This window comes from Lagopus leucura, unplaced genomic scaffold (genome assembly GCF_019238085.1).
Source record: "Lagopus leucura isolate 7727_CA_CO unplaced genomic scaffold, USGS_WTPT01 Super-Scaffold_73, whole genome shotgun sequence".
Classification (NCBI taxonomy): Eukaryota; Metazoa; Chordata; class Aves; order Galliformes; family Phasianidae; genus Lagopus; species Lagopus leucura.
In genome coordinates this window covers 48,717,970-48,788,878 of record NW_024962252.1, presented here as the reverse complement: position 1 = coordinate 48,788,878, position 70,909 = coordinate 48,717,970, and the positions used below count along the sequence as shown (strand labels likewise).

Below are 70,909 nucleotides of genomic sequence, written 5' to 3'. Positions count from 1 at the left end.
AGAATGAGTTTCAGTTAAATTAGTAAAAGGAAAATGAATGTCATCTCATAGGCATTTGTTTCTGAGAGCTGTATCTGTTGCATGAAAGGGTAAGTGGTGGGCTCTCAATCCAAGAAAAAAGTGGCCAAGAAGGCCAACGGCATCCTGGCCTGCATTAGAAATAGCGTGGCCAGCAGGAGCAGGGAGGTGATCATCCCTCTGTACTCAGCACTGGTGAGGCCGCACCTCGAGTACTGTGTTCAGTTTTGGGCTCCTCACTACAGGAAAGATGTTGAGGTCCTGGAGCGTGTCCAGAGAAGGGCAACGAAACTGGTGAGGGGTCTGGAGCACAAGTCTTATGAGGAGCGGCTGAGGGAGCTGGGATTGTTCAGTCTGGAGAAGAGGAGGCTCAGGGGAGACCTCATAGCACTGTACAACCTCCTGAAGGAAGGTTGTAGGGAAGAGGGATTTGGCCTCTTCTCCCAGACAATGAGCAGGACACGGGGTAATGGCCACAAGTTGTATCAGAGGAGGTTTAGATTGGACATCAGGAGGAACTATTTCTCTCAGTGGTCAGGCACTGGAATGGCTGCCCAGAGAGGTGGTGGAGTCGCCGTCCCTGGCAGTGTTCAAGAGGCATCTGGATGACGTGCTGCGTGATATGGTTTAGTGCTTGTGGTGGCAATGGTGATGAGGAGACAGTTGGACTAGATGATCTTATAGGTTGTTTCCAACCTTGTCATTCTATGATTCTATGATTCTATGAAAGTAGTACAGATATTCCCACACCAGCCTGAGAAAAATAACAGTCTTTGCAAACAGATCCAGGATTACTTGCCACATGATATAGCATTGTTCAAGGGACCTAACATACCCAGCATCTATGTGTCTTGCAAGCGAACTCACATCTGTCCTATCTAGAAGACAAAAAAAGGGAATTTGGATCTATGTAAACCTCACTATGGAGAAGTGCCTTCCTTCTGTACTGCGTCCTGCATAAGAGATGCACTAGAATGGGAAAAGCGTTATTAATTACTCACTATTTCCTTCCAGCAAAAAGTTGACAAGGGACAAAGAAGACATCTGTTGTACCTCCAGGTCAGCAGAGCGCAGTAAGGCATAGAAGGGCTCTAGATGCTCTGCTGGCAGGGGAACATTCACTGCAGGAATAAAAGGAAATGCTCAGGAGTCTCATCGTTCACATTGCTCTCATTTTTCACTTTTCAGTCTTGGGCCCGAGTTGTTATCGTAAATGGGTTGAATGGTATTCTCCATCATTTAAATTACATTGCTACAGGCAAAACAGGCCAAGTTTCCTGAGAAGGTTTTGAATAATCAAGTACTCTAAAAATATGGGAAGGAAACCAACATGCCTAGCTACCAAACAAGTCATTCCACCTCATAGCAGGTCCTCATGTTGAGTATTCTGCACTTTTTTAGCCAGAAAAAAATACATAGGATAAAGCTTGAGGTACAATTCTAAAAAGCAAATAAATAAACCACAGCTTGCTTGTTGCTGGTATTTCTGCCCTTATGTAGGACCCAAACTCTTGTTGGAAATCTTATTTGGCATATCAAGGCTGACTTCTAGCTGTTCACAAATTGCCTCAAGAGCTAAGCAGTGGCTCCCACAGAGTGGTGGGTACAAACCATAATGTTTCCTTTGTGTCTCCACTACAGCCTAGCTTTTAGGGCTTTGTCCTCTGCCAAAAACTCATACACTGCAAAACCTTAAAAGATCACTATGACCACTTCCTGCCACCAGATTCTCTGTGTGTTGCTCTCAGGAGATTCAGAATACACTGACTCTAGATACTTCAGAGTCTGCTGATTTGTTTTCAACAGAAATGACAGTTTTTATAATCATGAGAAATAATCTCCTGATAGCAAAACCCAGAATGATTCTGCCCATATGGCAATGACAGCATTTCCATTTTTCCTGGTAAAAAATGCAGCAGGAAAAAAAATAGAGCTTTGATTAATGAATTTTGAATCAAAGCAGGCTTCACAGTTGGAAAATACGATTTTATTTATAATTACGTGGAAATTTTCTAAGGCATTGAGATAACTTACTGTGCTGGCTCATATGCAAATAATAGAGAGCAGCAGACTGCTGTAGACCTGGGTTTTCAGAAAAAGCTAAGATCCTCAAGGCTTCCAGAGGGTCCTTTCCCAGTGGTGACATCTCAAAACCTAAAGATATACAGTTACAGCACAGTCTTAATTACACTTGAAAAAGTATAGTTTACAAAAAGAAATTAAAGTTTACAGCCAATCGAACAAGTACAAGGATTTTCGTACTGAATGAGCTCCATAGAGCCCATGTATACTTTTCATATTTCCAGGAGCAGCAGCAATAAACAAACCCAGAATAACCTGTCCTTGGCAGTGCCTCTTATGAAGTTCTTGAAGCTAGTGATTGGATGCAAGATAAATTATAACCTTTAGACACTTTTATGTTATCCAGTATAAATGCAGGTGTTGTTCTTCTCCATAAAACTCCTATTGCTTCCTGAATCACAGAAGGTTTTTGTTAAAATGTATCAACTGAAAACAGCATTCTTAGCTATAAGCTACAGAACAAGAACATATTTTTAATTTACCACTTCTTATTTTTGCTGTGTTTTCTATTCTCTGTATTATAATAATGGATTTCAGGAAATATCAGTGTGGATTGCAAATGGGCTTGCCTCAGGCTCAAATTCCTAGCATGTGTCTACCTGTTCTCGAGTATGATAGTTCCTCTATGAATAAATCAAATGTTCAGCAATAGCCATTGAGAGTACAGCAATAGCAGTCATCCATGATTTCTGTAAGTTACTGCCTTATGTGCTTACAGTGCAGGGAATGGAACAGCAAAGAGGAAAAAAAAAACGGCCATTGATCCAGAGCTCAATAGCATCAACAGTTGAAAAGGTAATATACTAAATATTGACTGGTAGAGCACACAAGTACATGATCCATCTTTAGATAAGATTTAGGAAGTGCATTAAAGACCAAAATATCTCTGTGAAGAACAAGATTTAGCTACTTTTCTTCACATGGGATATCAGGGATGTGAAGGATGTGAAGGTTGAGAGCTTTCAATGACTCAGTGTGAAACTCAGCCAACATCTTAAGCTATTAGAAGCTTCTGACATATCAAGAATTAGCAAATGCTTACCTTCAAGGTTAGGTAAGTGTGTTCCAAAGAACAACTGCTTCATATAATGATCAGTTTTATTTAATAGTTAGCAATAAACACAAAGGGAAGCCATCAGCATGTGCAAGAAACCTTGACAAAAAAAACAAGGATCTCTTTGTGTACTTTAGTTCCCTTCCTTACACAGTGACTACTTGAATCCCTCAGATATCTGTGCATATTTATTTGGGAGAATGGTAAAGAAAAAGCCACACAAAATCTTCACCTGCTTATCAAACATTTGCTGAAGTAGCTAACAAATGAATATGACCTATCATAAAGTCTTTCCTTGCACTCAGCTGTCCAAATGTTGGCTTTCTGCTTATTATAATTTGTTCAAATTTGAGGATGGGCTTGCTCATCTCATCTTGGAATAAAATACACAGGTGAGTACTAAAGTAAGATGTACGTGTCCTGGTTCTTTTTCTGAGTCTCCCAAACTCTGCTCCTGTCTTGGCAGCAGACTTTGGCCACTCAGAGAACTAATCTTGGTCCTTCTTCCTGTGCACTGTGTATCTCCTATCATAGACATTGGGATTTTCCTAAGAGCATGTGTGGCCACCTCTGCACTGCTGCCACAGAAGCTCAAGGCTCTCTGCTGCTCTATCCCAGCTCCTCAGAAGCCAGGACAAACTGGACCTTTGCAGACCCATCTCAGAAAGGAAAGGATTTCTCAAGAAAACATACATTTATTCTCTTCAGAAGCACTAGTGGGTGCTGTAAGGGGCCATAATATTATCATCATTTTTTCCAGACCACTCTTTACTTGCACCTGATCTCTTAGTTGAGCAGGATTACTGTCAAAACACTCATAAATGGCCAGGAGCATGTTAGCTTTTTGTTCAGCTTTGGAAGATTCTCACTGCAAACAAAGCTGAAAAGTAAAGTCCCATTTTGGATATACATGTTAGGACATTGGGATTTTGCCAGTGCTTCATATGCAGCAGTTAATTAAACATATTAACAGCACGAGATCCCTGTGTTAATGAGTAAGGATATCAGCTGAGGTTAATCCTTGTGTAGTTCAAGGATGTAGATCAGCATCACAACAATCATTCCAGAAGTTGTTCTATGACAGATCATTTCAAACAACTTTATCTGTGTTACATCAAGAATAAACGTCTCTCTTGGTTCATGAAAGCAGAAGGATATGCAATTTTGTCTACTACCTTCAGCCCAAGGTTGTTAAACTTAACACAATACATGCAATTAGCTGCAAGTCAAAGCAAAAAACCAACAGGCAACTGCCCCCTCTTCAAGATTGAGACAAGAATGCTTTCAGGTTGGACAACTGACAAAACACACTCATCCAAGAAAACATTCTGTGACAGTAGGAATTAAATTTAAAAAAAAGAAAAGTTTTCCTACTAATATGTTGTATCTTAAGACAGGATTGAGAGAACACCCAAGACAGATGAACATAGACTTACGGGTCTGCTTTGATTCAAGCTGAATCCTATGATTGTGTTCAAGCTCTGTGCCTTAAACATGTACACAAAAGTGCATATTGGCAGATCAGCTCATTGGAGTTTGGGGAAGCCCTCTGAGCCCAATGGCACTTGTCCCAGGGTGTCCTCAGCCTTTCCCACATACAGCACAGGCACTTCAGTGCAGCTCCAGGTGCTCTGCACCAGACCATAGATGTACATGAACAACTCAGCCAGGACCATGCTGCTGTTTCCTGCTAACAGGCTCCTGTAGTGCCCAATGTTAACACAGTCCTCTTTCCAGCTTTGTTGCTTCAGGGACTGACTCAAAAAGTTAACTTCAATTACTAGAAGGACTTGCTTTCACTAGACATATGTACACGGGTCATGTTTAACAGTGGTGGCACAGCAGAAAGGGACAGACCACTTCTACCTGAATCCTACTTTTGTGCCACTCGTGCTCTTGATGTCCCATACACAAATGGGACAAATACAACACAGAAATGCTCTGTGGTTCTGTCCTTTCCTACACCAATATAAAATGTCAGAGTAGTTCAGATGGGAATCTGTTTTCAGCCCCCCCAAAAGATTCTCCTTCCCCTTTCACAATCCTTTCGAAAACGTAATGCTCTTACCTCTTTCAATTTGCTGCAGAAATTCCTGTGCTGTAACCCGCTCATGAGGCTGCAGCATGGGTTTGTACAGCTGTCTGGTCTTTGAGGCATTCTGTTTCAAGCAGGAGCACTCGCTTATCAGAGCTAAGCATTCCTTCACGCTGTGCACCAGCTCTGAAGACATCTTCTGAACGAAGGCCACGAAGTTGCGCAGCAGCTGCATGCACCGTCCACACAGCTGACCCATTCTTGCTCCAACAGCAGCAAAAAAAACCAACAAAAAAACCAAGGAAAACGAAAGAGATGGGGAAAAAAAAGTTTCTCCCCAACTTGTTGACGTTTTGCACTTACTTGCCACTTTGGTGTTTGTCCAGTGTTACAGATGTCAGCATGACACGCTGTGCGGCTGCTGTGAAGGAGTCAAACATCTGCACCCAAAAAGCTACATTACACAACAAAGCTGATTTCTGTGGATCTCCCAGTCTATCAAATATTACTGAAAAGGCTGGACCTGAGCCATGCACAGACACCCTCCCTTTTCTTGAAGAAAAATAAGATGATGACCTAAACCCATTCCATGGAGAACAGAGTTTAACTCCTGGAGTATCCACAAAAGCCTTCATGAAGCTAGAAAAGCAATGAGGTGATGAAAAAAACAACTTCAGTTTTTGTAAGGCAGTTTTCCATGAAAGGTAAGCACCACCTTGTGTGCACGTGTACAGGCTGTAACTGCCAATGGGAGAGGAAGACTGGGAAAAAAAAAAAAAAAAAGCTTGTACACTAACAGGTTTTTCTAGTTTTTGGTAGACCAGAACAAAAACCCTGTTGGGCAAGCAGCTCATAACTCAGCCAAGTGAGACTCTGCAAATCAGCAAGAATGGAAAACTGGAATAAAAAAAAATCAGTGGCCAAGTGAGCAGGGAAAGTTAATTATGGGGTGTTGCTGTCTTGACTGTAAAAGACATCCGCAAGTTTTCAGGCAGAAAGGGAAAAAAAGCTGTTCTTCTTCCACCCCATCATTTTGCATACTTCACCAGGATGGAACATGTGCCCACCCTTGACTGAACAGTCTTATAAATGACTCTGCTCTAATTAATTTAGCATAAAGTGATAATTGTAACATTCTTCAGGTTTTGAGTAAAACCTCATTTGATAGAAGATCACCTTCATTACAAAACCAGCATGTATTAGTTTGACGAGAGTTGATGACTTTTATTAACTTCTATAAACTTACTCTAACCATTGCATTTGGTACACTAAGTACTAAGTTTTAGTCTCACTGTCCTTCAATGGATCTTAAATTTCTAAATAAATCATGGTTGAAAATCCAACCCCTTGTTTTTTCCCTATCTTCAAACATCGGTGAGCAGGCCCACCCAAATCTCAGTGGTCTGTCTGGTGCTGCTGTTTCTTTCCTTATTTACTTACTTAGTTAAATGTGATGCAGTTTTCTTAAACTAAAATACTACGCTGCACAGATACACCCAGAAGTTGTGAGACCTCTCCTGCATGTGCAGTTGAGTCTCGGATTCTTCCAGCTATTTCCTCAACAGCTTTGCAAGCCCACTGAGTCCTACTCTCTGATCTGCTTCTCAATGCTATCAAAAACTAGGTTAACATGCCAGTTTTTGCAGCATGTCTTCTGGACATATTCAGTAGGAACCTTCTAAACATGGGGAACCTCGTGATTTTAAGGTTTGGTTTCTGCCACCACTTGCTCTTCAGGTTTTGCTTATGATCATCCACCCTCCAGCTTCCACCCTAAAAACAGTGAGGTGGCAGACCCATCACATGGCCCTTCAGTCTCCTGTTCTCTACTGTCTACAGAACAGTGTGGCTTAATTGTAAGGAAATATTTTAAGGTAATTTGAACTGTACCACACTCAGATAAGAAAAAAGCAGGATTGTTTCAACAAGACACTTGCTAGCAATCACTGTACTTCTGCAACATGTATTTAATAAGCATTTCAAATTACATTACACACATTAAACAGCTTTCCAGTTTATCTGTAAGGAAGACATTCACATAAAGATCTAAAAGCAAGTTTCAGAGGTGCTGAGATATTGTAAGACCATGTAAAATCAATGGGAATTAAATGAACTCAGCAGACCTGAAGATTAAGCTGTAATTTTCCTAAAGGCATAGAACTCAGGTATCTCAATACTTAACCTGATGATTCAGTTAGGAAATTGTTTGTCTTTGATTTGAAACCACTACTTGAAGACAAGATTAGAAGGCTAGTTTGTGGGCCTTCAAGCCTCCTTCAAAATTAATGTAGCTGTAGTAATGCTTAGGTTGCAATCATAAACCTAAAGTTTCATGACCTAGATGTGATTCTTTATCTGATTGAACAAATATCAGCTCAAGGCTGCAGAAGTAAAAACAGCAGCATCATAACGGTGTTAAACCATCTTACTTAAACCTTTATTCCTATAAAGAAGGTATTCCAAATAGTAGAAGCTCCACACCCTACCTCCTGATTCTTCTTCCAAAGGAAAAGAAATCAATTCCCTTTGTAAAATGTAAAAAAAAGTCTCTCCATCTCACCTCTATACAGTTGTGTGCGAGAGAGGTTTTTCCTAGCCTTACTGTTCAAAGACTATTTGGAATTCTGTATAAAATACATGTTGAAGTTTTAATCTGGTTGCCAAATGATACATAAATGCTGTAACTAATGGCATTTTCAACAGAGAGCTTCCAGTGGTACAAGAATTTACCTGATGTGTAGCTACTTTGTAGAGGACAGAATATTGCTTTTGGACACAGTCCGTTATGCAGCCGACAGGGTTTTGAATTAAAAAAGATAAAACCTAAAAACACATTTATTCAACAATAATTATTCACCATTTCACTCACACAGAACTCCATTGCATGAACCACTTCTGGTAATTCCTTTCCCTAGTTTCTAATGGTATGTTTTCAATAGCTCAAAAATGATAGTCACTTGGAGGAACACATGCAAAAACTCTTCCTAGCTTGTCTTCATTTTAACAGACCTACACAACCCTCAGACTTGGACTGATATGAATACTGGAAAAAATAGGGACCGACAATTTTATTTGAGCTACCGCAGCAAATGCTTTCCTCTTAAAGGAAGAACAGGATGGTCTAAGCTCCAGATTTTAGAAATAACATTACAAGTTCACTGTGATTTTAAACTATCATCTGTGAAAAGAGGATTTTGAAGGAGCATAGGAGAGAGGCAGGGGTGGAGAAAAGTGTGCTAGTCAAGTATGAAAATAGATACTAGAAAGAAATAGATCATAGATAGATAATAGTTAAAAGGCTGCTTAATAAACAGTGAACTGAATGAATGTACACTATTAATCAAGAATACAAAATTGTGAGTACTGAACAAACTTAATTTGCCTCACGTAATTCTTATTTCATTCTCTTTTCTTACCCTTCTGTTCAGGGCTGAAGAAAATGCTGTACAATTCAGAAAGCTGTAAGACCAGGCTTTGTATTACTGCTGTGCGGTTAGTGGCAGATTTGGTTTAAAAGATTATAGATCTCCCAAGCCTGTATTTGAGGCTAAGATCTCCTCACTCGCACTAATTCAGTGTAACTTTTCTTTAATCAGATCTCTGAAATGTTGTGGCTTCAAGATAACAGGAAACAACACGTAAACCAAAAGCATTAAGCTCTTGAACTGTAGACAAAATAGGAAAATAGTAAAATAAAATAACGAATCAAGAAAAATGGCTGAGAAAGCAGAACAGCTCTAAAGCCAGATTCTGATGTTACTACATACCCACTAAGACCTTTTGTGAAAACTAAGTATATATATATATATATATTAAAAAATCAAGATTTCAGGAGAAACAGACTGTAGTCTTCTAAACAGAGAGGAAGACAGATGCCAGGACTTGATAGATCTAGTTTTGTGAAAAATTGCCAGAGGTTGCTTCATGACACAGTTAGGTAAAGCTTTGTTTGCAATATAATTTCAGTAGAGTATAAATGAAGTTGCTTTCCCTGCACCAAATCCCTTGGTTGAGGTATTTACTCATCCTCACTCAGAGGCAGAGTGCCATCTACTGAAGCATCCTCTTTACATATCTGTCTGGAGCCTGTCCCAGTCCTGGATTGACAAAATTTACCCAAGGGTGCTGTAAAACCGAAGAGGAAGCTGATTTAGGTGTAATTGTCTATTGTACAGTAACAGCTGCATGCAAAGGTATAGGTCAGCACCCTGACTTGTGACAGTTTGTGCTCCAGTTTTCTGAAGACTCACTCTTGGCTTCTTAATAAATCTTTGGAATTGAGGTTACATTATCATTTTGTAACACTTAAGAGCTTCAGTGGGTGCTCAGGTTTCACTGCTAACTGTTAACCATGGACTTTCCTCGTGATTTCTCCTCTCCATGTTAGTGCTCTGAAGATGAGCGAGTACTCAGCTGAGTCACTGATAGTGACACGTGATAGCAGCCAGCAGGAGTTTGGCTTGGGACAGTGATGACACAGTATTATTGTGCAGCTCTAACTGAATCTCCTAACTGAATTCAGGTTGCCCTGACCTTCATACTTCACTGTAAATTTTCTGGACTCTTCCTGTATTCAAAGTGATGCCTTGTGTCATACCCAGAGAAGCCATATGCTACAATAAAAAATACATAGCTAGATGAAAAGAAAAGCAGAAAAAAAATTGTAACAGAAAGTAGTTGCATGAAAGTGTCAAAAGTAGGTCAAAGGTGCCTGCAGGCCTTGATTGTTGAATCAAATTTCATACAAAAAATAAGTATCCAAAATTTGTTGAGGAAAATTACCACTCAAAGACAGAGAAACAAGTACTTGGAGAAGTACACCAGCTTGCAGGACAGAGGTGAATGGAGATGTGTCATGTTTTGTTTATTAAACAGTACTCTAGGAAAACCACTGATATGATGTGTTTCAAGGCACAGGTGCACATCCTGGTCTTCTCATTAACTTGACAATGGACTGCACTGAAAAGTCACACAACCTATAGCTCAAAAGCCAAATTTTTTATAAAACAAGGCACTAAACAAATCTTGAAAAAATAGTATTTTTTGTTGTAAGACAAATATAGTTAAAACAATTAGAACAAATTTGCAAAATACTTCATATTATATTATATTTATTCATTTATTAATTTATTCTTCTGGACTCTCAGTATATTTTCTTAAATAGAATGGAGAATTGAAAAGCATAAGTGACCATTCCTTGCAAATAAGCTATATCCCACAGACCTCAGAAAACAGAGGGGAGACAATGTCCCAAGTTGGCACAGATCCACAAGGATCATCTGGTCCAACACCTAATATGCTCATATTAAAATACACAAAAAGGAAATAACACGAGCATCCCACAGGTCTTCGGGATCATTTAAAATGTGTGCATGACCAAATCCTACAATAATTCTGGAAACCTTGCCAGCCCTAGAAAGCTGACTCCTGCCCTTGAGTGCTTTGTCAAGCACTTCCACACTAACAGCCTTATAGCTGAATACAGAAAAAGCTGCAGTACACATGTTGCCCTTCAGCAACATGTTAGTTACTCCTGTGTAACAGAAAAAATGAAGAGGAGGAAAGAGAACCACATGTCTGGGCCAGGCTGCCCAACATTTAACCACAGCCATCAGGGCAACAAAGCTGATGAAGAGACTGAAGCACAAGTCTTATGGGGAACAGCTGAGGGAACAGGGGCTGTTTGGTCTGGAGGAGTCTCAGGAGAGATCTTATTGCTCTCTGCAGCTGTCTGAAAGGTGGTTGTGGTGAGTGTTGACCTCTTTTTCCAGGTATCAGTGGTAGGATGAGAGGTAATTGCCTTAAGTTGCACCAGGAAAGGTTCAGGCTGGATATTAGGAAAAAATTTTTCTCATAAAGAGTGGTGATGTGGTGGGACAGGCTGCCCAGGGAAGCTTTGGAGTCACCATCCCTGGAGGCAATCAAGAAACGCATAGATGTGGCACTGAAGGATATGGTTAGTGGGCATGGTGGGGATGGGTTGATGGTTGGACTTGGTGATCTTATGAGTCTTTTTCAACCTTAATAATTCTGTGCTTCTACAACTATCTACTGTGTTTATGTTTTGGCACAAAGTCATTTGTTAGTGGCTGCCCCCATAGAAGTTTGTATTTGTAGAACTTAGCTGCCAAAAGTAATCATATTCTGGAACATTAAAACAACACTACAGGTTAGATGGAGGTAAGAAGTGTGTTACTTAGCACAGGAAACAGCAAATCAATGTTACAGGGTACGTTAGCTTCCCATGTTCCATTCCTCTTTCCATCCAGTTTTGGCTACTGCCCAGTCATCGTGCCTGAATTGAAAAATTCTGCAAAAAAACTGACCACGTGCATGTTCTCTTTACTTATTTCATACATGTATTTATTTATATATTCTGCCTCATGCGTACTTTGCCTTTTAAAAAATGTATCAGACCAGCGAGATTTGAATAGTGTGAACTGTTATTTGAGGACGCACTCAGCTGAAGTTGGACTATGTTATCCTAGAGGTCCCTTCCAGTCCCCACGATTCTGTGATCTCTGTGCACCAGCTAACGCTGCTCACTCGAAGCCCTTTACCGGACTTTTCCGCGGCAGAGTAAGCGCTCAGCTAATCTCCCAAACGTTGCGCTGATGCACTGCAACCAAGCGATATGCAAACATCTGCTGCAAAAGCTGCTGCAGTAAAGCGCTGCTGCTAGGCGAGCTCCTTCCTGCTGCACGGAGCATCGCCAATGCCTCCCGATTGTGATCCGCAGGCCAAGCCCCGCTTTGCACTCAGCCCCCTTCACACTACTCCCGTGGAAGGACGCGCTCCCTCCCCGACAGGTAACCACGCTGGGGCCCTCACGGAAGGACAAAAGGCGACGGTGGGAGGAAACAAAGGCTGTCATCGCCTGACACGACGCTCCCTGGGCCGAGGGAAGGGGCTGGAGGGGACACCAGGGCAGAGCCCCCCCATACCGCCCCCGGGCCTCAGCCTCCCCGGCCGCCCGCCTGCCCACCTCGCGACCGCCATCTTGCTTGCGGCCGGCTACCCACAACCAAGATGGCGCCCGGGCGGTTGGCGGTGCCGGCACCGCCCCGCGCCGAGCGGAAGTGACGCGCCCCGCGGCGGCGGTCGTCCCTCCGCTCTCTATGGTGGTTGATTCTTTTTTCCCCGTGGGCCCCGCGTCTCTTCCTTCGGCGAGACGGGAAATGGCCGACGAGCAGCCATAAGGGAGCGGGGCCGCCGGGAGTTCCGCCCGCCAGGTGAGGAAGGGGCGGAGGGCAAGGGGCCGTGGCGAGGCTTGGCGGGACGCTGTCTGCGTGCTGGCGGCCGTACTCTGCCGCGGGGGAGGGGAGGGAGACTGAGACTGAGGGGCGGCCTCTTTTCCCCCGCGCGCGCGCGCGGCCGCCGCTCCGTTCTCCCCTCCCCCCTCCTCCTCCGCCGTGCGGTGCCGTCCCGCCCTTCCCCCGCCGCGTGACCTCCGCGCGCCGCAGCCATTATCCGCCGCGCCGCCCCCGCGCCCCAGGCCCTAAGGCGGCGGCGCCAACTGCCCCGGGGAGGAGGGGAGGGGCCGGGCCGCACCGCAGCCCCCGCTTCCTGCGGGAGTCGGGTCCAGCCGGCGGCGCTCTGCCCCGAGCCTGCACGGCGCCTCGGGAGCTAAGGTAGAGGAGAGGAGGGAGGGCGGCGGCCCGGGGCCGCTCCGGGCTCGTTGGGCCGCCCTAAGCTGGCCTTTCGCGGCGGGCCCACACACCTTCGGCCGGCTCCGCGGCCTTCTCCGCTTTTCCTGGGGGAGATGAGCCCGAGGGGTCGCCGAGCGGCGTTGGTCACTGGGTGGGCGACCGCTCTGCTGCCTTCGCGGGGTTTAAAGGGTACTGGAGTGAGGTGATGCTGCCCTGCGTGCTGTTGGCGTTGGGCCTGCGACAGGAACTTCCCCTCGGGCCTGAAAGCTGTTCGGGCCCTTGTGTCTTAATGCTGTGCTGCTGCTGCTCCCTTGCTGGGCCTTCACTGGCCTGCTTAGAAATCTCCCTCCGACCCCTCGCTGCTGGTGTTTGTGCCCCTCCCTAATCGAGGCTGTTATATTCCCAGACCTATCGCACCGTGGTGTACCACTGCTCCAGGCCTTTATTTATTGTTTGCTTCAGAACCCTTAGTTTTCATAAGGAAATCAGCTTTTTGTTTTGCATGTGGTGGTGATCCTGTAAGGCCTTGCTACCACTTGTCACTTCTTTATCACAAAGATCAAAGTTTTGCTCTAACAGTTAAATTTTCCTACAGGAGGGCCCAGGGGCATGCAAAACAAAGGAGTGCTCCACAATACAAACAGTCACTTATGGAGCTATTTAAGATTGAGTAATGGTTGGTTTGTTGTAGGAATATAAAAAACATCTCTCAGAAAAATTGTTCTCAATTTGGAAAGGGTTGATTTAGACCATGGGGTCTCAGGAAAGTACTGTCCAGCTGTTTTCCTTCTTGTGCTTCGTTTTTGTTGCATTAAACAAAGAGGGGATGAGTAAGAAGGGACAGAGATTCTGGCTTAGATTATACTTCGAACGTGTAGCTTCTAGTGGTGACAGGGGAAGAGTTGCTTCCTCCTACTTATCCCTTCTGGTGTTGAGTGACAGCAGCGCTGAGTGGCTGGAAAGAGTTCTAATGTGTTACATCTATCAAGTACTTGAGGGTGGCTGGGTCTCCTGAGCTGACGGTGGCTGGAGTAAAGCTTCTGAGAGGCTGGCTCCAGCAGTCCACAGGTGACGGCTGTGTCTGCCTTCCTTGGGAACGTGGCAGGGCATGCATACAGTGGGGAACATTCTGGTGCGGTGGGGCTGCAGAAAACTTAAGGCAGTTTGGGTCAGCAGCAGGGAGCTGTTGTTTGGTGATGGGTTACGCTTCTTGAGGTAGATTCGACTCAGGCTGGTTGTGAAGCAGCAGTTGTGCTTTATGAGCTTGTGGAATGCCAGAGAGCGTTTGGGATTTGTTTAAGTGTAGTGGAAGTAGGTAAGGGAAACCACTGAAGGATGTGAGACACTATTCAGTCTGTTAGGAGAGTTTTTCCCAAAGGTATTCAGAAGAGGTGCCTTGTTTTCTTGGCCATTGTGCTGGCATTGGCTCTCACCCAGCTGAGTGGTAAGCTGGATCTGGAAGGTAATGTGGCTCTGAAGTCAGCTTTGTCTTTCTCCTGATGTTTTTTATTCTGAATCAGTTCAGCTCACTTCGTACCTCTGCATATCAGTCCTTGGAGTGAGGAGGGGGAGGATGGCCCTTTGTGTCAGCAGACTATTGTAAAGAAATTGTAGAAACCACTCTTGAAGGGAGTATGAAAACATCTGATTAAGCAAACAAACAAAATAAAAAAGCAAGCCAAACAAAATAGCAGCAGTTCTCTTGTTGTGTTTTTTTTGTTTTGACAAAATTCATAGAAATAATCATTTTGATGTTTTTAGTTAGAAGAGAAATGTGGTTATGTTTGCCTCTAGTTTTACATAACAGAACAGCTATCAATCATACGATTATTCTACAGAGCTGCTCTTGCTTCTATTTGGAGATTGGTTTTTAAATAATTTTACGTATATTTTCTGTAGTCTTGTACTAAAAATGGATAAATTAGGAATTATATTTTTTTCACAAATCTTTATTTGACTGTTTCAGCTGAATTTTCATGCTGTAATTTTTTTATGTGAGTTTGTTCAGTTTTTGTAATCATTCAAGTATTATGAAGATGATAGGGAAGGTAGGAAATGGTTGATGATAGAAATGGTAGGGAAAAAAAATTGAAATAGGAAGAAAATATGTTCCCCAGCTCTTATTTGTACAGCCTGAGGTAGTTTGGTTAAGTTTGTTACTGTATTTCAATAGTATTTGTAGAATTCTGGGCAGTGATTATCCAGGAGGTTTACAGTTGCTAATGAACTGTGTTCTATTCTCATTTGTGATGTGCTGCTGTTAAACTTGGGGACATTTAAAACAAGAGGAGGTAGAGAATGGATAGAATGCGTGGTTATTTTATGGCAGATACACAAGTACTGAATAGGTACCTTACATTGCTGTCCTAAATAGACTGACTTCTCTTTAATTTAACATATGTATAATGAAAGACTATTAGGAATTCTGTAGCATTTCTTGAGGACAGGCTTATTCCCTGATTCTTGTTGTATAATCCTTTTTCTTTTGAAGCTTGGATCTCTGAATGAAAATGCATTTTTGACAACAGCTTGTGAATTTCTTTAACGAGATTTTTTTAATTAAATCTTATTGATAGCTTTCAAGTAATGCGTAAACAAGGGTAATAACAGCTATTAAATAAGTATGAGATAGCTAAAATAATAGTGAGCTGAGAGCAGTGTTTTGCTAGTATAAATTTGGATAACTAATCTAAAATACCCATTTAAGCTTCCATATGGTGTAGAATTTCTGAATTAGTGTGTTTAGCAGATATGTAGTGTCTGCAGTATCTGTCAGAAAGCTTTAACATCAGTGTAGTGAGAAAGGCTCATAAAAATATTCAAAAGGAATCGGAGACAGGTTTTTATCTTTAAGAATTTGGTGTGTTTGAAAGAAAAATACAGTGACATCTACTTCCTCATCATAGTGTTGCTGATTGTAGGGCATATCTTGTTTTTGCTTGGTGGCTGAGGCTGATTTAAGGCACCCGTACATACTGCTGTTGCATTAAGAAACTTGCTGACTGTTTGATCATTAATGTGACTCAGTATCCATTTCTTGAAAGATATGCAGCTGGTTGCGTCAAGGTTTGGTAGTATGCTTTCTTCAACAGCACTCTGCTTGCAGGTACTGTTAAAAAGCTTAAGATGTGAGTTTGTTGCTGCCTTTCGAAGCTAGTTTCAGGGAAGCCTTAGGATTGCACTGCTGCCAAAGGAAGCAATCTTGAGTGGTGGCTATCGCGGCTTACCCGTCATGGTCCAAATGCAGGGCTGTGTCATGAGCCATACTGAAAAATCACTTGTATTGTAACTAATCGCGTGATCCATATGTTTTCTGGTCTGGTTCACAGTGTGGCTGCTCAAATACTTTTGCTGCATAAGGAAGAAAACCATCAGGAATGTGAGTTACTAGACAGCTGGAAGGATGGTACTGTTTCTTTACACGAGTAGTGCCAGGTTGTTCTGACTTAATGTTGTGGAGCTACAGAGGCTTCCTTTGTAATAGCCAGCTTTCTTCTGACCCCGTGATGAAATGCTTGAGAGTTTAGCATCAATTTTCCCACATTTACTGCAGAAAGCAAGGGTCAAAGAAGCTCGAGTTACCAGAACCATGCAGATAACAGCATTGGTGTTTTAGATATAGACTGTGTTTCTTGCAGTTGTGGTTCCTTCTTTAAATGCTCAGCAGTAGGCATCTTGCATCACATTTTTCATGCACAGCTTTGCAACCTCTAGGTCTCTTGAGACTAGTCAAGAGATAAGCTTCATGCAGCCAAGTAAGAGAGGCAGCTGGTCTTTTGATTTGTGGATTAATGTTACTGCTTAGAAATGTGACGTGTACAGCATCTCTTTTTCGTTGTGTTGCCTGACATGATGTTGTGACTTCAGATTGTGACAGTGGGGACAAAGAGAGTCCCCAGGAAGAGACTGCTGGTGATGTAACTCTGTATGTACCACTGTTTTTCAAATTCTCTGTAATAGAGATCAATCAGCTATTTTAATTCTTGCACACTGTAAAAATATATACATAGGCAAACTTTTATTTAAAAAAGAAGTCTAAACAGTCTTTCCATTTCTGCTCCCGTGTGTGAAAGTTCTTTGGAAAAAGATTTTTTGCATGTCAAGTGTTTGCCTGTAGCAGTTAAATGGAAGCAAAACTAAAAGTAGTTGAGATTTTCTGTTCAGTATTTAAGGTTTTCTGTTTAACATTCTTTTGTTTTCAAGTCGTTGGCAAAAAGAGTAGCCATGGTACATCCCGTGGGTGATGCGAAAACTTGTCTAAGTTAGGATTCTGATTTCAGTTAGCAGCTGCCAAATGGTTTTAAAAGTTGGATGTGGAGAAAACATCAAAATGTAGTAAACATTGATTTTAAAATCTAGCACTGAACTTCAACCACTTAGCTGAAGCTTGTATTAATTTTTCTGTGTAAGAATGCTTTAATTAACCTTTGCTAGCTAATGCCATCTCACCTTTTGTCTAGACAAGATCTGAAATGGTCCGATACACTACTGTGCTCCTTCAGAGACTCATGCTTGCTGATGATGAGAAGTAAAAACTTTAACTTGTTAAAGCATATATTTTGTAAAAATTGGAAATATCTTGGTCACTACTAGTGAATGGTAAGTGGAATTTTGATAGCAGGGTTTATCAAAACAAGTGCTACTTTTTTTTTTTGTGTTCAGGTGTTCTCAATTTTTCCTTCATCTACAAGTGTGATTAGTTAACATGTTTGGCTTTAATGAACGTGTTACTGAAATGCAGAATTTCAAGGAGATCCAGCCTGTCTGTATCAAACTGGGACAAAATTCTGAGTCACTTTCATGGCATTTGAAAATTTTCTTAATGTCAAGTCAGATTACAAGTGTGTATTCGTGAATATATATTTGTATATTCTTAAGGCTTTGCAGTAATTAAGGTTGAGGCCAGTGAAAAACTCTTACTTTGGATAGTGGGTTTGTTATTTCAGTTATATTTTATTTCTGTTTACCTGTAAAAACTTCAATTTTTTTTGAGGAAGAAAATGCTGGTTATTTAAAGTCATGCAAATGTTTCCTATTTAAATAGGAAACTGTAACAGAGCAGTTCTTATATAAATGTTGCAGAGAAATCTAAAAATCTGCTGTTTTACTGAGCTCATATCCCATATCTTTTTTGGAAAAAAAAAAAAAAAGATCATTCCAGTTAAGTCCTAAGCTGTGTGTTAGAGTTCAAACTCTTACATGAATTTGCCACCTCATCCTCTTGACTGCATGCTGTCGTCTTTCTTTTAATCTCGATCTGGCATTTGTTTGGGTCTTTGTTAAGTCAGTTAACTTAACCATACGAAAGTGAACACTGAGCGTCTGTCAGAAACCTTTTAATTGAAGGACCTGAAGGGTTTAAGGGCTGAAGGTTATACAGCCCTGGAAGCAGGACTGAAGGACTGATAATGTATGGAAAGGAAGGAGCATTTGCTCTTGGCAGCAGCTAATGCATAAGCTGCTCCAAATCTCAATGTGTGGTTTCACTAGGCTAGGACTAAATATGCTGTTTATTGTGTTGATAAACAGTTTAATCTTTGAACCCATTTAAGCAGGAGTTAATGGTCTTTTCATGAAAGTACTTGTCTCTCATGTTCATTTTTTTCTATTCTGTAGGGATTTGTGTTGCTGAAAGCATAAACGGAGAATTATAAAATAACTGATTGACACAGACCTGTGGCTTGAGGTAAGGGGAATTTAATTCTATTTTCAAGTGCTCTGATGGAACCCAACCATTTAAAAAAAAATCAATGTTGCTTTTTTTTTTTTCTTAAAGTTTGTTAGTGGTAAACTGAATTATATAAATCTTACTGAGTTAAATGTATGTTCTGTAAAAGTCAACTGTTGTCTCATATGTAAATGTCAACTGTTGTACCATATATTCACTTGTTACGCATAAGAATGCAAATGTACAAACGCTGTTTGAAGCTATACAGGGAAAATCCAATATTCCTTTTCCTTTAAAACTGAAATTAGGTTGTGTAGACTTCTTGTATATCTAAAGTTTGGTCTGAAATTTCCTTTTAATAGAAAAACCTTTTTTCTCTTGCTCTAGGAAAATTGGTATACTTCATGTATTGTAGCTGTTTAAAGACTTGTCTATGAACTGGATAACATAAGAGATTGTAATCCATCTTCTGGGCATTTAATTGAGCACAAAGAATTAAAACCAATCTTCTGAGTTTATGTTCATTTACTTTCCTTTAAATGGAAGGAGCCTTTTACAGGCAGCTTATAATGTATTCTCTGAGTTAAATAGTTTTAGTCAATTGGAAAGCTAGTTTAGGCTAAAACTGTATTATATATTATTTAAAAATATATATAATATCTTTATTGCAATATATATTTTCCCTATGTTAGTTTCAGATGAGATTAGTCTCTTTGGGGCCACACAGACTCAATGCAACTGTGATGGGGGAAAGTTAAATGGGGCAAGAGTGACAGTGCTAGGGAAAGGTTGGTCTGTTTTTTTGTTTGAATTTGCTTAGATGTGTGTAAAATCTCTGTGATTTTGTTAACTTTGAGCTATAATTCAATTTGTCTTCAGTATTTCTTCCCAGATAATATATCAACTATATGCATAAAGTTCAGTGTAACAACAAGTGCTTGTTGTGTTGAGCTTGTATTTTCATTATGATAATTTGGAGATTTTATGCTTGTTTGCAATACAAAAGCTGAAAGTTGATTCTTTTTTTCCTCCATTTGTTTTAGTGGTTATTAATAATTGTAGTTAGCATATTAAGGGCTGAAAATGTGAATATGATTGTCAGCAGTTTATATTCGGTTGTTTTCCTGTGACCCATTATTTTCTAAATGGGGCAATCTCAAAAGAAAAAGTTAACGAGGCAAAATTGTTATTATTAAATGAAATTGGACAGTTTAAACATTGCTTTTTAAGAATATTTTAGACTTCCACTGAAACTTTGTGAAATCATAGGTTACAGAATCGCTGAATATCCTGAGTTGGAAGAGACCCTTAAGGATCACTGGGTCCAACTCCTGGCTCCACACAGGACCACCCAAAAATTAGAGCGTATGTTTGTGTGTGTTGTGTAGGCTTCTTGAACTCCAGCAAGCTCATTGCCGTGACCATTTCTCTGGGGAGGCTGTTCCAGTGTCTGACCACCCTTATCATGAAGAACCTTTTCCTGATATTCAATTCAAGCCTCCTTTGTCGCAACTTCATGCTGTTCCCTTCGGTTCTGTTGCTGGTCACCAGAAAGAGATCAGTACCTGTTCCTGTGCTTATCCTTTTGAGGAAGCCATAGGCTGTCATGAGATCTCCCCTCTTGTCTCCTTTACTCTGGGCTGAGTAAACCAAGGGTCTTCAGCTACTCCTCACACCTCTTCCCGTCTGGACCCTTTGCCACCTTTGCAGCGCTCATCTGGATGCTGTCTAATAGTTTTATGTCCTTTTTGTACCGTAGTGCCCAAAACTGCACATGGTACTCGAGGTGAGACTACACCAGTGCAGTGCAGTGTAGAGTAGCTAGAAATGCAATGCTTGATGGACCTCAGGATATGCTTGGCCTTCCTGGCTGCCTGGTCACATGTTCAACTTGCTGTTGACTAAGACCCCCAGATTTTTTTCATTTTGTCCAGAAGGATACTGTGTGAAACAAAATAGAATTGTCTTAGGATAGAAATGAACAAATGCTGAGTCAAATTCAAGTATAGGCTTGAATTGTCATGTAGCTTTGGGTAAAAAAAAAATCTTTCTACAGAGTGATTTCAGCCTAAGTAGTAGAAATTTCAAAGGTTTCATTTGAAGGAGGGCTGGGAGTACTTGGCAGTTCTGACCAATATTCTATATTCATAACTATAAACCATATAAATGAGCGGAATATTTAAATTTAGTTATAGCTTAGTTTTAGTTTAGATCTGGATCACAAATGTATAATGGTCTAGACTTGCGTTATTTCTTGTCCTAATTTGTAGAAATGTTTTTTTCCGTTGCCTACTTAACTCCTTTTACACAGGATCAGTTTGCAATTAAACCTGAGAAACCTGCTATCTTTTCAGACAAATAGCTTGCACTGTAGATGTGTTAAGTCTTATATTGTTTAAAGCGTTGTATGTTGAGATTTAAGTTGCTAATAAACGTATTTTCTTCAAAATTCTTCTGTTTAGGTAGTGCTATACATCTTCCTAATATTCTTGTTTTAAAGTATTATAATCTTATATTATTTACGTGGTCTCTAAATAGTTCCATCCCTCTTTTTCTCCTCCCTTCAACTGTTTTTCCTTCTCAGAAGAAGTTTATCTACTGGGAAAAATGGGTCGATCTAACTCTCGATCACATTCTTCAAGATCAAAGTCCAGATCTCAGTCCAGCTCTAGGTCAAGATCCAGATCACACTCTAGAAAAAAGAGATACAGGTATATTCATGTCATACTATGTGAAAAATTGTTTTTTGTGTATTGAGTTCTGTCTGGAAGTTTTTTTTCACTTGCATGAGGCTGGGATCTTCACTTTATAGACAATAACTAGTTTCTGCTTTGAGTAAAACTTCTGTTTGTTTGAAATTTGATTATTCTGCTCTTTTCCTGTATCTTTCCTGTACCTCGGTATAGTTTCAGAATGCTAATGGTTCTTCCTGATATGTTCTTGTTTTGATTCTTGCACCCTCTTTCACATGAGGTTTTCATTGTCCTGCCTCTTTCCCTGATAGTTTTTTCTGCCTTTCTCATGTAGCTTTTCAGGTCTGGAGTAACTTAAGGCTTCAGCAGATATACTTTACCTTGTCTTCTCAGTTGTCTCCAGTCTTTTCCTTCACTTTCTTACCATTGGACATAGCCACTTCTTTAATAAGAGGTGGCAGAATTCAGTGTTTACTGTCGTATCAGCTGCAGCTGTCTACAGGCTGGTATATTCAGTTAAATTGGAGGTGATCTAATGTCATGTTCCAGGCTGTGAACAGTGATCGATGGAGAACTGAGTGCCATGCTCCAGAATGGTGGTGATCTTTTAAAACAAACAAAAACAGCAGAGCAAGCCATTGAGGCTGGTAACGTCTTAATGATGTGATGCTGAAGTCTAAGTTTCACAATTCCTTGGAAGATCAATGTTTATTAAAATTCCTTATGAGATAGAGATCATATACTGCAAAATTTACTCGAAGGCTGTTATTCTGCCTTTACCATTCTGACTGTATTAGAGAGATCTGGCATTAAGTTTGAGGCACTTCTTTTTCTCTCTCCGGTTGTCGAATGTTAACATTTGTTTTTTAATTCTAGTTCTAGGTCTCGATCAAGGACATACTCACGATCTCGCAGCAGGGATCGTGTTTATTCTAGAGATTATCGCAGAGATTACAGAAATAATAGAGGAATGAGACGTCCCTATGGTTACAGAGGAAGAGGTAGAGGGTATTACCAAGGAGGAGGTGGTAGATACCATCGTGGAGGTTATAGGCCTGTCTGGAACCGAAGACACTCCCGAAGCCCTAGGCGTGGCCGTTCCCGTTCCAGAAGTCCAAAGCGAAGGTCTGTGTCTTCACAGAGATCCCGGAGCAGATCTCGTCGATCTTACAGATCTTCCAGGTCGCCGAGGTCCTCTTCATCTCGTTCTTCATCCCCATACAGCAAATCACCTGTCTCTTCCAAAAGACGTGGGTCTATGGAAAAGCAGGCAAAGAAAACTGAAGGGGCTCCTTTGCAAGATAGCCCTTTGAAAAATAAATCACAAGACGAACAGAAAGATACGTTTGAACATGACCCATCAGAATCTCTTGACGATTTTAATAAATCATCAGCAGCTTCTGGCGACATTTGGCCTGGCCTTTCAGCGTATGATAACAGTCCAAGGTCACCCCACAGTCCTTCTATTGCCACCCCGCCCAGTCAGAGTTCATCTTGCTCTGATGCCCCTTTGCTTAGTACAGCCCACTCAGCAAAGGACACACCTCAACATTCCCATTCCATTCAGCATAGTCCTGAGAGGTCTGGCTCTGGTTCCGTTGGAAATGGTTCTAGCCGTTACAGTCCTTCTCAGAATAGCCCATTGCATCACGTCCCTTCGAGGAGAAGCCCTGCAAAGACAATCCCATCACAGAGTGCTCCCCGTGAGGAGCCTCGAACACGTTCATTTTATCCCGAGACTGGGGAACAGGAAACTGTAAAAGGTGGAAAGTTTCTGAAAAGGTAGGAATTAAATCATAACATTAATGTTGCAACTAAAAAAAAAACAAAAAAACAACCTGTAACAGTATTTATTTATTTTTACAAGATCGCCGCTGTGCCTTGGAGAAGGGAATATGAAATACTGATGAATATCTTTAAGAATTTTAGTCTGGTTAGAATTGAGCTTTCTCCTCCTTTAGGATGTTTCAAGTTCTTGTTGGGTGATTAGTGGGGACAGAGACCAGTATCCCTATAGCACTCCTTCGTGTTTTTCGTTTGTGGTACATTTTCCTGTATTCCATTTACTGTTCAGAAAAGTATTAATTAATATTTTAATGAATGATGGATCAGGCTTGCTTGTTTGACACTGACTTCTGTTCAAGCACTTCAATGTTTTAATGTTTTATGTAATTTGAAATGCAAAGTCTGAAAACGGAGATGTATTACGATTGATTTTTGTTAACGTAAACAGCATTCACTGCTAATTGTATGGTGCTATGTGACAACTTTTTCTTGACTTGTGTTACTTAAGAAGTGGGGTAGGTCTTAATATTCTTGGGACATAATTCCACTGATGTGAGGAACAATGGAATGCATGCTTTTCCAAATTTGTTCTCAAAATATTTGATATACCTGATACAGCAGCAACTGAAGAAGGAATTTATCTTACATTATTGACGTTAGACTGTTTCTTTCTAATTTACCTTGCACTTTGGATTTATTAGAAAAATGAGTTATAGACAGATATAGATATAATTTTTAAATGAGTTTGCCCTGTCAATGATTTTTAGTATATGAAAATATACTGATAGAAAATGAAAGAAAATGTATCAAAAAGTCAGACTTGCTTGAGCTGAGACTTACTGCTTCTGGTGGATGTGTTTTGGACCTATGTGAAGATGTACAAGCTATAGCTAAAACCAATTTGTGAATGTAGTTAGGACATTCTGTTAATTCAGATTTGAGTTATCAGTTTTTATTATTTTAATGGGGAAAAAGGACTGGTGTAAGTGCATGTGAAGCTGTGTGCCAAATTAGAATGAACAAACTAACCACTAGCTCTCTTTACAAACTCTAGTGGAGAATTTCTACGTGTTCTACAGAAAGGCATTATTTTCTTCAGATGTTTCCACTAGTGCGTAGATGACAGTTAGTACAGTATGAACTGCGTGTGAAATTTACTTGAAGTTGAATGGCTCAGTGGAGTATGTTTTTTTCTTTTTGGTGTGGGATTGACGCAAAAGAGGAATGCAAGTGAACTGGAATGAATGCAATCCAGAGTTACCAGTCTCTTCTTTGCTATCCACAGGTACACAGATGAAGAGTCTAGAGTATACCTGCTTGATAGGGGTAATACCAGGGAGAAGGAGGCCCAGAAGGAGAGAGGATCAGAAAAAGGGAGGACAGAGGGAGAAAGGGAATGGGAGGATCAGGAAACTTTAGACTTTTTCGTTGATAAAGAGACTGGGAAAGAGAAGTTTAATGACTCTGAAGGGGAGGACACAGAGGAGACAGAGGATTACAGACAGTTCAGAAAGTCTGTCCTGGCAGATCAGGGTAAAAATTTTCCTACTGCATCTCACCGGAATGCTGAGGAGGAAGGAACCAAATACAAATCTAAAGTAACAATGAAGGGCAATAGAGAGAGCGATGGATTTAGAGATGAGAAAAGTTATAAGCCTAAAGAGACTGGCTATATAGCGGAAAGGCCTAGTACAACAAAAGATAAGCACAAGGACGAAGACAAGAGTTCTGAGAGACTAACGATGAAGAAAGAAACTCAGTCACCTGAGCAGGTAAAGTCTGAAAAGCTCAAAGAACTCTTTGATTACAGTCCCCCTCTACACAAGAATCTGGATGCGAGAGAAAAATCCACCTTCAGAGAGGAGAGCCCACTTAGGATCAAAATGATAGCCAGTGACTCCCATCGTCCTGAAGTTAAACTCAAAATGGCACCAGTACCTCTTGACGATTCCAATAGGTAAATTATTCCACTTGACAAAGTGGTTCTCCACCTGCTTGCACTGTCACTCATCTTTATTTAAACTAGTGGTTTCTTTTTGTGTGTCTTTTCTGTTGTTGATGCATTTTTAGACCTGCTTCCTTGACTAAAGACAGGCTGCTTGCTAGCACACTTGTCCATTCCATCAAGAAGGAGCAAGAGTTCAGATCCATCTTTGACCACATTAAGCTGCCACAGGCCAGCAAAAGCACGTCAGAGTCATTTATTCAGCATATAGTGTCCTTGGTTCATCATGTCAAAGGTATGTGTTCAATTTACTCATTCAGCAATAGCATTTAAGACTTAGCTAAGACTGTTTGCTGTCTGTAGTGCAGGAAGATTTCAGCCTTCTTAATGTTGATTTAGTTGAACTTTTCCTTTGAGGTATACATACAATAATTAGAGAAATAATAGCCACCAAAACAAGTGTCAAAAAAGCAAGCATTGTAGAGCATTAGAGTAGTCATACTATGTTTCTTGTTAAATTTTTAAGCCAAAGTAGCACATACTTTTGTTAAATTTTTTTAGTAAAGCTTAAGCATACTAAATTGCTTAATCTTTTTGCTTCAATTCTATTTGAATGTCATTTCACCACTTCATATAGCATTGCGTCTCCTTTTGGAGCACTTTAGAACTCATCCAAATGTTTATTGGAAAGCTGGTTTCGATCTCAAACTGATAAAGTGTAAGAAGTGGTTCTCTAAATGATCTTAAAATACACTGCTTCGTTTTATTCTTACTTAACAGTATTGTTGGATGTGAGAACCTGAAACTTCTAGAGATTTAAGTAAATCTCCATTAAATTGTTTATATGCTAATTATTTTCCAATTTAACAGTTGTGCCTGTTGCTTACTATAATAAAATTAAAGCACTTCCACACTTTTTGTGGAAAAAAACCTGACAAAGTGGGTGTATTTTATTCAAGTCACATACTGGCAAAGTTCATTCAAGAATACATAATTTCTTAAAATCCAGGTGAGGGTATCTAGAGTGTTTTTAATTTTTTTTTTCTTCTGTAGCATTGACTTAAATTTTACCAGGCTGTTGTCTTATTCTTGCATTTAATATACTATGAAAGAATTTGCTGGTGAACGTTACTTACCATATCATCATATAAAAGGGGAATGTCAAAAAATGCTAAATGAGGTGAGAAGTTTGGGTGTATCTATCTGTGTGCATTGTTTTAAATATACTTTAGCTTTTAAAGTAGGAAAGATTTTGGTGCTACAGGTGTATTTTTTCAAGTCTTATTTTGTTTTTGAAGTAACTCTAGGCAGCTAAAGCCAAATGACTGTTTTGAATTGCTTAGAAAAAAAGCAATAGTGGTAGTAGGTTATGTTAACATAGCAGACTCAAAATATTATTGGGACACTTGCTTAGAGTGTAACAGTCATTGCTAGAAAATAATTTTATTGATAAGAGATCAAAGTCTATATCCAATGAAAGCTTGGCTTAAATGGCACATGTAAACTGAAGGTGAAATATTATTGAAACTGTTATGTATTGATCACAAAATTAAGACTTTTTCTGTAGACTTGTGTTAAACAGATAACTGGTAAATATGACAGCTTAACAGAGTGTCTGGTCAAGTTTTTAGTATATGTAAAGTTATGACTGTTTTTTGAAAGGAGAACTTCTCTATGCGTTTCAAACTTACTGCGGTCTGTGATCAGATTTAGTAACTATTTTGACGATTTGAAGTTATGTTCATTATTGGTGTGATGCGACCAGTCTGAACAGCTCTTGATTAATGTAGAGCTGAAAATGCCCAGTGATGTTTTCTTTTTCATTATAAATAGGTCCTGGAATGTGTTTTGAAATGGCAAAATCCATGTTACAAAAGTAAAATAGCTGTTGAAAGATACAGATGCCAAACAGGCAAAGTTGAACCTTCTGTCTTCCTGGCAAAAATGGCATAAAAACAGAGTTGCTAGCTCAAATTCCTGTGTTTGATGGAATTATGATTGAGGCACTACCCTTGTAGTGGCCGTTTCAAGTTTTAATGGTTGGTTATGAGACAAATACTGGATGCCGGGCGGTAAGTTGATACAGATGTATGTTGACCTGTTAAGCAGATAGCTTGCTTCATATGTAACATTTCATAGCTCATGACTTTATGTATTTCTATATTACATTTAAACACATTTGTTGAGCTGGTTTGAAACCTTGAGTTTTGCTGTTGCTAATTTAACTGTCTCTGAAAGCAAGAGAAAATCTGTCAGAGAAGTTGTCAGGTTTGCCAAGATGCCAGATGCTTAAATGAATTTATTTACATTTGGATGTGTTAATTGTCTTGAATTGCTACTGTTAAAACTTCAAATCAAGAAATGGTATTATTTTAAGAAATGACTTGTTATTAGGTCATCCTTGTAGTTATTGAAACATACAGTACTTAAATGTTTTCACTGAATTAACACTAACTTAAAGTCGAAATGAGTTGTAAAATGTACTTCCTGCAAATATTCACGACTCGAAGTAATCTTATGTTTTTTTTTTCTTATGGATAAAGTAGAAAATCACTTAAATTGTTCCTTTATTTCATTAGAGAAAAATGTCACTGAAAATGAACAAATCTAATCCATGTATGATGCTTGAATTACATTTAATACAGCCATGGTGTAGCCATAAGTAGATTTGCAGTGATTCTGTGCACTGTATCTTTGTTTGGATTACAGAATGTGTAAGAATAGGAAAAGCCCACTCTTGCTTGTTGTTTTGATATTTTTACTGAAAATATTGTTTTTTTGCCTGCTACTTGCCTTTCTGTCAGGAGTAAAATACCTGTCAGTTGAATTAAACTAATGAAACAGTGTTTTTCTATTGTAACCAACAGAGCAATACTTCAAGTCAGCTGGAATGACCCTAAATGAGAGGTTCACTGCATATCAAAAAGCAACTGAAGAGCACTGCACTCGGCAAAAGAGCCCAGAAATACATAGGTATATGTTAATTGCTTATGTCTTAGATAATATCTGCTAATATTTCTTGTTCAAGAACTCAAAATATTTATTTCTGTTCTATATGTGATACTTCGTTGATTTCTGTGCAAATACAAACGAAAAAAAAACCAATTTGGAATAGCCAAACCAAAACACCAGCAACAAACCCTGGGGAAAAAAAACAAAACAAACAAAACCAAACAAAAACATTTCTGTAGAAGAAAACTCAGATGAATCAACTCTGGCTTCATCTGTGGCTTTATAGCACGTATCTTTTCTACCTCTGCATCTCATTTGGGTTATATTTACTTTTTTCACATATTCTCTCAAATATTGAGAGAGAAATGTCTTGCATGTACAGGGCTTCTTTTTTATCTTCAGCTTTATTCTTTGGTGTCAGATGTTCCATCTCGTATCACTTTAGTTTTTGTATCTATTAATTCATAGCAGTTTTTTCTCTTGAAATCAGAGAGCCTGGTAGGTAAGAATCATAGAATCACAAGGTTGGAAACGACCTATAAGATCATCTAGTCCAACCGTTTCCTCATCATCATTGCCACCACAAGCAAGATGATAGACATGCAGTTGTAATTTCTGATTGTGTGCTTTTGATTACATGATGCAGTGTATATTGTATTTGTGTTGTGTGTGATGTTATCTCAGCTTTCAACTTTGTAAGATCTCTTAACTGAGATCTTTAACTGTACAATAAGCTGTCGTTGATGGTGTGTTTTTTTTTTTTTGTTTTGAAGGTTGGATATCAAACTGGCTATATATATACTCATCTTCTGGAGTAATTGCTATCTTGAAATCTCTCTTGGAAATGTGAAAAATCAAACAGCCATTTTAGTGTATTTGTCTTCTAGTATACTTCAAAGAACAAAACCAATGTTTATAATTTTTGGCTTGCTTCTTGCTTCTTTTATATTCAGATGGTGGGACTTCATATGCAAGAGTTTGTTCTGCTGCTAAAGTGCCTTGTTATTCAGACTTCTGTTGATCTGTGTGAGGCCGTAAGCAGTTGCATACACGTATGGCTAGACACTGCTTTTATTTTACATTTAGGAGGATTGACATCTCTCCAAGTGCCCTGAGGAAGCATACCCGTTTAGCAGGTGAAGAGAGGGTCTTTAAAGAAGAAAGTCAAAAAGTAGGTTCTAAGTAAACGTTAAGTATCTATTTCTAAACTTAATGTGATATTTTTTTTTCCCCTTTGAATATGAACTTCTAACTTCATTTGAGTTTGTGGATCTCAGTCTTCTAGAACAACTTATGTTATGTGGAATATTCACATTCCAGACCTTTTTTCTGTGAGTCTTGCTAAGAAGCCAGTTTGTGTAGCACAATGTGAATATATTGAATTTTACTGAGGCAAAAAGAAAATTCAAAATGCCTCCTAACTTCCTTTCTTTTGGTTGTTTCTTGGCACATTTTGTGTCCAAGGACAATGAATGGGAGGAGAAAAAAGTGCTGATGTGCACAGTAGCGTGGCTGAATGTATAAAGGTACTTGTGCTCTGCTAGCAGTAATTAACTGGAAAAAATGGATACCAAGATATCCTACCAGAAAATATTTTACAGTCAGTCTGTATCAGATAGTAGATGTCCTGCTGGCTCAATGGAAACGCTTGTTTAAAATGCAAAATCTTAGCTGTACTCAGATTTAGCCTGTAAAGGGTGTTCACCTTAAGCTCAGTTTATGTGCTAAAGAGTTGTTGTAAATTCTGTCTCCTCTTCTTGAAAACTGAGGCATGGTTCACCCCCACAGATTCTCTTCTGGATGTTTTCTTTCAAAATCTTAGTCAGAAACATATTTCTGCTTACAGGGAGATAAAAAATTAAGATGTGATTCTGCTGATCTTCGGCATGACATTGACCGCCGTAGAAAAGAGCGAAGTAAAGAGCGAGGAGACTCAAAGGGCTCCAGGGAATCCAGTGGGTCAAGAAAGCAGGAGAAAACTTCAAAAGATTACAAGGATTACAAATCTTATAAAGATGACAGGTAAATGTTTGAAATCTCTAGGTTTTTAGTCTCTAATTAACCTTTTGTAATTGTAAGCTTAATTGCTTTCAATTTTCGATGTTTAATGGAATGTTTAAATTTAAACAAATAAAATTATTTGTTTTACAGCAAATATGTATTATCTGTCTTTTACACGGCTTATGGTGGATGAGGACAAAAACTTTGGAATAGCAAGCTAACACTGAAAAAAAAAATGACAAATTAATCTGTCCTATTATCCAGGCTACATCAGGAGGTTGGACTTCAATGCAGTACATTTCTATAAACAATTTGTGTAAGAACTTTGGTTCGTTATGCTTGATTCCGCACTTTTTCAACTCATAACACCCAGAGTATGAGAATCTTACTGATACTTAGATTTAACATGGGTGAGAAGGGGAATCTTTTTATTTTTTTCTCTCCTAAAGCCAGTGGTCTATTTTCTAAGGAAAAAAAGGTTAGCATATTTCAGTGGATACTTTGTAGCAGTGGTAAGAGTTTCATCAGGTATAACCTTCCTTTGAGTAATGTTGTCTTTTAAGTTGGGTCAAATTAGAACTTTAGGGAATTACCAAAAGTCTTGCTGTGGGATTTATTATCCTGCTTTGTACTGGGTATACAATGAATACTTACACTTCCTGTTTCCCATATACTTTCTGACTCTGGTATCCACATTACCTTCCACTGGCAATGCCCACCTTCGTTGGGCAGCCCATACTGTATGCTCTCAACAGTATGCAAACTGAATTATGTAAAATTTCTGTAAAGCTTTGCCTTGAGGGTTTTCCTCCCTTTGGCTTCTGTTTTTTTCTTTCTGCCTCAGTGAAAGGCAGATCTTAAAAGTAACAGAACCTCTTAATGGCAACCTAGAAAAATTCTGCAGTTTGCAGACTGCTGTTTTCCAACTCACTAGCAGTAGTGTATGTTTAGTCCATTTAAATGGCTAAGAAGAGGCTGGAAAGTGAAACTATATCTTGCCTTAGCATCTGAAATGCATTACGTGTATGTGTGGTTTTATAACCAGATGGGGGATAGCTTTTTTAAATATAAAGAAACCCCTTTTAGTATAGCATGTTACAGTCTATCTTGTGCTTTTAAAATAGCACACAGTGTATCATTTTATTTTTCAGTAAGCAAAAAAGAGAGCAAGACCGTGCTAGATCTTCTCCATCTTCCTCTCCATCTGCTTCTTCATCCAGTTCTCGAGAAGAAAAGGATTGCAAGAAAGAAAGAGATGAAGAGTTCAAAACTCACCACGAACAGAAAGAATACTCTGGTTTTGCAGGAGTCAGCAGGCCAAGAGGCACCTTTGTAAGTTGCATTTCTCCTGTTCTTCCCCCAGATGGTGAGGACTGCAACAATAGTATAACAGATTAAATGAATTGTTGCAGTACTTAATGTTAGTGTAGACCTTATTCATAGTTGTGATTTCTTTTATTTTACATGATGTACCACTTCTGCAGTGCTTTTCTTTCGGCCTTATCCAATAGAAATCTTATTTGGTGTGTAAATATTCAATAGTGCAGTATTAGAGAGCCTAGTGTTAGGATTGGAAAAATGATTTCTGTTTTATTCCTTCCTTGCTGTTTTGTAATTACACTGTATCCTAACAGGATATTAAAATTGACCTTTCTACAAAGATGAAATCTTGTGATCTATTACCTGTTACTCTCTACAGTTTTTCTTTTCTCCATAACTTTCAATTTCATTTTGATCTCCTTTGTGTGTGATGTCTGCAAATCATTTAATAGAGAACGGTGCACAATAAAACGTGGGCACTAATGTTGAAAAAGAACTATACTGAGGAGAGGAGAAGGTATACTTGCTGCTATCCAGTGTTTCTGTAGCCTGGACTAGCCACAATAAGCATGCAAGCATATTAATGTAGCTCAGGAATGTGTTTTAGCATTGAGATTTGGAAAATACCATGTTGACCTTCATGGTCTTCATAGCATTTTTAAGGGTAAAAATTGCATGTTAACGTAACTTACTAGGAAATGTAGCAGTGTTAGAACAGATTAAGAAGTAATAGAAAAGGCTTTGGAAATAAAAACATTATGCAAAAATTAAAAATACCTTAAAGGTCTGTTTGTGGGTGGACAAAAGACAATGGCTAGGAGTAATTGCATGCTTTTCCCAATAGTTCCTTTGTGTAGCCTGCATTTAAGACAAAATAAGGTAAAGAGGCATTGTTTGATATAAACATACCTTGTTTGTAGTAGTGCAGAAGTTTTGAACTGCAGAGAAGAGAGTGTCTTAAAATGCGTGTGAGATGTGCAGCACTTAAGGTTTGAATTTTCAATCTTGAGAGTTATAACTACTTTAAAAAAAAAATAATAATAATCCAAATGCCAAATTTCTAATGCTAAAAATTCAATTTTTCCTCTTTCTTGTTCTTATATGTAATTAACAAAGGGACAGGTGTGTGGTGTAAATGTATCCACACTTGGATGGTGCAGATACTGTGTGTGACTACCACCCAGTTCCGAGGAGCATAACCTGGTTGCCCATGGTTAAAAATAGAGCTTAAAATCCTCCCCTCATGAAGAGAATACGTTTTTTTTTAATCTCATAATCAGTGCCAGCTTTACTGCTTTATAAAATCAGATTATACGTGTCTTAAAGAGAGATAGTACTTCATGTGAAATTTAAGTAGCTATGAAGTGGAAATGTATTAGTTACCAATAATATGACTAATGGTGACTGCCAGTTATGACTGCATTAATAACTGATTGATGTCCTGTAATGACGTGCGTGGTCACACAAATGCTTATCAACCAAACTGAAGTACTTAAATAGGTCAACCTGTTGATTTTAATATTCTACTTCAGGGTACAGAGTGGGTAGTATTGTAAGATACTACTAGGTGACTAATGTAGAAATGTTGTGATTTAGGCTAATAGCGTCTGAATTCAAAGTAAGTACTTCTTTGGTTTTGGAGTAAAGAAAATGTTTTTGTTGTAAATACTCCCTAAAATAGGAAGCTGTAACACCATGGGGAGAGTGTGGCTGACTGGGTAGAGGAAGTCCTTCTGTAAGCTAAACTGTCAGTTTGCTGCTAAGTTAGTGTTGACTTTTCACTAATGCTTACTGATAGGCTGAAATGCTGAATTCTGTGCTTGTTATGTGTAGCATAAAGCCATAAATGCTCTGAATAATTTTGAAGTAGGAAAATAGAACTAAGGATAAATAGAATGTTTTTAGTTTCTGAAGTATATTGGAAGGTTTTGTAGCCTTTTACTTTTTCAGACTGATTCAAAGCACTTTTAAAGCTATCCAGCATAAATTCTACATTAGATGTTGGAGCTTACTGGAATTAGGTGTGCATAGAACTTTTTTTCTTCAAGTTAATTACATCTGTCTGTTTATGGGGCATACTTAGTTTTAATAAATGAAATTAATTTCCAGTCCTAGTTCTGTTAGCTCTGAAGACCCAGTTCTGTAATTAATTAATTAGGTTGTATACAGAAAACATGTTGTGTGGTAAGTTTTTAATAATCTTATCTTTCTAACCTCACTGTTCTTCTCCTAAGTGGGGAATGTGTGGATAAATTCGTGCATAAGTCTTTAGCTTGCAGAAAGTACTGGTTGCTGAAGAAACTGGATGTATTACTGCTCAGTGTACTCTGAGTTAAATATTTTCTGTGTTGCAGTGAAACTTTTTAATCTTGTCATCTTAAAGTTCTGTTAGTTTATGATAAAGAACACTAAAGATACTTCAAGATTGTTGCTCTGCACAGTGGAGAGTTGGTTTTTGGGTTAAGGAGTGTTCACTCATTTGAAATGTAATCTGTCTTAAAATGCATAACTGAATCTTAGTTGAGAATGAGTGGCACAAAGCGTACAGTTACTTGCAGAATGCATTATTTGTATGTATTCTAAAATCATTTTCTCATGACAGATATGATTGTCTCCCTAAGTGACTTCACTTTCCCCCCTGGAAGTTTTTTTTCCCCCCCTTTAAGTCTAGGTTTTTCTGTTTGTTTTGTCTGCAAACAGCTTCAGAAGCTTATTCTGACCTTTGTTGCAGCAGACTGACTTACCAGCAGTCAAAAGAAATTTCACTTTGGTGAATGTAGGTTAATTTATACCAAGAACTCAGATATACTTGCTTTATCTCTTACGTTAAGTAGAATCATTATTTTGAAGTGAATGCTTGAATGTATTACTTAAGGTAGTATGTGACTTTTTTAAAAATAGTTTTATATTTTTAACTGAGAACAGAATGAGCATTTTCAGTACAGAAAGCTTGAGCGTTTTGTTGTGGTTTTATGTAAATGGCTTAAATAAAATAACATTTTGGTTAATCAGTTTCGAATTAGGGGCAGAGGAAGAGCCAGAGGAGTCTTTGCTGGAACAAATACTGGTCCCAGCAACTCAAATACTACTTTTCAAAAGAGACCGAAGGAAGAGGAGTGGGATCCTGAATATACCCCAAAAAGCAAGAAATATTTCTTGGTGGGTGTAGAGAATTCTATCTTATGCATGCTTTTGGTTTTTCCGAGTGCGTTTTTATGTCTGGTGTTAAGGAGATTGACAACTACAAAAGTTGCATGTTGAGAGAGTAACTGCAGTTATGTAATCAAGAAAATACCCGAGTTCTTGCAGTGCCTAGTTCAGCTTGTCTTTCTGCAGCAGGCTGGAAATAACTGAAGCTTAAGGTAGAATTCTTCTCTAAAGCATATTTTTCAGTGAGATAGGGAAGAAGGCATACTCTGGCAAAAAATACGAAAAACAAAAGCAAAAAGACTCGTGCTGTGCCTTCGTGGATTTATCTCAGTTTGGCATTCAAGCTTTGTTTTTACATTCATTTAGAAACACACAAAGATGAAAGATCAGGAAAAGTTAACATGTTTGTGGATGGATGTTGACCAACTCTGCTATTAGCAGCCTTTCTATTCTTACCTGAATAGTATGATAGGCATAAGTGATCTTAGTTATGCCTTTTTTTTCCCCATCTGGATTTAATTAATGGAGGACTGTTGATACAACTAACCAGTGAGTAGCTTAGTGTACTGAATATTTAATCTCTGCTGCAGCTGATTTCCCTAACAATGCCAACTTCTAAGGATATTGTTTCACCATTGAAAAACATTAGTTAGCGAAGATAAGACCTTTTCCTATAGTATTTTTTTCCTCACAAATATATTAACAGGTAATCCAATAAATAACACAACTTCAATTTGCATGTGTATACAAAGTTTTCTCCCTGTTTCCACCTGCATATAGTGACATGTGATCAACTGTTCACAAGGAAGTTCCATGATAGCTAGAAAAAAAAATGACTGACTAGAGCTGTTACTTTTTACATATTCAGGAATGTTTGTTTAAAAAAAAAAAAAGCCACCTTGTAAATACTTGAATGGTATATAATGGTAAGCTACTTATGTTAAACAGTTTAGATTGCTTTCCAAATCACAAGTTAAAAAAGTAGATATTGGAACAGGTGTTCATCATTCTTCCTAGTGTAAACATTTAATATTAAACGATTTTCTATTGTGTCCACATATGGAATGTTTGTCAGACATGCCCAATTCTGTATTTAGCAGCAAGATAGCAAATGTAATGCTGACTAACCATAACTATTGTTAATATCAGATCTCAGTAGTTTAAAAATGATGTGCAATACCTTGCACAAGCGAAGCAGGGTTTCTGAAAGCTTTCAGTTATCTTTCCTTAAGTATAAAGATTCTCTCTGCCTTAAAGTAAAAAAATAAAAAATAAAAAGCACATTCCTACAGTTCCTTCCTTTAATGTTTTTTCCTTGCTGAAAACTAGTGAGTTCTTTTTTCTGATGACCGGAAAAATAAGTGACAGTTTTGGTTTGTTACTTACAGTGGACGTACCCACAGCTAATAATGACTCTTAAATCAGGTTTTTCAAGGTACTTTTAGTTATAGCATTATGAATTGCAGGGATATGTTTTTTCGTAATATAATATACAGATTATCTGAATTGTTTTCAATTTTTTTCTTAATTGTTTTTTTTTCTATACGTGTAAATTTGGTTCAGAGTACAGCATTTAAGAGGTGTTGTAACCTTATTGTTTGGTATATTATAGCATGATGACAGAGATGATGGTGTGGATTATTGGGCCAAACGAGGAAGGGGCCGTGGTACTTTCCAGCGTGGCAGAGGGCGTTTTAACTTCAAAAAGTCAGGTAGCAGTCCGAAGTGGACACATGACAAATACCAAGGGGATGGGATTGTGGAAGATGAAGAAGAAACGATGGAGAACAACGAAGAAAAGGACAGACGCAAGGAGGAAAAGGTAAGCGGTTAGTGAAGTGCAAAATACATAAATTTTCTTACAGAATCTCAGGTGGTTGTTGGAGGGGAGGTGACAGATCACTTGGAAAAATATTTTTAGTGTTTGGTTATTAACAGTTTACAAGAAGACTGTTTTCTTTCTTTCTGCAGGAATAACCCTGGAAGAAAGCTGAAAGAGCAGCTTTTGCACCACCCACACAACATTTTTAATATGTTCTTTTTGTTGTCAAATGAATGTAAGCATTTTACTTAAATTTTACTGTTGGAAGTAGTTTAGAAGGATTGTTTTTCTGTTTTAAGCCTTTAGGAAAAAAAATCTTGATATAGTAAACTATGTTAATGATCGTACAGTTAGAAAGTAAAATATTTGTAACAACTTTTAAGAAATTTTACTGTTTGTTATATGCAGTGTAATTCTGCTTTGTCCAAATACATGGTCAAGTACAACTCTTAAAAGTTTTGATTCTCCCCTATGTCTGTGTTTTATTCTGAAGTAAACTTCCAGCTCTGCACACCTGAAATCTTGGAGGAGCATTTTTTATCAGCTGATTACTACTTCTGTGTTGCTTTTTTTTTAATTAAAAGCGTTTTTAACTATAGTTATCCAGTCATAATGTGAATACAAAGTCATGTATGAGGTTGATTATACATTAGTTCACAAGAACCACATTTACAGGAGGTCTTGAAATGATAAATTGATTCTTGATTCTTCTTCTCACATTAGAGAGAGAAACTAAAAGACTGTAACTGTCACTGTCCTATAGTAGCCTGAGGAATACATATGCATGTGAATTCTTCAGTGAGTTTCAAGATTATTTCTCTTTTGGAATGTGAATTTTAGAAACCTATTTCCAAACCACTGGTGCTAGAAACTCTGAACAGGTCTGAAAACTGGAGTGCTGTCTGCCATTTCTACAGTTGGTAGAAAACTATCTACAGCTGTCTTAATTCTGTAACTCATGTCCATAACAGGTTAGTCATGTATTATGGATACCTTGTGATGTCTTCCATCATCTCAAGACACTTATTTTGTCAGGGGTAACATAGTACTATGTTTAAGGTTTTGTAAACCTGTAGTTTAAGCTCACTGCAAGATAAAGATGCTGTCTGTGATTGGGGGTGGCATTTTCAGGGTCAACAAAGATTATATTTTCAGCTTTAAGTCAGTAGCTTAGTCTTCCACATTTTAGTTAAGAAATTGATGGCAGTATCAATGCTGCATTTATGTCGATCTTGGTTTCAATTTGTTAAATTGCCTCTTTACTTTTTTTTTTATGTGGAATCCCCTCTTCAGGTAAGTAATCTGGCAAGAGTAAGTCTTTAAGTTTTCTATCACATCAGCAGCCTTAAGTGAGATCTTGGAAGGAAAACAAACAAACACCAACCCAACACATTCCCCTGAAAATACATAAAGCAAGTTACGTTAAAATTTGAATCAGTAAAAATACTTGGAACATACTAAATGATTATATGAAGTATTCTGTTCCCATGCCCTGGAAATACATACTCTTAGTATTCCACTTTATCCAGTGTATAAATCTGAAGTTGTAACTTGATAAAAGCTGTTAGCAGAGGGTGTGAAAAATGAGTTAGTCTTTTACACTGATTTTTTCTAAATACTTGTGCCCTTTCAGTATTGTAGTTAAAATGTAGGAGTCAGTCTACAGTATTTAAAAAAAAAAAAAAAAAAAAAGTGCTTTGATTAAAATGAAAGTGTTATTTGTCTTAAATACATATGCTCTCCTTCTAGCTTTGTTAGTAGTTAACTAGCTGACCTGTCCATGTTAAATAGTAGAAGGCAAAAAACCAGTGTTCTAACTTTGAAGACAGTGGATTTCAGATTGCACTACTGTGCCAGCATCTGTGTAGGAAGGGAAATAGGATTAATATTTGCCCTTCAGTGGTAGGTACTAAAGGATAATTTCTGCCTTACATTTAAAAAAGTTTAGGCAGACTATACCCTTTTTGCAAAACTTGCTTTTGTATATACAGTACATCTTTTAATAACCATTTGAAATGTGAACTGATTATTTTTCTAAGTAAATCTTGCATGTAACTTATGTATACTGAATTAGAAGCAAAAAAAAAAAAAGGAGCAGAACAATAAACTGGTATACTGACAGCGTCAGAGCCTATCTTAATGGGACTACTACATCTGTCTGAAACTAATGAGTAGGACCAAACTTTACTATCATAACCTCAGAACAGATACAGTCTGCGTGGTCTAGCTCAAGTTGAAGCTGGATTGTTGTGATGACCTGTTATGGTTTGTTTTTGTTTGTTTGCTTTTTTTTGGTTTTGAAAAGTAGTTCTTGCCTAAGTTTTCGGCTTCATTGAATATGCAGGGTAATCTATTATGGATTGCTTTGATAATGGCATGTGATTGTTACGTAGCCTTACCTTTAGACATATCTGTAGGTTAGATCACGAAAATCCTTTTTTTTTTTATTCCACTTAACTTGAGTGCATTTTTTAATAAACATAATTTCTTAATTACAGCAGTGACAGTGACAGCTGTAAGTTTGAGTGCTTCATTTCAGATAATCCAAGATGCAAGTTGCACTCCTTCAAAGATCTGTAAGAAGTAGAAACTAAATTGGGCTCAGACTTTTTCTTCACTATAAAATTAAGCATTTACCACACTATCTAGTCCTTCAATATATTGAATAGTGAATTTTCACAGTTGTGTTGGAATTAATAAGGACAACGTGGTTTGAAATTCTCAGATCTGCTGAAATAGTTGTGTGACTGGTAAACTGGAAGTATTTCGTGCATTCTGTATTTCTCTTGCTGAAAGCTAAGGACTGTCATTGACAGATCCTGGGTAGGAGAAGAAAGGTTCAAGCTTCCTTCCTGTATCAGATGTTCAATTACACTTTGAATTAAGTAATTCATTTTAACTTGTTGCTCTCTGGCAATACAAGAGCTCATGAATCTCCTTCATCTCTTCATGGTACACAGTTCAGAGGAAATCAATTCATTTCAAATTCAATCAAGTTCATTTTTATAGGAAAATTGAACTGTAGCAGCTATGTTGCTGGTCTAGACATTATGCAGTTGTTCATTTTCTCAATTCAGAAATATTTACTTTCCAGAAACAATCAGTAGCATAACAGTAAAAACAAACACCTGCATAACAGTGAAACCTTTCCCGCATTAGCTTTGCTGTATTGGCACTTAGTGAGTATGCAGAAGAATTCTCGCTCTGTAGCTTTCATTTGCTTCCAAAAGCATCAGTTTGTAAGCCCCACATCACTCCTCATTTATTAAAGCTATCCTTTCATGTAATCCTTTGGTAAGTAGATGAAGCAGGTCACATCTGTGCTCTTTAGAATTGCATAGAAATAAATTATTCAAGTTAGCAAGTACCACTTTCCTGCTGAAACCTGGGAAACCAAAGCAGTTATTGATGATGATGCAGTTAAGCTAAAACCACCTCCATTGTGCAGATATATTTGAGATACCTGCCTTTTTCCAGCTCTGTGGACATATTCCCTCCTTTGGTAAGGAGATGATGGAGCAGTGGGTGGATGCATTTTCTGAAGGCAAACACTGTTGTACAGTTTTCTAAATACCAACTTGTAAGTCCTATTTCTGCTGTATTTTGTCTCAAGATCAGTCCATATCACGAGTTACGAATAATAGCCACAAGAGTAACTGCATGAGAAGGCTATAGCAGTTGCATTCCACCCAAGTGTTGCAGGATAGGTTTACACTTAGGAGCTGTTACTGAGACATAGCTGTAAACGTGAATAAAGATGATGCCCCTGTGATTAACAATTTATCTCAACTTTTTGACAACTTTGAAGCTAGTGTTATTGACAACAGTGCAAGCTGCTCTTTGATAGTCAGAATTCTGAACAAATATAACAACTACACAGCTGGAGAAAAATTTCCATGGTTCTTCTGCTGTTGCTCAAGTTCTGGTTTGAAGTAACGAGACAGTGCTGCTCAAATCTTGGTGAGATTAACAAAAAAAAAGCTTTGCATATTGTACTAACTTTTAGCAGTCTAGTTTTGTCTGTTGATGTGATAATATCACATGTCCTTTCTTGAAACTTACCTTGTTGTATTTCTTTGAACAAATCAAAAGATGAACTGCATGCAGACCTAAAATGTAGTTTATTTCTCTGACTCATTATTTCAGCTGCCCAGTGAGAAAACTGCAGGCTTTTTCAACACAGTTAAAATTAATGGACAAATGTAGTTAATTGGACACTTCTTCAGGGTGGCGTAGGTATTACTGTGCTGGAGACTCTTCTCAACTGGAGTGCATTAGTTTCTCCCAGTAGGATGCAGCTGTTATGTACGGATGTGGCATACTCCCTGTCATAGTGCTTACCAGCTGAACAGCTGTCGCCCAGTCAAGTCCTGCTGCTTTGAGGAGTTTCTTTTGTTCATGAGTGCAGTGTACTGTTATTGCACACACTCCACGTTCCTTCACTCATAAAATCCCCTACATTACTTTGCTGTACTGAGTTACTTACTGTGTTTTTGGACTGTTGTTTAGTTGAAAGGACCTCTCATGGAAGCTTAAAAGTTTGAGGACTATTGCTTGATTACCTAAGGAGCTGAATGCTTGATGTTCCAGAGTGAGGACAGTCCTTTTTGTACTTTTCACTTCCTTTGGGTCCTGGGAGAGAGACTACATTGTTTTACGTTGGCCAAAGACAAAGCAACTTTACCTCAACTATCCTGATAATATTTAATAGTTAACGTAAGGTGACTTTCTGTTGATCTCATCATAGGAAGGCATTAATAGAGACTTATTAAAGTTGTTATTTCCTGTTTCACTTGAGCACGCAAGAAGACAAGCATTCACGTTGTTCTCTTATATGTTGGATGCTGCTTGCCTGCCTTCAGGAGCAGGGATTAGAGATGCAAAGCAAGCTGGAGGCTTTGCGCACAGGTGCGATGTCCACGGAGGATGTTAAGACCCTCCTTCAGGCCCCGTCCTCCCAAAGCTAAGGCAGACGCGGCTCGCTGCCCACCACCCGTACACCCCGGACAGGCTTCTGCCGGCGGAGGCGGTTCCTCCTTGGCCGCCGCGGTGGCCGTTCGAGGCGCAAACGATGGCAGCGGCGGCAGGCTCCAACCGCCGTGCCGGCGGCATTCAAACTGCCCCCTCCCGACGCGCCCCGCGGGAGCGGCCCGCCCCCGGCCCTCCATCGGCTGTGCTGAGCGATGCAATCTCTCTATTGGCGAGACTTCCTTTCCGTCCCGCCCCCGTTCGCTGATAGGTGCCGCCAGCCGGGGCTCGAGGCACGCGGGGTGCCGGCCGGGGCCCCCTGCGCCTCGCTGTGCCGCCATGGTGCTGCTGCTGCACCTCCTGCGGCGCCTGCTGGAGTATCTGGGCTGGCCGCCCGAGCAGGTGAGAGCTGGGCGAGGAGGGGGAGCGCTGCCCCGGGTGGGGGACGGAGGGCGCGTGCCGGCGGGAGGCACCGCTGCGTGTCCCGGGGGGTCCGCTCCGTTGGTGCGGAGCTGCCTGGGAGCTTGGGCCGTTCCCTGGTTCTCCTGTCTGCATTCGGTGCTTCGCCGACAGGCCGCCTTCCTGGAAACCCGCGTGCTGGGCGGAAGCCGTGCGGTCGGAGCGCGCCTCTCCTCCGTGGTCCCGTCGGGAGGGAGCGTCCAACAGCTGTGTGCGGCGTTACGGAGGTACCAGGCCAAGGTACGGTACGCTTCTTTACTGGGAGGTTTTCCTGAGAGCCGCGTAGATGCGTCTGGTTGCTCAAAAATGCGCTGTTTTCCATTCAGTAGCTCAGAATCCTGCTAGTGATGCGATGTACCTGCCGCGTTCCTCGATGGCCTTTGTGCTTCCCATACGTGCTGGGTCAGGCTGTCTGCGTGTGGTTTTGGAAGCAGGCTGCTAAACCCTCTAGAACCTTCAGCTTGAGGTGTGGGAAGGTTGCCTTAACCTGACTGCATTGCCCTTAATTGCATAGAATATTGCACCTTTTAATATCCTTTAATATAAAAACAATGGGCTTCAATTTTTGTCCCTCTATTATAAGGTATTCTCGTTTTTAGGTCATATCTGTTTGCCAAAGAAAGGAATATGGATCTACTCGAAGCGTTGTTCGTAGACTTGGGACAGTTCTTTCCTTAGAGCCCTACCCAAGACCTTATTTTCAAGTAAGCAATTTATGGTTATAAATAAGCTTCAACTGCTTACATCTTCTAATTCCTAAAGGCAGCGATAGCTTTCTTGATCTTTTTAGTAAGCTTAGCTGATACTTTGCATCCCCTAAGCTCACTTTCTCAACATGCTTACTATTTAAAGCTATTTAAAACTTTTTTTGCTGAGACAAATTTTTTGGTGTGCATTAAGTCCAGTTTTTCTATGCATATTTTTGTCTTAGTTTGTTCACCACCTGAGTCCATTGGATCATGATGAACAAAGCATGGTTCCAACTCCTGTAGCTCCATCACTTGCTGATGTCCTATGGGTAGCGCATGAGGAAGGACAACCATTTGCTAGATTTAGGTAAGTGGAAGTAAAATATGTGCATAGAAAGGAGTAATAGTGTAAATGTTTGGGTTTTTTTCTTGTCATCTTGTCTCCAAGCTTTCTCAGGGTTCCAGTTAAACCAAGCCTGCAAACTTTTTATCCAGAATTTCTTCCTGTGTAGAATATTTTTATCTGAAAGATTTCTAATGCTTAGTACTGCCTTTCCTTCTAATGGCATATCAGATAAATTAGTGGTGTTTTTAACTCGCGTTTTTACTCAAGAAGTATTTTGTAGGGGCAGAAGTTTGAGAAAAACATGTTGCAACAAAGCATAAGATGTTTCTTATTGGTATCTTAGTTCACAAATATTTTGATAAACATTATAAAGGAGAAAATGCAGAAGAAATGTTTAAATGTCTCCTTTGAATCTAATTGCTACAGTGCTGCATGTGTGAAGTTTGTTACTTTAATGGACTGAAGAATGTAGAATTGTTTCAGTTGAGAGGGATCTATAAAAATCACTAACTCCAGCTTTAAGACTACTTCAGGACTGACTAGAAGTTAAAGCATATCATTAAGAGCATTATCCAAATGCCCACTAAACAGGAACAGACACAGAGCATCAATTGCCTCTCTAGGAAGCCTCTTCCAGTGCAAAACTACTCTCTTGGTAATGAGGACTTCCCTAATGGCTAGTCTGAACCTCCAATGACACTTTTTTTAGCTGTTGCCATGTGTCCCATCACTGGTACCAGGGAGAAAGATTTGGTCATTTCTCTCAGCTTTCTCTCTTTGTAAAGTTGTCTGCAGTCTTAACAAACCCAGTGTCTTCAGCCTCTCCTCACCAGACATATCTTCCTGCCCTCTGTTCAGCTTTGTTGCCTTCCTCTGGATACTTTCAAGGGCCTTAATATACCTTTTTAAATTGTGGAGCCCAGAGCTGCACACAATGTTCCAGGTGAGGCTGCTCTACCACTGAAATATGGAGGGAGAATCACCTCTCTTGACTGGCTGGTTGTGTTGTGTTTAATGCATCCCAAAATGTTGTTTGCCCTCTTGTCTGCTGGCTTGTGTTGAGCCTGCTGTCACCAGCATCCCAGGTCCATTTCTGCTCTGTAGCTCTCCAGCCAGCTCTCCCAGTATATATATATCTGTCTGACATTATCTCAGCTGAGGAATCTGGTATTTGTTCTTTTTAAGTTTTGTGCTACTGATGATTGCTCAGTTTATATAGATACCTCATCCATACTTCTTATCCCTTAAGAAAGTGAACAGCACCTCCTACTTCAGTATCATCAACAAGTTCACTAAAGATGTGTTAAACTCCTGTATCCAGATGACTGAAAAATACATTGAATAGAGCTGGCCTCAAGATTGAACTGTGGAGAATGGCAAAAGCAACTGGCTGCCAGCTAGATGTATTCCCATTCATTGCAACCCTCTGAGGCCTATAGTTCAGCCAGTTCTTCACCCAGTGTATTGTGTACCTGTTCATCTCACTGTTGGATGATTTGTACAGAATACTACTGCGGAGCAATATCAACAGTCTCACTAAGATCTAGGAAAATTAAATCCACTGCCTTCTCCTCTTCTACTTAGGGAGGTGATGTTGTAGAAGGATATCAAATTAGTGAGACAGGACTTTTCCTTTGTGGACCCCTATTGGCTGGGCCAGATTATCACATTATCTTTTAAGTGTCTTTCAGTGGTGCTGGGATAATCTCCAAAATTTCTGCAAGCACTGAAGTTAAACTGACATGTCTGTAATTTCCAAGGTTGTTTTTTGTGCCCTTTTTGTGAATTGGGGTATAGTTATCTTGATGCCTGTCAGTAGAGACATCCCTGTATTCCCAAGGTTGCTGACAGAGGGGCCCAGCTGATACATCTCCTAACTTCCTCAATACTTTTGGCTGAATCCCACCAAACTCAATGGGCTTAAAAGCATTTAACTGATATAACTGGTTCCTTAAAATTTTGTGTCAACAAATGGAAATTTGCAGTCATGGTCTTCCAGCTCATAGGACTGGGCAACACAAGGTCTATCATTAATATTAGCCTTTTCATAATCTCTGTCAAATATCTGGCTTCATCCAGTAGCTGTCCAATATTTTCATTAGTCCTCCTCTTGCCTTTAACGTACTTGAAGAAGTCTTTTTTTGCTGAGACATCTCTGAACCGTTTTAACTCTGGATGAGCTTTGGCATTTTTTTTCCTGCAAACACTAACTACAGCTCCATAATCTTTGTGTTTCTATATTTTAAAAATTTACCTTGAATATCACCTATGCAGTTCTTTAATAACATGCTGAAGGAAATTTTGTACATTGAGAAAATGTAAGTACTATAAGATGACATTATTCTGAAATTTGCAGACAGATGGTGTACAAGTCTTCCCCCCATCCCTTCTCTATCCCTCTAGAGAAAAAAATAGGAAGTTGGTTTATTGTTCCTTATATAGGATATGTTCAAAGCCAGAGGAGAAGTCAGAAGCAAGATTTAAATGTGGATACTTCTGTATCCATCTCTACATTCTAGAGTGTAATTGAGCTTTATACTACTTTTCTGACATCTGTTTTTCTGTTATCTTTGTTTACTGCTTGCTGGTATTGAAATTTCAAGATGCTAATAAATTGAAATGACACTTTATACTACAGAAGTTGTGATTTTTTTTGTTTTTCATCTTTGGGTTCTTCATCTGTTGCCGTTGAACTACCAAAGTTGTTTTGAAGCACTTGCAAAGTACTAAAAGAGTAAGAGTATTGTGAAAAGGAACTGTGTGTCCTGTTTTATCTTTGCTTGTGCTGCTCTTTAGCTCTTCTAACTCAGATCCAACACACTTCATTTTTCTGTTGTTTCTGTTCTTCCTCCTTCTCTCCTGGCTCTGTGGGATGTTTTTCAAGGTCAGGTGCAATGCATATCTCTTCTTTCTGACCTAGTATGAAAAACAACATTTTCTCAAATAAGAAAACAATGTTGCAGGTGTGGTTTTAAGTAAAAGGATAATGGATGTAAGGAGAATGGTCTGTTTTTGTTTCAGTGAATATTGAATGAATTCAGTTAGTTTGAATGCTGTTAGTTTGAGTTTACGCTCATTCTGTATTTAAAGTTATTTCTGCAGGGCCTGGCTTGAAATAACTTTTAAAGTTGAAACACAAGAGCTGTAGCACAATTCTCTAATGCGTTTGTGTTACATATACAGCTTATAAAAGATAAGGTTCTTATTTGGCAAGTATTATAATTTATAATTATCCTTTGTTGTACTTTCTGAAAGATTACAGGTTCTTTGCTGCTTACAGTGTTCATCTTGCAGAGTTTGATAAATGACTAAAATGCGTGAAGTAATTTTGAAGAGATTATTGCTGACTCTCCCTGCCTTCTGTATCTATTGTTTCATGCAGGGAAAAGGGAGAGGCACCACAGTCATGGAATAGTAGCAGCTCAGTCCTGCACTGCAGTCTCGTTTAATTTATCCCCAAGTAAACGATCTATTTTGATTATGACTGTTCAAGGATTTGTATCTTACTTTAACTGATGGAAATTTAAAATACTGTTTAAGTTATTTCAGCTTTTTGTTTTCTTAAATAGTTTGCGAATTTTATGTCTTGCAGAATGGTAATAACTTGCTTGGACAGGTGTGTAGTCTTGAGATTTCTTTTGCTGGCTGAACCTTTTAAACTGTCTTTTATTCCTTTCTAGGACTGAATTATGGAGAAAAGAAAAAAGTACAGCTTATCGTTACTTACATCCATCTATAGATTCCATACCAAGTATTTCAAAAACCAGTACACGAAAAGACAGTCTTGTTGATCAAGCAGCACTCCAGAAAATTTCTGCACTCGAAGAAGAGCTAACTTTTCTTCGTACTCAGATCGCCGCAGTTGTTGCAGCACAGACACTGGGAAGCATACCATCACGTAAGCCTTTCTGGTTTTTTTTTCTACCTTAGGAGTCTTCTTCATGGATTGCCATGTCTCTGAGATTGATATAAAACATCTCTAATTTCTTCACCTGAAGTTACTTGCACCAACAACATTTATGAACGTAGTATTTGTTTTGTGATGGTTGTGTTGCTGCTGTGGCTTGTTTGTTTATTACTTTTTAAAAATTTTTCTCCCCCAGCCTCTTCACCCTTTGACTTTTTGTGGCTTTCTTGCCAATTTCAAATGCAGTCGATCCTATGTGATGTCTACATTCATTTTCATGTTTGTGAAGGAATTTTGTAACAGCACTAGTAATAAACCACCAGTTACTGTTTAAAAAATAATAATTTTAACTTTTTTTAAGAGTTACATACAGCTTCTGACAAGTTATCAAATCATCAAATGGTTAAAAACATTCTGAGGAAGTCAGGTTCAGGATTTAAGATAAACAGGTGCTCCAAGTAGGTACGTAACCACCTTTGGAGCATCAAAGATAGTTCATCTCTGGTCTGAGCTGCAGTCTTCTGATTTTTCCTGATTTGAGATCCTGCTTTCCTTGTACGCTAACTCCACTGTGGCTGTCAAAGCATTGGGACTGATGTGTTTACATTTGTGTAGTGAGTACTGTGCCAAGTGAACTTGAACAGTTCTGAGGCCTCTTATCTTTCAGCTTAGCTCTGCTGACACTTCTCCTTAGTGCTCTGCATACAGTTTTGTAATCTGTTTTATGTGTTTTGTAGTTTTCTTTGCTGGTGCTTCATTTGGTTTATTGTAACCTTCAGACCATTGAGAATTAACTGTATGTAGCTGCAGGGTGCTTTCTGCTTCAGGTTCCTGATTAATCTAGTGCAAAGATCAAAGATATAAATGGAGAAAATTGGAGCAGCCCAAACCACCTCAGTACTGTTGTTTCATGTATGCTTAATCTATGTGTTTAAAACCAAGATTGTTCTTGTCACTTATTTTCTTCTGCGGTATGATGCATGACTTGTGTAAGGAAGTGCTATGAGAGGGTGGGTCGTCTTATCTGGACTTAAGCAATGTCTAGGATGACTCGGGTTTAATGTTAATTGCTAAGGTACTACTGAGTGTTAAAAATAAAATCCCTCTTTTTCTTTTATGACTGCATTCAGAACCCTTTAGAACATTCAGCATTCCAGATGGATCTTACCCAGTGCCAACCATGACTTCTACGCCATTGTCTGTCTCTCACAATCACTTTGCAATTCCTTCTCCTCCCCCACTTCCTTCTGCTGCACCATCTGGTGTTGATGCTAGTAATTCAGCAATTGAACTTATAAAACAGCGTCGTGCTGCAAGAAACAGTGCTTCAACTACGGGTGATAGTGCTGATCCCCAGAGGATGAAGAACATTCCTAGCATGATGGATGTTTTGAAAGATCTAAACAAAGTTCAGTTGCGTGCTATTGAAAGGTAGGTTGAACTGAATGCGTGCCTGAATTATCCAAGGCTGTGCAGTCATCACAGCAGTTAAAGCAGCAGCAGAGAACACCACGATGAAACATCAATTTAACAAGCAGCTATTATTGACAAACTGAAGTTTATAATGTTTAAGTTCTTGGACTAAAGTGTGAGATACTCATGGTGCGGCTTTTAGATCAATTTAAAAATGCTGAACATCACAATTTTTAAAACTACTGTCCTGAGTTAGAATAGAAATCTCAGGTTGTTTGATTTCTGGTGTGTGTGGGTGTCTTTTGTTTCAAGACTGAGTCTATTTGAAAATAACTTACAAAGTTGCATACAGGGTTCTGGAAAGTGCTTTGAAGAATAAACTTCTTACACTCACTGTGAAAGGATGTCTCTTTTGGGAAACACTGGGAACTAACTTAACCAAAAATATTATATAAAATATAATCTTTCCTTTGAACTGTTAAATGCATTCTGTGACTTATTGAAGATGCTTCATGAATTTAAATAGTGCAGTTGTGTTATAATACTTTTCATGGTCTACTATTTTGATTTTAAGCTCTGTTGACAGGTTACAAAATTTGTTTACTAAAGCTTGTAACGTGTCTTTGTGTCAGTGTTGGTCTGCTTTGTTAGATGTGATAAAGGTTGTTGGATGTCTTTTCTGAACTTTTGGAGTTTAAAAATAATGGTATGCAAGAACAATAGGATATCTAATGAATAAGAGAATATTGGCAGTAAAGTTCAAGCTCTATTGCCATACTGCCAGCAATCCCCACTGTGGGCCGGTTGCATAAAATAGGAGGCAATTACGTTCAGGGCAGCCCTTGTTTTCTTCTATATAATTTCACATAGCATGAAGGAAGGAAGTGAGAAGTGAAATGTTTATAATTACAGTTTGAATGATCATGTTGGGCAGGGGCATAGAGGAACTGATAGTTGTGTATCTGAAGTGCTCCTGGATTTAGGCATCTACTTGAATTCTGGAGATAGAACTTAACAAGAAATTTATATCTGCGGTCCTTCCTCCTACCTTTGGGCTTACGTTGTTGTCCAGCCTGTCAGGCAGCAACCTGGCAGCAATTTAGAGGGAAGAGAAGGCCTTTGTTCTCCAGAACTTGAGGGGTCCCTGCTTCTACCACCTGAGCACCACCTTACACAGTGGGCAAGTGCTCCAACAGCTTGATTGTATATGAAGGGTGAACTCTGTCCTTCCATGTTTCATGTTAAATCACATCGTCTGTAACTGTCAGAGTTTGAGCTCATTGCTGTCAGTGTGCTTTAGGAACAATTCATTTATCTGGAAATAATTGATCTCTAGAGGTCCCTTCCAACCCCTACAATTCTGTGATTCTGTGAAATAGCGCTTCACTAGGCAAAAGTGTGAGTTATAGATTTGTTTCAAATATCTCAGTAGTTAGCATGGCCTCTTATGACTTAATTTATTGAACTAGTCACTAATTTCCATATTTATGTTGACACTGGGGTGCTAGGTGCTCTTTAGATCTGGTGTCTTTTTGCCATCTTTCAATTTTGGATTTGATGAGAACAACTTGTCTAATTTTTGACTATAAACATTTCATGTTTGGATGCTTAGGTGCTTGCTTATATGGAAAATCTCTTAGAAGCCTTTGTGCCAAATTTGATAAATTTCCTTAGATAATCATAGAATCACCAAGGCTGGAAATGACCTCTAAGATCATCCAGTCCAACCATCCAGCTGTCACCAATATTTTTCGCTAAACCATGTCCCTCAGTGCAACATCTAAATGTTTCTTGAGTACCTCCTGGGTCCGTGACTCCACCACCTCCCTGGTGGGAGTGGTAATGCTTGAAGTGAGTTCAAGTGTGGTTTATAAATGGGACTTTATTTTCATCTGGATGCATATTTACTTAAAGGAAGTGGTGTTTTTCTTTAAATATGATTGCTCTGAGAAATTATGTAAGTTCTCTCTTTTTTCTCTATACTTCTTACTGAAGTTTGTATCAAAATATTTTGTAACTTTTTTCAACATACTAGGCATTTTCCACTAATATGCTTAAAAATAGCTCTGAAATGTAGCCTGTTATAAAAACCATTCTTTTATTTTTTTCTTTTAATCCATTACCTTACCACTTGATTTACTGCCACTTTTCTTTAAGGAGCAGCATTTTTGAGCTAACAGTCTGGCTGACAAGTTCCTAAGTGTACTGTTAGTAGTCTTATTTGGTGAATTGCTGAAAATAATGTGAGCAGCATTATTTGTGTGACCTAGGATAGGACAGGGAGTATATGAAAGTCGTGTCTTGGGATTTTAGATAGCAAAGCACATAATTATGGACAGGTAATAATACATTTTCTTTATAGGTCACCTGGAGGTACTCCTGTGTCTAAACCAAAAAAAAGGAGAAGCTCAGATTGGGATCCAGTTGCTCTACTAACTCATGCACTAAAACAGAAATTTGCACATAAGTATGAAGATGAGGATGATTCACTGGACAAAGAAAACAGATCTTTCGATAGCTCCCCATTTTCCAGTCCAGAAATCCCAGTGGTATGTTTTTATATACGTTTTTCATATCTTGAAAGATGTAGCATGTGGCTTACTGAGGTATGGACATTTGCTTGATGGTAATTAGTAGTTATTCGTGTGTAGAAACTGTGTATTTAGTAAGCCTATTAATTAACTAATTTTACAAGAGGTCTGCCTAAACTTGCTGTGTGTTCAAAGATGAAAATGAAAGATTTGGGTTTAGCATTTCTCTTGTGGTTCTCTTGTGGTAGCATCATTTCTACAAACGCTGCGTCTTTATTCTGACTAAAGATCCTGAATGTTGTTGCAGAACACGTGAAAAAATACAGACAGCTAGAAACTTGTTTAAACAAAACAGCCAGGCTTATATTGTACACCACTGCATTGCATGGCTAGCATACCTGATTCTAGATGGGAAAACAGAAGTGAGATCCAGGAAGAGCTTATTTATGGATCACCTGTTGCTCCAGATCTAGCAGCTGAATTTATAAAGCCGTGGAAGAGCGACTGGAGTGCTAGCATGTAGATAAAGAAAGACGGGTTATTTTGGTTAAAGTAGAGGCTTAACTGCAAGATTAGTATGATGAATATGCTTATTCTAATTGTTCACCCATGAGTGTTCTGAAGAATAAACGCGCTTGAAGTAATTTCACAGGTTTACTATCTTATTTTCCTAGGTTAGGAGTACAGAACATCTTTAAACTCTCTTTATTGTAAACGTCTTCTCATTTGGTTGTCTTTGGTACAATTTTACCTAATGCTGCCCCTGTTTTTCCTAGATTGGACGTTGCAGCCTGAAGACAAGTGCAAATTCTAGCCTTGTAAGAACTGACAAAGTTAAGCAAGTATCAGTGTGGAAAGTGAGACCTCATATTTAACTGATGGAGGGAGACTTCTGCTGAAACTTGGTACTGTGTGTAAGTGGCAGTGCTGCTTTGTGAAACGGCTGTAATGTGTTCTAGAACGTCTCTGTCTTATGCTGTTGAAGTTTGGATTGTAGGCATGTGAAATTGCCTCTTAGTTTCCCAGCAGCTGAACTTGTGAATCTGATGCTTTATGAGAAGCACACAACCAAAAAAAGTATCTTGTTATTGGGGGACGTTGTGTCTTAAATCTGGGAAATAAAGGAAATAAATGTGTGAAAGAAATGTAATTATTGGTGTGGCAGCTGTGGTGTGTGCTGTCTCTGTACCTGAGTGTAAATAATGAAACAGTGTAAACTTTTGATTGGAGTGTATTATATATAGCTGATTCTATACAGCTGATGGTAGCTAACACTGTAGTATGGTTTCCTCTGGTTTTCTTTGCAGTTTGGTTAATACAACTCCATATTTCATATGCAAATAATATTTCAGTTTATTTTGCATCTGTGGAGAAACTTTTATTTGTGAAGCTTTGTCTTATTCTAAGTACACTGCAGGCTGCCTGTTAGATGCTTGTAATATGAGGGAGTTGTCTTCACAAAAAAAAAGGACTTTTTTAGAGGGATATGCTAATGTGTAGTCTAACTTCTGTGTATAAATAAACCCTGTGTTATTTCTGTTACTGGCTTCTCTGTATGAAGTCTTTGTTCAGAGTGCATACAATAAAATTTCCTTTGTATCGTGTATGTGTGTAGTAGTGACATTTCTGTCTTGCAGGCTGTTTTGTCTTCTTGTCTTCTATCTTAAGAGCTGACCATATTAGACAACTTCTTAGGTTGTATCATCTAAAATTACTTTAAAGAGTGCTGACACTTTTCTTGGCAGAATACTGGGAGTTCCTAATTTACAGATTTGTTGTGATCTGCTGTTTGAAATAGCTGCCTTTGCTTAATCTTTTGGTTTTATGCATCTGGATTATTAGAAGAACTTTATATCAATTGAACTGTGAACTGTATGCATTGTATGTCCTTGTGCATCTTCTATTTTCTTACCCACCTGCACAGAGTACAGTGCCATTTGGAATCCCTGTTACTGCCCAGTCTGATCTGCTGAGTAGTTAGAATTTGCTGTTCAAATTCCATACTTCGGTTTTAATTTCAGAAGTTAATATTTTGACTAAAATTAGAGCTTATGGAACTATTTGTTTCTTAAATAATGTTTTCAAGATGTTTTTTCCTGATTTTTACTAACTGTTGAACTTCATCACACTGTCTCATTTCTTTCACAGTCCGTAGCAGACAGACATTCCCTTTCTTTTTGCTTCTAAAATATGTATTTGCTACATTCTCTACATAACTTGCTATGAAATCCACACAGAACAAGCAGCTTGGCCCTCTGCTTAGTAAACTTTACCTCTGCTATCAAAGTTCTAGTTGTCTTTTGTCTGCTGCTCTGGTAAAGTAGGGAGCAACAGTGGAAGAAATCCATGAGTGCCTGCAGAAGAGGACATGAGAACAAGTGGGTCCTGTTATGTGTAAACCTTGTGAAAGAGACGTGAAAGAGACATGAAGGAGATCTCTTTTGCTTCACCACTTCAGATACTGAGCTTCAGATACTGAGCAAGTTACCCTTTTTTGTTATGTTAGCATTCATAGATCCAGGGGATCTCTGGATTTATGAATGTTCTGTTGAGACTGACAAATGTGGAGGTGGAATTCCTTCAGCGAGAAACTGAGTTAATTGGGAAGCTCTGCCTACAACAGTCTTCTAGTTCTATTGTGTTCTGTGGTCAGCAGTTTTTTCTCTTTTTAGGAAGAAATACTGTTTTGGACTCTGAGCTGCTTCTGTTTTCTTCAGATCTTGTCTGGTCAAGAGCAGTTGCCAGTTGGAAGCTTGGATTTGAAAATGGATTCTCCTTGTTTTAGAAAAGACTTTTCTCCACAATTTCTCTTAAACAGCCATCTAATTTCAGACTTCAGAAACATCTACAAATATTAGTGAGCTGTTTGGCTCTCCAGACTACTAGGTACTAGCTGTGATTTTTAGGTCAGTGTACTGTGAATTTTGCTATAATGCTATAATAGTTTTTATAGTTGATTTGCTTACTTGGAGGTGGGAGAAAAGTCATGGGCCCTGTGTTTTGTTTTGTTTTTCTTTCCAGCAATGTAACAATTTCACATGTGAACAGATTTTGTTTCTTGTTCCAGTGAATTAGATAAGGCAAGGAACTGTGATATACCTTGAGAACTCTGGGGGAGGCATCTAATAACTTTTGACAGTTTTCAGTAGTAAGAAGTTGCAAAATGTTGGATGTCACAGTCTAAAATGAAAATGTTAGCCCCAGTTGCAGAGGAGATTTTTGACGTTAACGTCAAAACGACAACTGTGCTAAGGTTTTTGAAAAGAACTGATGTAAACTGAAATATGTTTAGTACTTCAATACAGCCACGAAGGCTTGCTGGTTCTCTTAAAGTTTTAATGACAAACCTCTAAAATGGAAAGCTGACAAGGCCCAAGACTATAAAACTACGCAGTTTTTCACATGCATGTATTTTTTTTAATCTTGTTTTGTATTTTCTTTTTTTCCAGTGTTAGTGCCTACCATCTCCCATTCCTGCTCACGTGTCAGCCTACAACTCATCCTTTCCCCTTATTTAGGAAAATTATTGCTAGATACAGAAAATACTTGAAGCTTTTGAAGCGTAAGTCTGGGCATTAATTGTATGTTTTCAAAATTCATCTAAGGAGAACTTTCATAATCATCTTCATAGACCCTAAGTGGTAATTAAAAATTTATAAGATTATAAGACAAAGTTGTTGATTTGTGTGATTTTGAGCTTTAAACAAACAAACTCATTCTTGTTTCTGAGGATATGATATGGGACATACTATTTTTTCTTTTTTGTGGCCTATACTTTTGTTTCTTTTTAGTTTTGAAATCTGAAAATCTCAAGTTAATGGGTAAAATTTACTGAAGGCAAGTATGTGCTTTTTAGTTGGTTTCACTTTTGCTGTACTTGCATAAGTTAATGTAACTTAGCAACTTTCAAACCACTGTACTTTCTTCATAAAGGTACTAAATTATTCTGCTTTGTTGCCTACTGCTTGTGTTCAGCATCATTACATGTTGTATAGAATATGCATATTGTAACTACATTCCATTCACACAATTGACCTACCTCCTGTCATCTCAGTATTTCTTCCCACATTATCACAGTCAGACCATCTCCCCTGGTCACTCTCTCCTTCAAGATTTTCTGTTTCTGAAGTGTAAGACTTGTTAAAAAAGAATGTTAGTCTTCAAGAGATAAAATACATTATATCAAAAGAAAAAAAGATAGATTAATACTTGCATCTCTTTCTATAAATATTTCTAGTTCTCTTTCTTTCACTTTGATTGACAAATGTGAAAAGCATTGTCTAGAAGGGTCCATGAAAGGCCTTTTCCTCTTTTGGTGTTTGTGCTCCCTAATTCTGTCTTGGACCATTTTGTTTAGGACCTCACTGTTTAACTGCTGTAATTTTTATGTTACATATAAAGACTGGAGTGGACAACTGTCCTTCCAGTTGGGAAATATTTTGTCCCTTTCAGTATTTTTACTCAGATTATTTACCACTTCTTGTGCTTCAGAAATATTTTCTCATTCTTTAATGCCAGTCACTAACAAAAATAATTTCTATTTCTCATCAATTTGCAATGTAATTTTGGTATCTATTTGAGTTATTTTTATATATTTATATGTATTTATATATCCTTGTATATTTGGCAAGGATTGTTTTGCCCATTCATCCGTGGGCATGCATCACTAAAACAACTGTCTCCTGTAAAATAACACTAATACCACATCTGTGTTCTTTGATTTATACTAGAACATCTCAAAATCCAGTTACAAATTATTGTAATAATTTGGCCTACGTTTGGCAGAATTAGAAACAACTGAAGATCAGAGGACTCAATCTGTCAAGAATAATTTTTAATAAATCAGATTTAATGGCCTCGTTTTTGAAACCTAGGCACTTAATTGTGTATATGAATCAATTCATAGAATCACTGAATGGTTTGGGGTGGAAGGACCTTTAAGACCAACTAGTTCCAATCCCCTGCTATAGGCAGGGACACCTCGATCTAGACCAGGTTGCTCAAAGCTCCATCCAGCCTGGCCTTTAATGTTTTAAAGGAGGGGGCACCCATGGCCTCGCTGGGCAACCTGTTCCAGTGTCTCATCACCCTCACAGTAAAGAATCTCTTCCTGATATCTAATCTAAATCTACCCTCTTCCAGTTAAAAATGATTTCCCATCATCCTGTCACTACATGCCCTTATAAAAAGTCCCACCCTGGCTTTACTATAGGCCCCTTCCAGGTACTGGAAGGCTGCTATAAGGTCCCCCAGAGCCTTCTCCAGTCTGAAGAGCCCCAGCTCTCTCAGCCTTTCATAGAATCATAGAATCATAGAATCACTAAGGTTGGAAAAGACCTAAAAGATCACCCAGTCCAACCGTTCACCTATTCCCAATAGCTCCTACTAAACCATGTCCCTCAACACAACATCCAGCCTTTCCTTGAACACCCCCAGGGTCGGTGATTCCACCACCTCCCTGGGCAGTCCATTCCAGTGCCTGACCACCCTTTCTGAAAAGTAATACTTCCTCATGTCCAGCCTGAATCTCCTCTGCCGTAGCTTGAAACCATTCCCCCTGGTCCTATCACTAATGACACGAGAGAAGAGGCCGACCCCCAGCTCACTACAACCTCCCTTCAGGAAGTTATAGAGAGCAATAAGGTCTCCCCTGAGCCTCCTCTTCTCCAGGCTGAACATTCCCAGCTCCTTCAGCCTCTCCTCATATGGCCTGTGTTCCAGACCCCTCACCAGCTTTGTTGCCCTTCTTTGAACACGTTCCAGGGCCTCAATATCTTTCTTGCAGTGAGGGGCCCAAAACTGGACACAGTACTCGAGGTGCGGCCTCACGAGTGCTGAATATAGGGGAACAATCACCTCTCTGCTCCTGCTTGCAACACTGTTTCTGATGCAAGCCAGGATGCCATTGGCCTTCTTGGCCACCTGGGCACACTGTCGGCTCATGTTCAGCCGAGCATCAATCAATACCCCCAGGTCCATTTCCTCTACGCAGTCCTCCAGCCACACCGCCCCAAGCCTGTAGCGTCGCCTGGGGTTGTTGTGGCCGAAGTGCAGGACCCGGCATTTGGCCTTGTTGAAACTCATCCCATTGGCTCCAGCCCAGCTCTCCAGCCTGTCCAGATCCCTCTGTAGGGCCTCGCTACCCCCAGGCAGATCCACACTTCCAGCCAATTTGGTGTCATCTGCGAATTTACTGAGGGTGCACTCGATGCCCTCATCGAGGTCATCAATAAAGATATTGAAGAGGACAGGCCCCAGCACCGACCCCTGCGGAACACCACTCACGACCGGTCGCCAGCTGGATTTAACTCCATTCACCACCACTCTCTGTGCCCGGCCCTCCAGCCAGCTCCTTACCCAGCCAAGAGTGTACCCATCCAAGCCTCTGGCTGCCAGCTTCTGCAGGAGAATGCTGTGGGAGACAGTGTCAAAGGCTTTGCTGAAGTCTAGGTAGACCACATCAACAGCCTTTATAGGCTTTCCTTTATAGCCTTTATAGCCTTTCCTCATAGGGGAGGTGCTTCATGCCTCTGATCACCTTTGTAGCCCTCCTCTGGACCTGTTCCAACAACTGTATATCCTTTTTGTGTTGAGGGCCCCAGAACTGTATGTAATACTCCAGGTGGGGTCTCATGAGAGCAGAGTAGAGGGGCAGAATCACCTCCCTTGACCTGCTGGTCATACTTCTCTTGATGCGATCCAGGATACAGTTAGCCTTCTGGCCTGCAAGCACACATTGCTGGTTCATGTTGAATTTTTCATCAACTGACACCCCAAATCCTTTTCCTCAGGGCTGCTCTCAAGTCATTCTTTGCCCAGCCTTCATCTGTGCTTGGAATTATCCCAACCCAGGTTGCAGGACCTTGCACTTGGCCTAGCTTGGTATGGGCCCACCTCTCAATACTGTCCAGGTCCCTCTGGACAACATCCCTTTTTCTGCCAGCATGTCAACTGCACCACACATCTGCAAACTTGCTGAGGGTGCTTTCAATCCCACTGTCCATGTTGTCTACAAAAATATTTAACAACTTTGGTCCCAGCACCGATCTTTCATCATTCGTTTCCCCTTGGTCACTGAGCCATTGGCTGCAACTCTGAGTGTGACCTTCCAGCCAATTCTTATCTAGTGAGCAGTCCATGCATGAAATCCATTTTTCTTCAATTTTGCAACTGGGATGTCACGCCAGACAGCGTTGAATGTTTTGCACAAGCCCAGACAGATGACTTCAGTTGCTCTTCCTTTATCCACTGATACCGTAACTCTATCATAAAAGGTCACCAAGTTTATGAGGCATGATGTGCCCTTGGTGATGCCATGTTTGTTACCATTGTTACCACCAGTCACCTTTCATTATTTTCCACTTGCCTTAGTAGGGCCTTCAGGAGGATCTGCTCCATGATCTTGCTAGGCACAGAGGTGAAACTGACTGGCCTGAATCTTTTTTTTTTTTCTGCTTCTTGAAAATGGAGGTTACATTTCCCCTTTTCCAATCACCAAATTGCCACGACCTTTCAAATATGATAGATAGTGTCTTGGCAACTTCATCTGCCATTTCTCCCTGAACCCATGGACGGGTCTTGAGAGACCTTGCCAGTGAAGACTGAGGCAAACAAGTCACTGAGCACCTCTGCTTTCTACATATCCTTTGTGACCAGGTCTCCAGTTTCATTCTGGAGAGGGCTCACATCTTCCCCGGCCTTCCTTTTTATCACTGATATGCCTGTAGAACTTCTTGTTTTTGAAGAAGTCCCTGGATATGTCTTTATGTCCCTGGATAGATTTAATTCTATGTGGGATTTAGCTTTACTAAGCTGATCTCTGGCTGCTCAGACAACTTCTTTGTAGTCTTCCCAGGTAACCCATTCCTGCTTCCATTCTGCATAGACTTTCTTTTTGTGCTTAGGTAAGTCCAGGAAGGAGTTCCCCATTGATCCACTGAGGCCTCCTGGCATTCTTGCCTGCTTTCCTTTTCTCTTCTGCTTCTGGGCTTGGATACCTGGTCATTGAATACTGATGAGCTTCCTTGGGCCTCTCTTCCCTCCAGGGCTTTATCCCATGTTGCCCTGCCATGCATTTTCCAGAAAAGTTTGAATTCTGCTCTCTTGAAGTCCAGAGTAGTGAGCTGGCTGTACACCTTCTTTTGACACCCTAAGGATCTTGATCTCCATCATTTTGTGGTTACTGCGGCCAAAGCTGCACTTGAGCATCACATTACTCAACAGTGCCTCCTTGCTGGTGAAGACAAGCTCCAGCATAGCACCTTTTTTTGTGGGTTCCTATACCACTTGGAAGAGGTAGTTATCATCAACACATTCAGAAACCTCTTTGAATTGAACCAGCAATCGTTCAAATCTACATGAAAGCACCTAAAATAGATAATGATTTTGATTTGCAATATCTGAACTTCCTTTTACCTGGCTCTTATCTAGCTGTTCAGCTCAAAGACATTTTTTACTGTCCCAGACAGTAGTTTCCACAGATTCATTTTTTTAGAGAAGTAGTTCTAGCAACTAATTGTAATACTCAAAAGGCCATTCTTTTGATATTCATTATTTTCCCCGATGATTATGTCAACAGGATCTTTCCTCCTGCAGTGGGAATTTATTTTGCTTGTTGAAAGAAAAACAGTGTGGTACTTTCGTCCCAGCTATGTTTGTAATCTTTTTATTATTATTATTTTTATTCAGGCTATTTGCCTGAAATGCTGAAGAGTACTCTGCGTGCAGTTTATTTAAGGAGGTTGTTCTGAAAGTAATGCCTCCTATTTATTTCCCTGGCAAATACAACAAAGAGCACAATAACATGATTCGACAGAAGAAATTCTCTGCTACAAAACACTGTTTCTCAACACAGTCACCACTTCTAGCTATGCGTTTTTCCCAGCAATGAACAAAACTGTGCATGTCACACTCCTCAAAGTCGTGGCTATCTAGAATGTGGCTTATCTTTTATGTTGCTGTCACCACTGCAGAAACACACCACTCACAGCCTCACTGTACTCACATCCACTGTTTGGTCTCCCTAAACATTCAGCAAGTATCAGTGAATGTCAGTGGGTGCCATTTTTTAACACGTTTGCTTCATAAACACTTCCACGTTAGATTTCATTCTGTAAAGGAGGCATTGCTTTTGGAACAGCCTTTGTATGTGTGTGAGTAGAAGCATTCAGCCTTTCTTTTCAATTGATATTGGAATAGAAGCATTCACACCTCCTGTTTAAGGTGAATTGAGGCATTTAACTTCAGTGGATCAGAGAAGCAAAAGTGGAAGCCTAAATTTGCCCCTTTTAGGCAACAGATAGGTGGTGCAGTGTGCAGGGATGGAATTGGTGCTGGCTATGGCAAACCTCTAACCAGGAACAAATATCTTAGAATAAAATGCACTTGGAGTTCTTGAAAATAATTGATGAAAGTGATGTGCTCTGCGGCTGAACTGCATGAGTTTAACCACAAGAGAGCAGTGTTACACCAGATCTGTGTTACAAATCTTAAATTTAAAAGTAGTTTTGCTTTGCGAGAGCTAAGTCTAACAGCAAAGTTGTAATTTCTTTATATTTCTATGTCTTTGTGGTACTCATTAACTTGTAGAAGTAAATGCTTCTAACTTTACTAGTGCTATGATGAAGTGTATTTATGAGTAATTTGATTAATGAGAAGTCAGCACCAGGCTAAATCATGGAATCATAGAATCACAAGGTTGGAAAGGACCTACAAGATCACCTAGTCCAACCGTCCTCCCGTTGCCAGTGCTACCACTAAACCATATGGTTTATTCACCTATCCACAAAACAAACCTGCTACTTTGTTGTCCTAAATGTTTAACCTGCAGGAGAAGAGGCAGAAGATTTTACATGATGAATTAAGGAGCTTCATCTGGCAGAAGGCTTTTCCTGCATAAATATCATCTCATGTCCCATGCAAAACTGCTGCTGGGAAAAAAAATTCTATCTGTAATGCAGTGCATAAATAATCAGCATTGCTATTGAATTGTACAAATTTTGTAAATAACATTCAGATTATACAAGTCAAAATACATTGCTTCTTAGCAATTAAATATCAAAGGGACCACCTGGCACTAAAAAAAATCTCATTTTTATTTCAGATAAAAAGATTATGCTCTGCTGCATATCCTTTGCTCTTCACATGTAAATAGTAACTTGAACAAGCCTCGGTCCACTTTTTTTCTGAATCTGTAGAACATGGAACTCTAGAAACAAAGAACAGCTTTTAGCTTGGCTGCTGCTTTTAAGCAAAAGTGTTCCTGCCTTGTTTTTCAGAATCAGAGCTGCCTACTGTAATGTAGAGGGAGCTACTGAGCAACAGCTGCTTGTTAAACGGAGTAGAAACAAAGTTAAAATGAGCATAGTTTTAATTTCTTCATATTTTGCTGTTGTCTTGCAGCTGTTTGATGCATTGCGACCTTAGGGCTCACAGCCCATTAGTATTTGTCTTGGTGTTTGTTTGTTTGTTTGTTATCTGTGTGTGTGTCTGTTTTGTTTTCACATAGTGAGAGTTGTAGAAGTCTCAGTTGTAAGTTCCCAAACAACCTTATGGATCATGCAGGTTGGTGTTCTGCGCTCCAGCTGGTGAGTTTTACTTTGTCCTTCAGAATGCTGTTAGTTTGTATGAGTATTCATTGCGTGTTACTTATTTTTTCTGGATGGTTATTTTGTTCATCTTTTTTCCATTAATCCATTTCTACTGATCGTATTGCTTGCATTATATATTGTATTTGACTGTCATCTGCTGAGGCAGGTTTGACAAGTCAGGCTGTTGTTGTTATGCTCTTTCCTCGCTTGCAAGAAAGTGTTCCTGAATATAGGTCAAGCCCAGTATTCTCTTGTCATTTTGTTAAGTTAGAAGTTGCCGTACCAGCATGTGCAGTGGGAAAGCAATCAGAAAATATTTTGTAATAATAAAAATACTTAGTTTGATTTTTACTTTGATTTGACTCTGGTAAAATGTGGGCTTTATCTGCCCTTTTGACCTTTCACATGTTTATGAACTGGTTGTCTTTGCTCCTTATGTCATTCATTCCTCTTGCATGCAATGTCTGGGTTTGTATGGATTATATTAATATTCTGGTTGCTGTATTTCTACAAGGATCCTTTTTTTTTTTTTTTTTTTTTTTTTTTTTTTTCCCTAAAATTTCCAGTAAATCTTCACTACTTCTTTTATTTCCCAGTCGTAGTGTACACTTTTTTAAGATTTGAAGAGCATACCTTGTTTGTGTGTGTTAGAACAATGAGGCTGTTAGTGAAACCTTATTGGAGATTATTAAGGGGATTACTAATTATGATTGGGGATTATTAAGGTCTCATTGGGGAGACCTTATTTCTCTTTTCCAATATCTGAAAGGTGCTTACAGCGAGAGTGGGGTTGGTCTCTTCTTACTGGTGGCAGGTGACAAGACGAAGGGAAATGGCCTCAAGTTGTGCCAGGGCAAGTTTAGGTTGGATATCAGGAAAAAATTCTTTACCTTTAAAGGGTTGTTAAGCACAGGGAGGTGATTGCATCACCATCCCTGGATGTGTTTAAAAACCATTTGGATGTGGTGTTCAGGGACATGATTTAGTGGGGTTTGTTAGTTAGGGTAGTATGGTTAGGTTGTGGTTGGAATCGATGATCTTTAAGGTGTTTTCCAACCTGAGCAATCCTATGGCTATGAAACTGATCTCTACAAATCTGCTGCTCTGTAACCTAGTTTGTCAGTAGTATCACAGTTCTCTAATGTTGAGTTTCTAATTTTGAAGTCACAAATCAAAGAAAGAAAGATTAATGTGTGGCAAGATAAGCAAAGTGAGGAAGATCCTGCTACGTGCTTTGTGAGCTATTGGAGCTGTTGCTAGGATGTTAACAATACCCTGAGCCAACAGTTGCCTGGGGAAATGGCTAAAACTTGTTCCATTCCATTTCTAGACATCTGTACAAACTGTAAGCCCCCTTGTCTTCCTCTAACATGATAAGAGCCATAGGGGAAGGAGGTTGCATCTTGGTCATCAGACCAAGTCTTTCATCATTCTCCAGCATACCTGCATTACAACTAAGATCCAGTGGTACATGGCCAGACCTTGACTGAACATAAAAATCATGAAGAGTTAATCTGTTGTGAATTGAAGGTCATAAACATCACGTGTGGTAATGATCACTTGTGCTTTAATTTGGAAGTTGCTGTTTATCTTGTTGATTGCTAAGAATAAGTCTCATCAATTGTGTAGATCTTAGAAAAAGTGGAAAGTATTACTTCAAAAAACCAATCACTCCTTACTTCTGAAGTCATTCTTCTCAGAATAAGATAAACCCTGCTTTCTTTGAAAAAAAAAAAAAAAATTACACTTCAAATGGAGGATGATTAAGGAATTTGAATCTGCAGTTTCTGAAGAAGTTGGCTGAAGAAGGCCTCTGGCCTTGTATGTTCATTTTGAATAAATCTTGCAAAACTATTGAGGCATCTAGATCTTCTTTTTAAGAAAAGTTGAGTAAACCAGGCAACTACAGGTCAGTTAGCATGTGTCAATTCTAGGCAAAAAGATTGGATGTGTGTGGTGGGATCCTATTACAGCCTTGGAAATACCTAGGTAACTGGAGTAACCTTGTGTGGCTCTATTAGAAAATAGATCTTTGAAATAATCTTTGACAAAAATAGCTGTAATGTAGTAGTGTATTGTTAATTAAAATATAGCATTCATATTATCCCTAGAATATATGTTAAATGGATATAAAACTGATTAAGTGTCAGATAATAGTAATCACGGAAAGGGAATGTTTCTACAAGGGTTGTGGGGAATCGTTTTGGGTTAATGCAGTTCCAAAATTTTAGTAATGAAACAATGGGTAAAAATTGTGGATAATCAAAAAATGAAATTATGTTGTGATCACTCATGAAGATGGGAATGATGACACCAAGCCATGATTATAGTACTGTAGTAAGTTAGGTCTTCAGAAACAGTATGTTCTAGTACAGTCAAGTGTAAAGCTATGAAGGAGTTCTGTTCAAATTGTTCAAATTTATAGCTTGTGGTACTGCATTTTTAGAATGCAGTTTCTGTTTGCAGTGAGCTGGTATGGTGGTGAATGCACGTAGAGAAATTCAAAACAAAAAGGTGGCAAAGGCCTCTTTCTTTTGTGACAGAGAGAAACATAATACTAAGCAATAGCAGGAAGTGAAAATTAGAGTAATTTAAGTGAGTATTTAAACATTTAAACAGTATGACATCCGTAATGGGAAGTGATGACTTCTTGTTACTTGTTCTATTGAGTACCCAAAACCCCAAACTAGTTTTATACTGAACCCAGTACAGAGTGAAAAATAAGCAGTGCTTCCTGCCAAAAACAAGGCAATACCAAACTAATAACCCTCTGACTTCTGGGCGATCAACACTTACTGCATTTTAAAGCTTAGGTCTCAGACTTATGAATCTGTCAGGCAAAATTTCTAAGAGGCTTTTCTTGGTTGAGTCACTTCTAACAATTATGCCTTTTTCTCATTCAATTAGGAGTTTCTTACACTACCTTCTGCAGAGAACCTTTGAAGTATGTTTATATTCCAATGTATTTCTACAGGTTGTCTAATAGTCCAGCTTCTAGAAAAAGTGTTTATGTCATTGGCATTTTGCAAGTATTTTCAGAGGGAGGAGCCTGTGTTGCTTTGGAAGGTGCACCTCTGCTGATTTTCAGAGCTTTAAGAAGAGTCCATTTAAGTTTTAGATGTGCCGTGCCAGGTGAAACATGACATCCGCATTGTTATATAAGATGTCCCTGAGAGCAGCATAACTCCCACCGGCAAAACTGTAAGCTGTCAAGTAACTCAAGAGTGGTGATGCAAGTCCCCCCTTTAAATTAATGATACTGAGATGTTGGAAAGAAAGAAATGTAGTTGGACTGATGATGGTTAGGTCTCAGGGAGAGACAGGATTTTGCAAAGAACGCTGAAGTTCAAGCTTACTTCCCCTACTCCTTCCTAAGCAAACATTATTGCTAATATTTTCAATTACTAACTTGTAAATCTGAGAAACTGACATATATGCAATAATCCCTTTTAAAAAAGTAGGCTTCATACTGTTGTGAAAAGTACTTAATAAATTGTGGCAGGAATTGAAGCTGAACCTCAGGAGAATTTTTCTCTTGAGATCAGAAAGCCAGGTTTTATTAGAATAAAATCATTGTGGTTGTAACTAGGGAGATCTCGGGAATGATGATCAAAGAAGGTAGAAAGGAGTTGGAAGGATCTCTGCTTCTGCCTGTTGTGCCCCTGCATGCGAGTCCTTGGTTCCACTTCATTCAGCATCTTTCTGAGTTACAGTGACCCCTCTCATGTCTACATGACAGCAAAAGCTTCACAAGAATTTTAGTTCTGTTTCGGTCTGTTCCTTACCTGAGCTGTGAGCTTCTTGCTATGGCTCTGACAGGAAATACACCCTGTGCTCTCTGACCTTCCTCTCTTTCAGCCCAGTTTGGAGCATCTCAGAGAAGGAAGATCTCCCTTCCCCATCTGGAGTGTGTGGGGGAAAGTCACTCAGCTTTTTAAAAGAACATAGCATAGAATTTGGAACATAATAAATACTGTATTTTCTGAAAGTAAATTATTTGTGTTGCGCTTGTGGCTATTTGGTGTCTTTGAGAAGCTGACTGTCGTTAGGTGTATGCGAGGTGCAAGAGAACATAAAAATGGGGGCTTGGTAGTAAGTTTTCAGTCAGATCCAGACTGGACTGCTGATAGAGGGAGCACAGAGGAATTTGGAGAGTCGAGTGCAAAAGGAGAACCCCTCAGCTTCTTCTTCAGGTCTCTTCACTTCAATCCAGTGATAATACCTTCCAGTGATACAGTTTGTACATGTATTATCTTTGTAGCTACAAGGAGTGTAAATATAGGAAGTGCGTTTGCTATGTTAAAACTTTTGTAGACACCTTTAGGCAGCTGAGGGATGCAGTGTCTGTTTTGACTCTGTATAAGCACTTTTGAGTAGCTGAAGTAAGTACGCATCTGCCATCGTGGCTGACTCATCACAGAGATTTTAAAGAAAGTTTTTTAAAGAAAGTAATTCGACTTGTTTTTTGATCGTTCAGCAGATGATACCGACATCTTTTTTTTTTCTACCTCATTAAAGATTGTGTTGAAATATCCATTGTAAAACATGAAACATGCAGAGAAGTGACATTAGGGAATTGAATGATCTTTCTTGTCGAATCTGAACCTGAATCAATGGTATGTTGTAGTATTTCCTATTTTCTTTGGATTTTGATTGCCCAAAGTGATTAGCCCTGAGTTTGCCCTCATATGCTGGCAGGTCCTCTTAAAGGAGTGATGTGTAAAAAACAAACGTAGCTGCATCTCTAGATTTACTTACATTTTTGCAGCTATGTGGTGTTTTTTTGTTGTTGTTGTTTGTTTGTTTGTTTGTTTGTTTTCATGCAGATTCTTAAGCATGAGCTAAGCTCATAGGAATCCCCTGCATATACAAATAAAAGCTTTGGATTTGGAATGTAGCAGTTGCTGACCTGTGTGAACAGGTCATGAAAGCTTCATTCTGAACTAAAGGTTGATATAGATCTCAAGGTACAATTTCTCCAAATGTCATAATTTTAGTAATACTTGTGTTCACTTGTGGATTTTCTTTTTGTTTATGTAAATGTTCACCCCTTTTTAACCTTTAACCACATAGCCAAATTTAAATGTTTCCTTGTAGCAGTGACTTCCAAATGTATTGTTTTACTTTGTTTTCCCTTGCTTTTACATTTACGTTTGGGAGAACAGAAGCCTTCAGTGTGACTGTTCTGTTTTTATTTTTTATTTTAAAAATAGGTGGTGCTAAGGAAGAGTCTTTTTTGGTTGTTTTATTTTTCTTTTTTCCCTCTCTCCCCTTTCTTGAGGTTTTTCATGACTCAAAGCTTTTTGCCACTCCTTTTTGCACTTCCTACTTTGTACTTGCAGCTTCTGCGGATATTGGTTTGTATGAAAATGATAGCATAGAATTTATCTCTAGGCAGTAGGATAGGTGGAGGTAACAGTGTATCTCCTTTCTAGCCCTGTTGATATGAATACTAACACTCCATCTTAGTTGCATCTTCTTATGATACCCAAGTCCACTTCTAACCTAGTACAATATATTTTAAACTCTGTAAGGTACAGTATTTATCACTTTTCTCTGTATTCCCATAAAATCATCTGGCATGAATGTGATCTTGTAATATTGAGTTCCTCGTCTTTAGGTCTGCAAGGCACTGTGTATTGGAACCATGAGGTCACAGCCTGAACCAGTGATTGAGTGCCTGGTGAAGGGGCATTACCAGCCCTGGGAGCACAGGTGGAAGCAATTCTGTACGACCAGAAGGGGGTGGACCTGGGTTCTACCTCTCCCTAATCTCATTTAAGGGCTGGTAGCAGGGAGGGAAGGATCTCTACTCAGAGATTGCCTCCTTTGGAGTGCTCAGTGAGTCTTGGTCTTCAGAGAACGGTAAGCAATTCCTTCTTTATTACTGGATTGTGACTACTACATTTCTTGGGGGTAAAGCAACTATATCTGCTGCTGCCTATCCTTACGGGCTGTCTGGCCACTGAAGGGAGCTTTTAGCAAGTGGCACTGTAGGTAACAAAATGTAGTTTTTGTGGATGGAGCTGTTGTGTGATGTTTAGTAAAACTTCTCCTGAGGCTCAAACCAGCCCAGGATATGGTAAAGTGACTCACTGGCTTTAGTCACACGGCCAATTTAAATCCTTTCCTGTCTATGCAGTGGCTCATTTACTTAGGAACAGTCTGACAGAAACTGTTTTAGACTTACTGCATGCTAGACTGCTGAAAGATCAAGAGGTGTATGAGCAGGAACAGCATATGCCTTTCTTGTTGTTAAAACCTGTGTATTTTAGAACTACTCCTATGTTAATCTAGAGAAGATTGGATTGCGTTAGACACTGGAGGGACAATGTCTTCCTGCCCTCTGGGGAGGAGTATCTGTCACCTAAGTAATAATTTGTCATATAGTGTTGTAGTGCTCCTTTTCTTAATTAATATTTTTATTTCTCAGATTCTACATCTGAGCTTTAAATTGCAGTTAGTGCTTTGGCCAGGCCAAGGGGGAAAAAGCCCTATTATAATTTTCCTTTTGCTGCCAAGTTCAGGGATTCATTCATGCTATATTATTTGTACTGAACCATTAAACATCAGCGTCTGTACAGAGTGCTTATGCAGAATAGGAGACTGTATAGACTTAGCTGTTATTGAAAAAAACAGTACTAATATCTATTGTGATAGTGTGAGTGGTTTTCCAATACTGACGGTGTAAAACTTCTGGGCAAGCAATCAGTCCTGGCAGTGGCAAATGTCTATCTGCAGTGACAGATATTTTTCACTTAAAACTATTTACCACTGCAGAACATCACTACCAATACTTTCAATTAAACTTCACAAGCCTCTGTCTTGTTGATTATAAAATACATAACGTGGTCCACAAATGGGAAATGAGTCTAAAATTAACCAATGATCTTAAAACATAGTAGATACTGGAACTGAATCAAAGAATCAAGAAATGATTGAGGTTGGAAGAGACCTGTTGGTACATCTGGTCCCAAGCCTTGCACAAGCAGGGACTCCCAGAGCAGGGTGCCCAGCACCATGGTGGCTTCTGAAGATTTCTAAGGAGGAGATTCCATAGCCTCTCTGGGCAACCTGTGCCAGTGCTCCATTGCCTGTACAGCACAGAAATGCTTCCTAATATTCAGAGGGAGCCCCCTGTGTTTCAGTTGGTGTCCGTTGTTCTTGTCTTGTCACTGGGCATCACTGGCCAGTCCATCTCTGTCTTCTCTGCATCCCCCCCTTCAGGTATTTATACACATTGATCAGGTCTCCCCCAAACCTCGTTTTCTCCAGGCTGAACAGTCCCAGCTTTCTCATCCTCTTGTTGTAGGAGAAATGCTTTATTTCCTTTATCATCTCCATAAGCTCTCCATTAGACTCTTTCCAGTACACCCATGTCTTTCATGTCATGGGGGCCCTGAACTGGGCACAGGATGCCAGGTGTGGCCTCACACCTCCCTCTACCAATGAATTTTGGACACTTTTTTTTTTTAATTTTTATTTTATTAGTTGTCATTCTTTGACATGATGAATACTTACAGCAGTATGTTAAAAAAAGATACAATTAAGTCTCTTGGCATCACTGCATAGCAGTCACAGCATTTTCACACAATCTAGTGCTTCCTTTTAGAATGATGCATATGGCAAATATACGCACATATGTGGGCTGATTCTTGGTCCCGGTGAAGTTGGTGGGACCAGTGTTTGGCCCATAGAGTTGTACAAGATATGTGAATATGTATATATAAAATGCTTTACAATAAACATGACATATACAATCTTGATTTCAGAGATAAGCAGAATATATTTTTACATCCAAGTCAAACTTATGCTCTGCACAGATAGTTTATGTACCTAAAATATTGGATGACTTATAGAAACAATAGACTAATAGTTTGCACCAATCAAAATAATTTGGACACATGTTCATGGCATGAAGCTTGCCTTGTGTTTTTTTTCTGTTTCGTTTAGGTTTTGGCATGGATTTTTTTCTTCATTTTAGATTTGCAGTATCTTAATTTAAATTTTATTATTGAGTTTGTGGGTGATGGTGTCAGGAGGAGAGCGGGAGAATCTTAAGGAAAGCTTATCTGAGTTCATTAGAATAGAAGGCTGTAGATGATGTTTGGTATCTGATACCTGAAAATAAAAGGAGTGATTCTCCTTTCCAAGAAGAGTCCATATGAAAGGGCTCATAGGAGTCCACCTCTGTTTTGATGGAAACTTCTAATAGAAAGTTCAACCAGAGTTGAGAAAAGCTGTTAAGACAGCTGTGCAGTTTGAGATGCAGATCATTCCATTTGCTGTGGTAGCAACCTTCTCGTTGATCGTTCTGGGAGAGTTTGATTTTCTTACTGAAAACCAATAGTCCACATGAAAAGAATAGATTTATGATTTAGAGATCGTCTGGAGGCGCTACTTAATGTCAGCTACTCATCTGTCTGTTTCTATTTTTCAGAAGTATACATTTGTTATAGTTCTTGTTTTCCCATTTTGGTTGGTTTCCGGAATGTCAGCCCTTAGGAACCCAAAGGCAGGTCAAACCTTTACTTAGTGGAAGTGCGTATGTACATATTGTTCTAACCAATGTAAAAATGCCACTTATTACCACTCTTCAGACTTTGCCTCTTTGATGAAATGATTTAAAGAAACTGGTTTTAATTAATTAAGTGAACTGTATTTGTGTGGCATTGTTAGAGTGTGTTATGCTTGTTCTTAGCAATTATCTGCTTCCTTCATTACATATACGAAAAACCCAACTCAGTTTTAAAACTGGAGAGTCTTTTAACTGTAGTGGCCCAGTAGCAAAGAAAAATGATCTACTAAGTCTTTCTGTAAAGTGGCTAATAGGGCTGCCAGGGTAACGATCCATAGACTTTGTATTGTCTGCACATTTTTTCCATTCTGTTCATACACTGTCCTGTTGGCATCCTTGGGGAGAAATCCCAGCCCCAAAATGTTCTCTAAACTCTAGATAATACCAAGCACTTACCACACCAAGCACTGGTGTTTCTGATTTCGCTGTAGCAGGTACAGTTTGGCTTGTTTTGTGGAGAATCGTATAAGATAGCATTAAAGTCGGAAAAGACCTCTGAGCTCACCTAGTCCAACCACAGATTCCAGTGAATCTAGTTGCCAGACATCTGTTGCCAGAGCCTGATTTTTCAGCTCACTTTTGTCTAGAGCACCTGCGGCAAACTGGTCTAGGCCCAAACTTGTGTAATGGGTTTGCCTTCCAACTACAGATGCATTTCTGGAGCCACCTATTTTGAGCACTGTTTCATTAGATAGGGTGACTGAAATCCAGCAAGAACATTAAGTGCACCCAACCTAAAGCCCGAACAAAACAAACAGCAACAGCAAAAAACCCTGTTTGTTTTAAGAGCAGCTTTTCAAAGTTTATTAGGAAGATTTAACTTGGTAAGAGCAGTCTTGTAATAGGCCCCTTAGGCTCTAATTACAGAAAAAACCTTGGATGCACTGTAGCTGTAACAGAACTTGACATGCACTAAGCTCTCCTGTTGGACCTATTTTCTGGATGCTCCTCAGCAGCACATTTCTGTCAAGAGCTTTTTTTGCTGCTAGGCACCAGGTTTATTTAACTAAACCTCAGAATGCTTTAAAAAAATTCTTTAAACTAGATGGAAAATGGCTTCAATTTCTTAGTATAAAAGACAAAACAAGGGAAATGATATTTTTTTTGTATGTACTTAAGTGCTTGCAGGCAGCCCATTATACTGCTTGTATAATGTCCTAATAATTGTCCTGGATCTGTCATGAAGAAATATCTATAAAACGCTGTAAAGTGGTAATGCTGCCACCTCCACCATCAGGTGGTTAAAAAGGCATTT

The 70,909-nt window shown here is 39.2% G+C and overlaps 4 protein-coding genes across 19 annotated transcripts in view; 2 read left to right on the top strand and 2 right to left on the bottom strand.

The window, feature by feature from the left end:
* Positions 1-5,702, bottom strand: part of LOC122188134 (vacuolar protein 8-like) — a 25,317-nt gene extending 19,615 nt beyond the window's left edge. For both annotated transcript variants that reach the window (XM_042886208.1, XM_042886217.1), the window contains exons 1-3: positions 5,223-5,702; positions 2,053-2,172; positions 1,020-1,139 (exon numbers count right to left, since the gene is read on the bottom strand). In XM_042886208.1, the coding sequence (XP_042742142.1) occupies positions 1,020-1,139; positions 2,053-2,172; positions 5,223-5,448 (466 nt within the window). In that variant the 5' untranslated portion in view covers positions 5,449-5,702. The remainder of the gene's footprint in view (positions 1-1,019; positions 1,140-2,052; positions 2,173-5,222) is intronic.
* Positions 5,703-11,957: 6,255 nt separating this feature from the next.
* Positions 11,958-36,694, top strand: BCLAF1 (BCL2 associated transcription factor 1). 14 transcript variants are annotated; one of them, XM_042862250.1, is made up of 14 exons: positions 11,958-11,998; positions 17,299-17,437; positions 18,455-18,524; positions 21,091-21,217; positions 22,076-22,981; positions 24,270-24,941; positions 25,055-25,224; positions 27,797-27,902; positions 28,968-29,052; positions 29,728-29,903; positions 31,034-31,214; positions 34,215-34,361; positions 35,965-36,174; positions 36,324-36,694. In XM_042862250.1, exons 4-14 carry the CDS (start codon positions 21,114-21,116, stop codon positions 36,327-36,329), a joined length of 2,763 nt encoding a protein of 920 aa, XP_042718184.1. In that variant the 5' UTR covers positions 11,958-11,998; positions 17,299-17,437; positions 18,455-18,524; positions 21,091-21,113; the 3' UTR covers positions 36,330-36,694. The 14 variants fall into 14 exon arrangements, 12 of the variants coding, with proteins under 12 accessions (XP_042718184.1, XP_042718186.1, XP_042718190.1 ...); XM_042862253.1 differs by lacking the exon at positions 11,958-11,998 and adding an exon at positions 12,284-12,421 and having other exon boundaries at positions 21,094-21,217; XM_042862247.1 differs by lacking the exon at positions 11,958-11,998 and adding an exon at positions 12,284-12,421.
* Positions 36,695-38,649: 1,955 nt separating this feature from the next.
* MTFR2 (mitochondrial fission regulator 2) lies at positions 38,650-52,091 on the top strand. Its single transcript, XM_042862245.1, has 8 exons — positions 38,650-41,544; positions 41,716-41,841; positions 42,201-42,305; positions 42,533-42,657; positions 46,317-46,534; positions 47,674-47,974; positions 50,319-50,505; positions 51,264-52,091. Exons 1-8 carry the CDS (start codon positions 41,101-41,103, stop codon positions 51,360-51,362), a joined length of 1,605 nt encoding a protein of 534 aa, XP_042718179.1. The 5' UTR covers positions 38,650-41,100; the 3' UTR covers positions 51,363-52,091.
* An 18,535-nt stretch (positions 52,092-70,626) lies between these two features.
* PDE7B (phosphodiesterase 7B) overlaps positions 70,627-70,909 on the bottom strand; it is a 164,766-nt gene continuing 164,483 nt past the window's right edge. For both annotated transcript variants that reach the window (XM_042877859.1, XM_042877852.1), the window contains one exon: positions 70,627-70,909. This exon is cut by the window's right edge and continues 2,523 nt beyond it. The gene's annotated coding sequence lies outside the window, so the exon portion shown is untranslated.

Coding starts and splice junctions, on each gene's coding strand:
- BCLAF1 (XM_042862250.1), top strand. CDS start 21,114: ATGGGTCGATCTAACTCTCGATCACATTCTTCAAGATCAAAGTCCAGA. Junction 21,218..22,075: donor TCTAGAAAAAAGAGATACAG/GTATATTCATGT, acceptor TTTTAATTCTAG/TTCTAGGTCTCGATCAAGGA. Junction 34,362..35,964: donor AAAGCAAGAAATATTTCTTG/GTGGGTGTAGAG, acceptor GGTATATTATAG/CATGATGACAGAGATGATGG.
- MTFR2 (XM_042862245.1), top strand. CDS start 41,101: ATGTTAAGACCCTCCTTCAGGCCCCGTCCTCCCAAAGCTAAGGCAGAC. Junction 41,545..41,715: donor TGGGCTGGCCGCCCGAGCAG/GTGAGAGCTGGG, acceptor CTTCGCCGACAG/GCCGCCTTCCTGGAAACCCG. Junction 42,306..42,532: donor ACCCAAGACCTTATTTTCAA/GTAAGCAATTTA, acceptor TTTTTGTCTTAG/TTTGTTCACCACCTGAGTCC.